This window comes from Furipterus horrens, unplaced genomic scaffold (assembly GCF_987537825.1).
Source record: "Furipterus horrens unplaced genomic scaffold, mFurHor1.1.pri manual_scaffold_9, whole genome shotgun sequence".
Taxonomy (NCBI): Eukaryota; Metazoa; Chordata; class Mammalia; order Chiroptera; family Furipteridae; genus Furipterus; species Furipterus horrens.
In genome coordinates, this window is record NW_028327179.1 from 6,863,155 (window position 1) to 6,926,292 (window position 63,138).

At 44.2% G+C, this 63,138-nt stretch overlaps 1 protein-coding gene across 1 annotated transcript; it reads left to right on the forward strand.

Moving 5' to 3' along the window:
• Nucleotides 1-12,764: 12,764 nt before the first annotated feature.
• TBX20 (T-box transcription factor 20) lies at nucleotides 12,765-52,924 on the forward strand. Its single transcript, XM_090287028.1, has 8 exons — nucleotides 12,765-13,381; nucleotides 16,553-16,808; nucleotides 17,852-18,016; nucleotides 21,494-21,602; nucleotides 25,156-25,314; nucleotides 32,833-32,909; nucleotides 51,935-52,044; nucleotides 52,523-52,924. Exons 1-8 carry the CDS (start codon nucleotides 13,255-13,257, stop codon nucleotides 52,861-52,863), a joined length of 1,344 nt encoding a protein of 447 aa, XP_090143154.1. The 5' UTR covers nucleotides 12,765-13,254; the 3' UTR covers nucleotides 52,864-52,924.
• Nucleotides 52,925-63,138: the final 10,214 nt, after the last annotated feature.

Here is a 63,138-nt window from a genome sequence, read left to right on the forward strand (position 1 = left end):
CAATCAATATCCCTAAATCACTGCCTTTAGGTGAGATCAAGATGCTATAAACAGCATTGACTTCCTGGAGATTAACCAACAAAACAAGTCTTTGTGCTATAATAATTAGATGATTCATGGCATTAAAAAAGACATAGTGTTCATTCTTTGTTGAACAAAAACCCACCAAATTCCCACCAACTTTGAGGTCAATTGCTTGGCTAATACCCAGTCCTCAATGAATTTATCCCTGAATCTCTCTTAGAGCTTCTACGTCAAGGGTTCTCAAAAAGAATCAGGGTAAGAATCTGCTTATTTAATAATGCAAATCCTCCTGTAAAAATGATTCTATTTCAAGTGGGGGTAGGGCAAGAGAGGAGTTCCTCTGAGGTTTCTTATGTTGACCATCCAGAGAAAAATGACTGAAAAAGCCTCCAAATATGGTCTGCCCCGGAAATTGTTGAAATGTACACTCTCTGGACTGACTCAGACTTCCAGAATCAGGGTCTTCACTTTAATAAGATCCCCAGGTGCTTTGTATGTAAAATGAAAGCTGGAGGAGTACCATTCTAGGGTGAGGGGCAGCAAACTTTTTCTGCAAACGAACAACTGATAAATACTTTAGCTTTTGTAGGTCACGTGGGTTCAGTTGCAGCTACTCGGCTCTGCCTCTCTGTGCTGTAAAAACAGCCAGTGAACCCGGGGTCTGCAAAGGATGGTCCTCGGGCCAACTCTGGCCAGTCACCTATTTTTATACAGCCCACTAGCCAAGAACAATCTCTACATTTTTAAGTGGTTCAAAAAAAAAATCAGAGCAAATATTTTGTGACATAAGAATTATGTGAAATGCGAATTTCAGTGTGTGTAAATAAAAGTTTATCAGAACCCAGCCACGTTCATTTGTTTACACATTGTCGGTGGCTGTTATGATGTCACGATGGCAGAGCTGAATAATTGTGACACAGACCACATGGCCTGCAAGCCTAAATATTTACTGTCTGACCCTTTACAGAAAAAGTTTGCCAACCACTGCAATAAAACTTTGTGGACACTGAAATTAGAGTTTCAAATAATTTTCACATTACAAAATTTGATTCTTCTTTTGTTTTTTTCCTCCAGTCATTTGAAAATGTGAAAACCATTCTTAGCTCTCAGAATGTACAGAAACAGGCAATATCTGAAGCAACCTGTGTCCTGCAAAGCTTCATTTGGGAAACACAATCCAGGTTTCCTGAAAAGAAAAAAAGAAAATTTCTTAAGTAAGGCTTCCCAAGCCTGGGTACGGCCAGTAGTCATCTTGTTTTTCTTTAATGAAGTCACTCTTTTTCTGGTCTCAGTCATATGGTTTGGGAGGACTTCCACTAGCCTGAACTCCAGAGGTGGAGCCCTGAGTTGGTTAATCCAATCAAGGTACCCTAATTCTTTGATCATGGTTTGGGGTTCAAGGCACATGATCCTAAACCAGGGTCAATGAGATGTAAAGACAGTTCCTGAACTCCTTTCTCTGCAGGTGCAGCTGGAGGAGGAAGACTGTTTCCTAACAGGGGCAAACAAGGAAGGACATAGCCATGGGACCTGCTGACAGCCCTCTTGTGACCCTGGGGGCAAGCTTGCCTAAAAAATAGAAACAACACCAAGAAGCCAGAGATGAGAAATAAAGATTTCCTTTGCATCTTGGAGCACGCAGCACCTGAAACTATATCTAAACTATGTCATTGGAGGGGTGGGGGCAACAAACTCCTTTTATGTTTAAACGAGATTGAGAGGAATTTCCGCTTATTCACAACATAAAATCTTAATCGGTGCACACATGATCTCAACCCCTCTTCCTAAAAGTTTTGTTTCAAATACTTACATTTCATCAGGTCATAGGTGAACTCTCTCCTCCCCCGTCCCCCCAAAATAAAACAGCAGATCAGTCCTGCAGGTCAGTCAGCCTTCAGATCCAAAGATGGCTGTTGTGGAATGCAGATGTCAAAAAACTCCTTTGGACCTCAAATCCTTGATGCCATGGGCAGGATTCTGTTTTGGTTCCTGCTTGTGGCTTAATGAGGCCAAGCTGCCGAATTCAGGTTCAGTTCTTAGAGCAGGTGTGTAGTCATCACGACTGTCACCGAAGAGCCCAAACTGTGTGGATCATGACCCAGAGAGTGTTTTTGCATAAGTCAGGACAGCAATGGGAGATCATGAGGTGCTTGCCTCCTCCTAAGGTGAGCCCCTGTGAAAGGGGTCAGTGTTAATTCAAAGTCAGGCAAACTGGGCTCAAAGGCATGGCCAGAAACATGAGTCTGGGTATGTCAATCTGGACCCAGACTTCAATGTTCAATTTCCTCATCTATAAGATGGGAAGAAGGTGAATTTTAGTGACATTCTGAAATGTTCTTGGTCTCCGCTGGAATAAGTCAAGCTAAGGACCTCGCCCCCAACAGGGCCCTCTATGTAATGCGGTCATGTGTGATGAGCGTGGGCAGAGAGGGGCTTGCTGGTGGCTTTTCTGTTTTCAAGTTTCACAGTGTCAGTCATGGTCTCCCCATTGTCACCCTTGGAAGAAGCAGCAGACATATCAGATCCAGAAGCCACCCTTTCCAGTTAAGGGTGTGGTAGGAAATTATGAAAGTTAAAGGTTTCAGTGTGGAACTTCTTGATTAATCACTGATGGCCTCTCAGAAAAGGTGGGAAGTTCTCGTTTCTCTTTGCCCTGGTCAAGTCCAAAGCTAAAGGTGGCCAATAGGAAGAGCGCAGTGCCATGAGGACTCAAGAGTCCAGGGGCTGCTTGGTACAAATGCACATTCCGCTCTAATGCTACCAGCCCTGGCAGGCATCAGGGGCCTTGGGTCCATCACTCTGGATGGAGCCAAGAAATACACAGAATTCCTCAGCACTTCGGAATCAGGTAGACTCGAAACCATACATTGAAAAATAACTGTACAAAGATGTATTTTTTTTCAGAATGTTTAAAATAAATAACATTCATTCCTAATAAAGTCTTGTTTCTTTAATACTTCCAAATAATTTGGCTCATTGGATCATCACAAAAGCCCTGTGAAGTAGACAGTATTTACTAGAAAATAAAATTTATATTTATTTTACAATGAAATGATGTTATACAATACAGAATGGGTCAGAAGTAGGGTTACAGTTGTGAGTACATGAAACACAGAGTTTATTCCTATAAAATTACTTATTAATTATTATATTATTTTCCACATAAACAACTACAAACCTAATTTTGCCCAATCCTGTAGAACTCACAGTTACACAATATGAGGAAGCCTGCAACCATCTTACGAAGAGTCATTGTGGCGTAAAGAAGTGACCAACAGGAAGGCATCCTCAGTAGTAAAGGCCCTCAGCCCCCTACCAGACGTTTATTGTAGCCGGTCCTGCTAGCTACATCTACTGCTAGAAGCAGAATTTTCTGAAGTTTTCTGTTTGTTTCCCTCTAGATGGGGGTTGGGGGAGGGGCAGACAAGAGTTCAAACCTATCCCCTACCACCTATTAGCTGTGTGATTTATAGTAAGTTACATAACCTCCCTGTGCCTTATTTCCTCATCTGTAGAAAGGGGAGAATCAAGTAAGATAATACAGGTAGGGTGCTTGGGCTATTACCAGACAGATACAAACAGCGGAAACCAGTTAACCATTATAAAGAGCCACTTGCTTCACATGTCAGAGGAAGAAAGTTGTTCTGGAAGCCTGACTAGGCTTTGGGGAAACTGGAGACCCGGGGCCAGGGCGGGCTGACATTGAAAGCAGTCGTCAGAGTCGGGCTGTGTGCCCAGCACAACCCACTTAAGGATCATTCACAAACATTCACTACTTAGAAGGTCACTTTAATAATTAGTCTTCCTTTGCTAATTACACTTCACTGATTAGAAAGGGCCCCTGACCGTGCCGGAGTTGCAGGAGTGCTAATCTTTTAGCAGCCATCGGAAAACTATGGCGACCGATTTGGCGGTTGAGGTTTTATCTTTCAACGGACTGTGTCAATAGGTCGTTGTGATGGGACCGCAGAGAGGAAACCCCGGAGCCAGAAGAGGCTGGCGGGCGATTTACTCCCCACCCGCGCCTGGCATTCTGCTCTAAACCTGAGCCCTTCACCTGGTGAATGTCTCAGGAGGCAGTAGCCTGCTTGTAGGCGGATTTGTTGTTGTTAAACCTAAAGTCTGTGGTTTGTAAGAACATTTTGCCAATAAACAGTAACAATTAGCCTGCGCTTCTTCAGGGGAGTGTGCTCTATGCTCAGTAGCTACAAGAATTAGCTCATCGACGTGCACATGAGTCCATCAGGGCCGGCGCTAGTGTTCTGTCCATTTTACAGCTCAGATCAATGAGGCAGAGAGACGCAGCGGGATGCCCAGTCACGCCAGCGGCAAGTGGCAGAGGTGACATACGGACCCAGTCCGTAGTGAACAGGACCAGTAGGACTGTAAGTAATCTTTGAACTTCTCTGAACTATTCAACTTCGGTCGCGTTCTCCACCTCCTTTTTAATGATATATTTTTAAAAGCCTTTAAAAAAGCAGTTACAATACTAGTGTAATAACAGAATAACGCTAGTAATAACACCATTTGTGCGTGTTAGCTCATCCGCATGACACTTAATGTGCATCGTTTTAGTTAATTTTCATGACAATCTTGAGTTAAGTACCCATTTTACAGATGAAAACCGAGGCGCAGAGAAGTTCGCTGATTTGCCCCAACGCCGCAGAGCTAGTAAGGGTCGAATTGGGCGCCAGGAAATAAGAGTCTAAGAAGCTGTCAATCTAAGAAAGGCTGGGTGGAAACGGCCCAGGCCGCCGCCAGCCCCCGCGCCTCGACCTTTTTCTCAAGCGCCCCAGAAGCGCTGCAGCTGCGGCCGGGGCAGGCGGCGGGCTGGGCAGCCAGCCCCCACCCTGCCCTGGGCTAATGGGGGTAAAGCTCGGACGGCGCCATCCTGCAAGCCGAGTCTGATAATAGCCCTGATTAAATGGCAGGATAGCCAAGAGAAGGCCCCGCCGCCGCCGCCAGCGCCACGGCCACCGCGCCGACTAAGCAGGGACCGGCAGTGGCGGGGGCTCTAACTGGGACATCTGCGCCCCAGCCCCAGGGAGGGCGGGCCGGAGCCGAGGGTACCGTCTCTGGCCTCGGGCCCTGGGTGGGATTCGCGTGTGTCACACGGGGAGCCCGAGCGCCGCGAGCGGAGAGACGGGTTTGGGGCTGCCTCTCCAAAAGTGCAGTATTTCGCGGGGACCCCGACAGCGTCGTCCCGGGAAGAGTCTTGGGGAGTCGGAATCCCCCACCTAGAGTCACCAAGTGGGTGGACTAAGTGGAGGCGGGTGTTGTCCTCTTGGCCTCTCCAAGGTGAAGGTCTGGGACCGACAATGGCTCCTAAGGATGGGGTGGGTTGGTGGGGGAGAACCAGCGACCCCCAGAGAGGAGAGGCGTGAGTACGCCTCGCAAGCCCCGGGGTCCAGGCGTCTGCGCCTCCTGGTTGCGGGAGGAATCTGCTTCCTGCCCTGGCATCACCCCGACTGGGGTCCCCGCTCCCAGGATGCTGCGCAGGCCCGGAGCACCGTTCGAACCTCCCTCTGCACAGCAGGGAAACTAAAGGCTCAGAGCAGTCCAGGCAGCTCAGGGTTCCCCAGCAAGCAAAGGAAAACTCTGACTTCGAACCTCGAAAACTTGGCAGTCTGGCAGTCTGCCTCCAAAACCTGCGGGTTCGCAGGCAGCAGAGACTCCCTCCAAGTGAGGCGTGATCCCCCGGAAGACCCCGTCTCCAGCTGCCTAGCCAGCCGCTTCTGGTGCCTGCGCGGAACCTGCAGATTACTCGGTAATTACACCCATTAAAGAAAAAAATAATAATGACAAAGGCCGCCAGGGCCCGAGGTCCAAGCGCGACACCGTAAGACTTTACTTGGCCGGCCTTTCTGCCTTGCCCGCCAGGAGGGTGGACGGCAGGCTGGCCAGTCTCATCTGCTGCCCACGTTGTTGGGAGGAATGAAGCCACCGCTCCCGGTGGTCAGACAACAAAGGCACGCACGTATTTCCGGGTTCTGGGGCTGCGATTACGAACAGACCAGAGAAATTCAGCCCTCTCTGAACGGCCTCTACTTCCAGAACAGGAAACCAGCCAAGTTAGTGCTAGAATCCGATACGGGGTGGAGGTTAAAGGATGGGGAGCAAAAATACTTGGGTTACAGGGCCCTGTGTCGCCTCCCGCTCCACCACGAAACTATCCGTATGCCTTTGAGCAGGTGAGTTAGCCTCCAGAGCCTCATTTTCTGCAACTTTAAAGTGCACACGATAATGGTACCCAACTGATATTATTATCAAAATTACATATTTCTTGGAAAGCCCAAGTGCAGCGCCTTGCACCTATTAAGTGCACAATAGCTCTTTGTAATGCGTTGAAAAACTAGCATCCAGATCTTGAAATGTACTCAAAGCGCCTTCCAACTACATGAGCTAATAGGAGAAAATGCAGAGGAGAGGCCCAATGTGGGCCTCCAGCCTTTCCAGCGAGCAGTTCAGGCAGAGAAGCCACGCGTTCCAGCATCTGCAGGGACTTGGCCCCCTCCTCGCGGTGGTATGTGAGCTCTTGAGTGGGACCCAGAGCATCTCACTGATCCCAGAGAGAAAGCTGTACCCTCACATTCCTTAAGTGTGGAAATTGGGGCTCCTGAACACACTTCTTGATCAGATCTCATTTGTATCATCCCTAAATTGAAAAGGAGGATTTTTTCCCCAGGTTCCAGAGTTGGCTAATGGTAATGCCTATGAAGTCCTTTGCCCTCACAGGACATAACTCCACTGTTGTAGGTATTGTCATCAGTAACCATATTTTACGTATGTGGAAAGAGAGGCAGCACACCTTGCTCCAAACCAGTGTTTCTGATTCCAGACCCCCAATATCTTCCTCTGCAAGGGTTTTTATTAGTTATTTGTTATGTCTTATTTGTATTTAACATTAAGTCATTATGCTGCATCCTAAGAGTAATATTTAGTTCATTGTTGAGGACAATTAATGTGCTCTTTAGAAAAAAAGTCCATGCTCTTTTATACATCTCCAGCTAGGATTTGAATCTTCCATGTGCAGGGCTCATATGCAAATTATCCAACCACAACACCCAGTGGCCAGTGTCTGGTCCAGAATGAAAGAATGTCCCAAACAGGTGGCGGTTGCTATCCTTGCTCCTTGTTTTCTCAGGTCTTTGTCACAATATCTATTTCTTGTGGGATTTGCATGCTTATTACAGTGTCTCCCCCCAGAATGTAAGTTGCATGAGGCAGGAATTTTAGGGTCCTGGAAACTAGCACAGTACCCAGCCCAGAGTACCATCCAGATAATATTGGATGAATGAACAAATGCTCTGCACTCTTTGCCTTTTATTAGATGCATACATCTTTGTTCCCTTGGGCAATAATACATGCTTCAAGTCATCTGGAGCATGCCAATGTTTGAGAATAGGCACCCAAGCCCTTGCTGGGTATATTTTGCCCTTGGCAGGGACCAAGATGAGCTTCTGGGGTGACTCACAGTGGGACTACTTCTTGTCTGTGTCTTCCTCACCTTGATCTTCCAAACCTCCCCTACCACACAGATAGGTTATAACCAAAGAGCTCCGCTATGGCTCCTGAAGCGCAAAGGCAGACATGCCCCAGCAATCCCCAGAGAGGACAGGGCACAGTCGGTTGGTGGAGCATCTTCCCAAATGCTACAATCGCTACCAGTTTAATCGAGTGACATCGCCAAAACTGGTGCTACTTTGTGGGAGGAAGGGCGCTGCCAGCCAGACAGCTGTGGTGGTTCTTCTCTGGAAGCTGTCGCATTTAGTTTTGAATTTCTTTCTAAACACCTAAGAAAATGCAGCTCAGGAAGGAAATACGCCCAGGCCGCCTGTCTGGCTGCAGCGTGCCCTATCCACACAGACCCCACGAATCTACACCGGAGGGCTGGGCATCTGCCTACAGGCCATTCAATCCTGAAGCAGGGGACTGTCCCCTGTCCGCTTTCTTCCTCTTAGTGGTAGTTCCCGCTTAATCAGTCTGTTGCATGCGGTAATAGCAGGAGCGATGACGTTTTCAAAGCTAGAAATTTGCGTTGGAATCCCCGCTCTACCGGTTAGCGACACTGTAATTTTGATCAAATTCCTAACCTTTCTAATGGGGCTGGGACTAGGGTGAAAGCCCGAAATTTAAGGGATGGCAGAAAACAAACAAAACTCTCAGTAATCAAGAAGCAATATTTTAATGCAGTAATTTAAAAAAGCAAAACTCATGCAGTACATCACGATGGATAAAATATCTAAGCGTTAGAGACAGCCTGGCGGTTGGGTTGGGGATGGTTAGCGACGTCCCAAGAGGAGGGTTGGAGAAGGCAGGCGGGAGCGCGCAGGGAAAGGAGAAAGGAGGGCGAGCGAGCGGTGGCGGAGGGAGGCCCTGCATCCCTCGCTCACAGGGTCAGAGGAGATCTTTCTTTGCTGTTCTGGGGATCAAGCTTCCAGTTTTGCACCCAGCTATAGCGCACCGCTTCTTTCTGGATCACAAGGCCTGGGGCGCAGAGGACGGGTCTGCATCCGAGAGCTCCTGGAGGAAGAACCAGGAAGCGAGTGGTCTCGGGGTGGAGTGGGAGGGTCACAGCCCAGAAGGAGCATCCTGGGAGGAGGCTTTGGGGCCCCGCGCCTGACCTCCGCCCCCAGACCAAGAACTGCCTCGCGGTGGGAACCGGAGGAGGCCCAGGGTATATAACGTTGCAGTACAGGGGCTCCAGCCTAGAGTGACCTCAGGCCCTTCACCACCTGAGGACAGGGCCCTGGAAGTGGGTGCGACCTGGCCGAGCACACACGGCATCCCTTTCCTCGGCCCCACGGCTGGGCGTGAATGTGAGGTCCCGGGTGGAACGTGCGTACACACATCACCCGGGACCATCGGATGAGAAATCCGGGTCATGCACCTAAAGGAGCTGATCTTTGCCTCGCCCTTACAGCTGGCACTGGGCGAGAACGACTCCAGAGGCCCCTCCCGGGGTCCACCCTTCTGGGCCAGTGCTTGCTACCTGGGCTTGAAGGGGCGCACCTCGGGGGACTACTTGGGGGTAAAGAAAACTTAACTGACCCCGCTAGAATTTGCGTTTGAGCCTTGGCCCAGGCTCCAAGGAGGAAAGGCTGGGACCCGCCCTCTCGGTGCGCGGTGAAATCCGAGTCCGCGCCGCGCGCTCCCTGCCCGATGCGGGGACGCGCGCTGCTCTCGGTGCGCCGCGGGGACCTGCAGCAGCATCCTGCAAGCGGCTGCGGCCTCCCTTCCCACGCTGCTCTGGGTGTCTTTCCTGTGCGGTAAACTGAATTTAGAAATCCAAAGACACCGAGGCCCACCACTCTGCTTTTAAAGCGTTTACCAGAAAGAGAGGAATAAAGCATGTCCGGCCACGTTCGGAAGTAGCTACCCGCGTGCTGAGAAGCTGGCCTCCTTTGCCACCTTCTGTCCAGAGGTGTTTACCATCGGGTTCCGGGTGATGCTCTGGGTTCGGCACCGGTCCGCCACTGCGGAGCTGCTCTCGCTCCGAGCCTCAGCAGGGACGTCGGCGATACTAGTGAGGGACTGGTCCCTGCCATCAGCAAAGGGTCCTGCTTTGCTATAGTTAAGCTAGGGACCATTGGTCAAAAGCGGGAAACCTATTACTTACAGGACAGTTTTCAGGGTCGATTAACTTTTGAGTTCCGGGTGGTACAAATGAGAAATCGAAAGGATGGCGTGTATAAGACATCTTCCAGTCCTGTGTATAATCGAAGTCCATGTAATCAAACTCAGATGTACATATAACCCCAAATTTAAATTTCTAGGCTCCAAACTCCTACAAGATTTAAGTAATGGTCCATTACCACCCCGTGACCCTAATTCTCTGTGCACATTCCAAAACTGTCTACAGCTCTGCGGTCGCAAAATTGCAGTTCAGAAATTAAATATAATAAAATCCTGTACTTAATGTGTTACTTATATTGGAGTAACTTAAGGTTACTTATGGTTTAGGCGCTTTACGCACGTTACCTCATTAATCCATAGAGCCATTTTCCTGGTAGAAATAAATTGTTGGCCCTATTTTAATGCAGATGATGAAACTGAGGCTTTGAGAGGTTAGGGGGCCTGCTTGAAGTCTCAGGGCTGACCCGGACTAACGTCAAGATTCAGAATCTTCTGGAGTTCAAGGCACTTTCTCGTATTTGAAAGCATCACCCTCCTGTTGACCCATCCTAACGCAGGGGGTTGAAGGGAACCTCAGAATTCGGACTCTCCGCTTTGGGACATCTCTGAGTACCCTTTCCACAGCACCTCTCCACTAAGCACCGGTTCCCTGTTTTTAAAACAGCACTATATTGATCTGCAACGGCAATAAATCTAAGAGAAGGGACACTGTGTCTCTGATAATTACATTGTAGTATACATTTTACTGCCGCGGCTTCAACACCAAAAAGACGCATAGCTTGTTAGGCATCCCAAAATGGCTCACCCCTGGAGCCCAGATTTGTTTAAAGTGGCCTTTTCAGTTCCTCTGGTTTGCAGCCTGCCTCCACGCGTGCTCATTTAGCTTTTGTTTTGTTTTGTTTTTTCTTTCCTCTTTTACCTGTAATAGGATGAATAGCCAGAAGTTCCCCACCTATAAGAGACTCAGAGCTGGGACAACGCTGTGTGGGCAATTAGGAAAGAAAGAGGAAACAGCCTGGGGGCGAGTCAACTAACCTTTTGCTCTGCCAATATTTCTGCAAAGTTCCCTGTCACGATATTATTCAAATTCCAGTCTGAACTATTAAGACAGTTAAGAAAAGATACAGCATGCCCTCTGTGTAGAAAAGCAATGCCAAGTCTTTTTAAACATGAAGTATAATCCCACAATAAGTTTTTGAAAACTAAAACCAGCAGACAATATCTTCAACACCCAGTTGACATCATTCCCACCCACCCCCCCACAAAAAACCCCAAACACACCAAAATTCTTGACATAAATCTTCCTTCCTGGCCAAACTCTAAGCATTTGAGACAGTAAAGGAACCAGTGCGCGCTTTACATTCGAAGAAAGAAATGTCGCTGTTGTATTGAGATGGGGTTAGCAGGAAGTAGGGGTTGGAGGTGGGAGATTTTAAGAACTCAGGGCTCTGGGTTGTCTAAAAACAGCAAAGGACCAAAAACTCAAGAGTGGAAACTGATCCCCTAGTCTCACTGCGGTTCAATGGGAAAGCCTTCTGCTCTCAGCCCGCGTTAACTCTGCTATCGATCTCGCAGGAACAGTGCAGAGTAGCTGCGGGGTCCGCGGGCATCAGGACAGCGGCCTGGGGAGTGGGGCCCCGCGCTCGGGTCTGCCTTAGGCCTGCTGAGTGGACTGCAGGGAACGCTCGCCCTGCGCCGCGCCAGACCAGGGTTTTCTCTCTCAAAGTAGAGTTTGGCCTGGACGACAGCATCGACCCCTTCCAGGACGAAAGTCTATGGTTTTATGAATTTCGCCGACCTTTACACATCCACACTTGGCACATCCAGACGGATCAAAGAAAACGTTTCTTAGTCACCCCCATGCAGCCCCTTGTTAAAAACTATTGATCGGCGGTGACAAGACAGGCTTAAATCACGACTCTCCCAGATGACATCGTTTTACTTAATAAATATTCTCCACTTTTGACTGTTAGCTTTTCCGCATGAGTTTAGTTCAGGACCCAGGGAGGGAAGATACACTGAAGAAAGTAAAAGGCTGGTGGGAAATACGGGCTGTTTTCTTCTTCTTCACCCCCCCCCCCCGCCCACTTTAAGACCCACCAAGAGGCTCTTAATCGCCAGACCGACTGGCTGAGAAGGAGCGCAAATATTTACATGTGCAGCTGAGTGTGTGTGTCAGCCTGAGTTTACACCGCTCAGACTGAAGCGGATTACCCTGCGAATTCGGAGAATGTGAGTTATTCAAGCCGAACAAGGCCAGCAGGACGACCCCCACCAGGCCGTGGGAAGTCCCGGTCGCAGCCACCAGAGTCTGCGAAGGCAGAAGGTTCCGAGTCCGCTGAGCCCGGGGCGCCGAAAGGCTCGCACGCTCCCCCTGCGCAGCCAGTGTCCCCGCAGCGTGCCGCGACCCCGCCCCTCCCCAGCCCCGCACCGAGCCCGCCCCTTGCCTGCCTTCGGGTCCCTCTCAGGAACGGGAACCCCGGTGTGCAGCGGAAACCGTGCCTGCGCCTCTCAGCGCCACTGTCATGCAGGAAGACATTGGAGCCCAACCAGTACGGGGACCCAGCCCTGGGGGCTACCCCGAAAATGGGATCTGGCCCGTGGGCACCGGCTCCACCGCACCGCTTTCCTCTCTACTTAGTGCTTCCCAGCTTTCCTTTGGAACTTTGAGAACCGGTAAGAAAAATACTGGACGAAGCAAGACCTCCTTGAAGTCTTCCTCGCGTCCAGGTTCAGGCACCGCGCCACTCCCGGGATCCCGGATTTTAGATCGCGACAGAAATGCCCCCCCCCGACAGCGCGCACCTCCCTCCCGCCTCGGGACTGCAAGACCAGGAGGGAGGCGTCTGCGGCGGCCACGCCAGCCTGGCGGTGGAACCCCTTTCCCCCAGTGGGTGCCAGGTTTGCAGCCTGCTGCGGCGAGAGGCCAAGAGGGTGCTGCGCAGGGGGCGCGCCCTCCCGCCCAGCCCAAAGGCCCCGCCCCCGGCGGCGGAATCAGGAAGCGGTGACGTGGGACCGCGCTGACTGGCTGCTGGCCGCGGGGATCTGCGCCGCCAGCAAATTAAGGCGCAGGGCTGCGAGCGCCCGGGCGCAGTGTCCTCTGTCCCTCGCTGGGCTGCGATCCATCTCCCCGCTGTCCGTCCGCGCCCTCGCAGTGGCGCTCCACCGGTCCCCACCTCCCTGAAGCTTGGGCCACCCCGGCTGTCCGCAGCGGGGGAAAGGGCAAAAGGACGCGGAGGGGGTGCTGCTGGACCCCTGGGCTTTGCGCAGCTGATGCTCGTCACCAGCTTCCAGCGGCGCAGCCTGTGGTCCTGCGGTGCGCCGCGGTGCTTGCGCGCCCGGTTGAGCCCTCAGTCGATCTCCGGTCCTCTCCGGCTAGTTCGAAGTCTCTTCGGCTCCTGGGCTTTGCCGTGGGGGAGTGGAGAGGCCAGTGTGGAGCTCTTGGGAGCTTGGGGTTGAATCACCTGGACTCCCCGGCTGCGCTGTGATTACACTCGGAAGCTCTGCGCTGTGTTTCGGTCTTTTTCTCGCTTGCGGAAGCTGGACGGCACTTCGGCAGGCCCGGTGCCCGGCCAGGACCGCGTACTGGGGGCCATGGAGTTTACCGCCTCGCCCAAGCCCCAGCTCTCCTCGCGGGCCAACGCCTTCTCCATCGCCGCGCTCATGTCCAGCGGCGGCTCCAAGGAGAAGGATGCCACGGAGAACACCATCAAACCCCTGGGTAAGTCGGGCGGCCTCACTGTCCGAGGTGGGCAGAGGCGGGGTGCTGCGCATCCCCGTGCCCTCTCTCCCCGAGAAGCGGCAGGCTCATGAAGAGTGGCCGCTTTTCCCAGCTCGCGCGTGGCAGCTTCTGGCCTTAAGGCCAAGGGCCTTACGTCGGGGGTAGGAGATTATTTCCTTTAAGGTCCACGGTTTTGGGGGGGGGGCTTCACAGTCTGCTATTATATACAACCGGTTTCTCATCCCGTATATGCGATAGGCTCTCTCTATACTTGTCTAGAATCCCAAGGGGTGTGGGTGTGTAACTTTGTTGGGATAAGAACTTTCAAGGATAAATAATAATAAAACCTCTCCTAAGACTCAACAGTATTTACCATGCGTATAACACCTGCGTGTGCAGTTGAAACCAAGACTCTAAGTGGTGTAACAAGAAACTAGTTTAATTTGCCCCCCCCAATCCAACAGACTAAATTGGGCCAGTTCCTTAAAACCACTGTCAAGTGCTGTAGAATAAAGCCACTTCTCCCCACATGAACCATTTCCTTCACAGAAGCTCTGGACTTATCAATAAGACATCATTGTATAACTGCTGTCATTTTCAGCAGAGGGTGGCAAAAACATTAGCCAGTAACCATTTTCCAAATTCCTCAACTTTTAGCTATACTGTTTATTTAACAACCTTTACCATTTATAGAAGACTCTAGACTCTGAGTAAAGGGAGGAAAGGGATTATGTTCCCCTTAGCACAAGTGAATTATGTGGGAAAGAAAGTGCCGGAAATTTGTTTCAATCTCCCTTTACAGCTGAGAAAGAAGTGTTCTCTTCATCACCTCTTGGGGCCCCAGGAAATAATTATTTCATATCCTGATCAGCTGGTAGCCCTTAAACAGTGAAAAACACCAAATAGCAAACAGGGTAATATTTCTTTCGAACTCTCCCCGATTTTTCCTTCCTTCTCCCTGTCCTTCCCAACAACTTAACCTCTCACAAACAAAACAACAATAATAATATGAGATGAAGCCCTAGAGATGAAGAATAAGGGACCTGGGCAGAGAGAGCGGAGAGAATTAAAATCCCTGTAGCAACTCAGAACCAAGGAAAGAGAAACTGGAAGGTCTCTAGGAAACATGTCAAAAAGTCTCCCCTCCAAGATTTCCACTCCCTTTCCCTGGCTTTTCCCACCCTCCCTCCCATCTAAATCTAAACCAACCAAAAAAATGGAAACAACCAATCAAATCTCAACTGTCCAGAAAAAAAAAAAAAAACTAACCACCTATTTCGAAGTTATGTTTGGGGGACTGCCCTACATCATCCAGTCCTGTTTGGGGGGCTCCCAGATTCTTCATAGAGGTCCACATGTCAGTTCCGTAGCTAGCAGGAATAATTCCGGACAGAAGTTCAGACAGCAGACTGGGAAACAAGCCAGCTTCAGCTCACTGTCATTTCAACGTTGCTTCTTTGTTTGTCTTTACCTGAGAAAGAACACGTACCCAAATTCTGAACTAGAGACCTATTCCCAGCTCACAGAACCACCGGCCCTCTTCCTCACCACATGTACAGTCTGTAAGTAAGCGTCTCTCTGCAAGAACCCACAAGGCGTTCCTGTCCCTGTTAGGGGTCAGTCCAACAGCACAATTGGTGACCATAAGCGAAGGACTCTGGCAAGAGAAACAACTAAAGGTTCTGTTAAGAGAGAATGTGGTATGAAACCCGGCTGAGATGTCAAAGCAAATATAGGGTGTCTCCTGATTGTCCACTTAAACACATTAAGTCTATTTAGAAAAACACTCTCAGACCACTAGAGTGTGTCTTTAAAATTTTTTTTTGAGATATAATTGCCACCTAACATTTTGTTAGGGCATTCCTGTATCATTTTCTTCTTCCGTTAGTTTGGGGCTTAGGAAGTTTGCATTTTTCAAAGGTCAGAAAATAAGACTGTTACTAAGGCTATTGTTAATTCCTTGTTAAGACATTATGTGAAGGTGCTTGTGACAATATTAGTAGAAGATAAGATTTTGTCTTGGCGCGGGTCTCTTGCTTTGAATTTGAAAATATAAGGATAAGATAGTTAATTTAACAGTTCTTAATTTAAAACATTTCCAGGAATTGGATTGTTATTGTGAAAGCAGAAAAGGTAACAATTCTCTATTTACTGCCCTAAGTCAAGGAGAAACACAGACAACAAAACATTTTATATGATATATATACATTTAGAGCTTGCTTTAATTCCTTGAGGGCACTTAGAATAGAGTTGTTTGGAGGTCAGTTTCACATTGCAGATTCAAGTAGTTTCTTTTTTAAGGGATGCAAGATAATTGGGATAATTACAAAAGTCCCCCTGTATTCCATCAAAGTGACTGATGTAGTCCCAAGGCCTTATCAACCGTGGAGGGAAATGTTTGGCTCATAGGCAGTGGTATTCCAGCCTTCTGGTGGATGGCAGAGCCGCCTTCCTGCTTTAACACGCCTGCTAGCCTGGTTTTCTGATTGTTTCCCTCACTCCTAGGACCTTTTTGGTCTCGAAATGGCCCAGAGTGCACACTCCTATGATATAACACACTAAATGCTAGTCTTTCATAAGCTCTCAAGCTGGGAAGTACATTGTACAAATGCCCTAATGAAACCGCTTACAGCCTAGGACGCGGAGCCAGGCACAGAAGGGAAGTGACTTAATTTTTTTAACCACCCCTCTTTTCTCGCCCACGGTTCATTTTTTTCTATGGCGAGGGGGCTCCAAGAGGGAAGGATGGCTCCTCTCCATGTGAGGAAGGGGCTCATCCCTCCACTCCCTCAGCTGTCACAGAGGCTGGACTGGCACCGGGTGCCATAAGCCGGGGAGTCTAGAACTCGGGCGGGACAGACACAGGAATGAATACTTGCTTTTGTCCACCACGATCACCACCTTTTCAGTCCTCACAAGTTGATTCCCCAGCGTGGGTTTCAGAAACAGTGCTAACAAACCATGGCTCTAGAACGCACTCATTTGGTTCAGTAAGCAAGCAGTGGACATGTCGTGCTGTGGGGATCACACGCTTGATTTATAAAATGATGAGTTCTCGGCTGCCTTCCTGGAGTTTCTGGGCTTAACTTTTCCAAGGTCGAACCAGGTACCTGTTCCCCTTCCTGTATCTTCGCTTGACAGCGCTGGCTGTCACTGTTCGCTCTCTTGCAGAACAATTTGTGGAGAAGTCACCCTGCGCCCAGCCCCTGGGCGAGCTGACCAGCCTGGATGCTCACGGGGAGTTCGGAGGCAGCGGAGGCGGCAGCAGCCCACCGGCCTCCTCGCTGTGTACGGAGCCGCTGATCCCCACCACCCCCATCATCCCCAGCGAGGAAATGGCCAAGATCGCCTGCAGCCTGGAGACCAAGGAGCTCTGGGACAAGTTCCACGAGCTGGGCACGGAGATGATCATCACCAAGTCTGGCAGGTAGCGGGGTCTGGGCTGGTGAGGAGCGGATGATGGCTTTGCGCCCTGGGTGGCTGGGGCATTTCCGGGGACTGGGTTAATCCCCGCGGGTTCTGAGACCCAGAGGAAGCTTCGCCCAAGGAGGGCTTCTTTCCACCCATTTGCTTTGGAAACGGCTGCTGGGAGAGATTTCCAGTCTTTTGATTTCTCAAGATCTGGCTGTGGGAAAACTCACCTTGGTCTTGATGGGAAAAGCACAGGGGCCAGGGATCTCTGCCCCTGCAGCCCGGGAGGATTTGGGGGTGCAGACTCGGCACCTGGAGGGTAGGAGGGGCTCGAGCCCGATGCGCGGGGCGGAGGCTGAATGCTGCGAGAGAAGCAGGTAGCTTCCTTTCCAGGGGCCTCAGTCTGCAGAAGCCTCCAGCTCCCATTAAAACCAAAAGTAACACCTGGGTGGCAGAATGAAATTCCTAGGGACCTACCGCACTCTAGGTAGGAGGGGGCTCTTGCTCTGCAGCCCCCTGGCACCGCAGCTGGACAGGCGCCGCGCTCCCCGGGCCTGGGGAGAAGGCTCTGGAGGTCGGTGGCTCTGCGGGCCTGGTCGCTGCAGCTCTCAGGACTCTGGGAAATTCTTTCAGAGTTCCCCGAACCCAGTCCCAGAGCCCTCCACCCCACCACCCCTCCCGCTTTTCGCTTTTTGGTGGCTGGAGCGAGTGTGCTCCCGGCAGCCCCAGAATGTTGCAGGGCTGGGTCGGCTCCGGGGACCCTGCATGGTGGGGGGCTAATGGGCTTGCTAATAACGGCACAGGGTTTTCCGGGATCACAGACCTCAGGGTATTCTAACCAGAACAAAACCATAATTTGCCCCCAGCCACGAGGACTCCTGTAAAGATGGCCCTTATTATGATCTAGCCCGTCGGTCTCCGAATTCCCATCTCCGTGGCTTTAGATGAAACAGAAAGGGCTTCGCAGGGAGGGGACGCCAGCCCTTCGCCCCCCTCTGATTCCGGCAGCTCCGCAGGCTGTGTGAGCCCAGGCTGATGACGCTTGTCTCCCTGTGTCAGGAGGATGTTTCCTACCATCCGGGTGTCCTTTTCGGGCGTGGATCCTGAGGCCAAGTACATAGTCCTGATGGACATCGTCCCTGTGGACAACAAGAGGTACCGCTACGCCTACCACCGGTCCTCCTGGCTGGTGGCTGGGAAGGCGGACCCGCCGCTGCCCGCCAGGTTTGTGACTCCAGGTTTGCGCCTGACCGGGCCTGTGAACCCTGCTGGGAGGAATTTTCAGCGAGTCTGTTTTTAAAGCCCCGAGCTCTGGTGGGATTCCAAGCCAGACACTTGGGGACTGACTGTACAAAATATGGGCTGGTCTCTGAGAAAGGCAGGGCTTGTGCCTAGCCAGGGCATTCATTGTCTTTAATTTTATCTGTCCTCTCCATGTATTTAAAAGTTTTCCTTAAATTGCACTTAGAATATCGGTTAGAAATCAGAACCCGTATTTCACATGGCATCCATCATTTCTAGTTGTCTTTTTAACACCAGACTAAATAAACCTACTGATGAAGTGGTTGCCTTAAAACCCTTTTTTTTAAGTGCATTTTAGTACAGGGCTTGCTTATAGTAAATATTTAACAGTGTGGTTATAGCTGCACATAATAAATATCATTTTGGTAAAATGTGGTTTTTCTTGCAAGAAAGGGCTCAGAGATTTTAAGTTTAAAGTTTAAATGGATGAATGTAATTAAACATGAACTTAACTTTTTTTTTCATGCAACATTACTCAATTAGTATACTAGGGATCATAGATCTTTATTTTTGTGCTATTCATTGGTAATAATATTTTTCCAGTAGAACCCTGTTTTAAAATCACACACGTAACCTTTATTATTGTTGCATAATACAGAGCACTGGTGGGGGTAGGTCAGGGAGGGGAAGAGCGTGCATTTGTTTAAGTGAACACTTACAGCTATAGTTACGGGAATCTAACTGCATACTTTAATACAAAGAATATTAGCTGACTTTTTTCATTTAGGGTTCTAACACCAAGTCTCACAGCTTTTAAGTTGTTTTATGACAAATTTTCGTAATTGATTGAAAGTCCATCTCGGAGCTAAAAATTGGTTAAACGTAGTTTTAGGAACTTTGAAATTACAGCTGGTTGTTGGTAAGTGTGTAGTCTGGAGTCTTAGTCCAGACACAGAATCAACACGGAGAGTGTACATGTACAGTTCAGATGCAATATGCAGCTTATTTAGTAGTTTATCACATTATTGGGCTCCCAGCATGCTAGATACACCGGAGAAAAAGTGGGTTTCCATCCCCACAAGAGACCAGCACGGACATCTTCCCAACCCTTCCAACTCAGTATATTAAAAACATATTAAACGACTAAGACAAAAAGTTGTCGCTCACTTTTTGATTGAGCAAGACTCACCAGTTTCCAATAGATATTAAAATCAATAGAACTAGTGTTTTCTACTATTTACTACTAAATAGCTGCTTCATATTACCCTCAAGCTTTTAGCAGATTCCTGGCCATTTTTAAAAACAAACCCTCTTTTTTTTTTTTTTCTCTCCCTTTAAAGTCTTTCCTCTAAGAAGTTAATCAATCTTACTTAGCATATGTTTTCTCCCTATCTGAAGGTATGGGGAACTGGTGCAGACCAGCAGGCCTTTGGAAATATGACATGCTTTGTTTATGTTACTAATCTCTTCTGGTTGCAGAAAGAAAGCACGTACCAATGCACTATCTCAACTGAAGCATGTGTAAGCTATTGCTGGAATTTTAAGTCCCAGGGACTGTGAGAGAGGAGGGGCTGCCTGTATGCTTTTTCATTCATCTTAGTTCAGCTTACTTATGCTGATATTAGATTAAAATGTTTAGTGTGTTATAGGATAGAAATGTTCTAGACAATTTAGGCACCTATTCTTTATTATTATTAAAAAGAAAGAAATAGTGCTATATATCTTCTAGCTCTGTAAAGGAAAAGGTGGGGGACTTGGGAGGGCGGTCATATTTGTACTGATGGTGCGAATCCCTTGTGGTTTGAGTTCTTGGGCACATTTTATTTCAGACTGAACTTCATCAGTCAGTTGTTCCTAATCATAAGAAATAAATGCTTTGAGAAAATCATTTGACCATAATAATAGGTAAGACATTATACATGATCTAAAATAATGCTCTGTTTTCACGTAGGGCATTTCCTTTTCTTTAAAGTAATTGATATTTAAGTAAGTTAATCTTTATTGATGTGATTGCATCTGATGAATTGATACTTAAAGAGAGAACATTTCAGCAGCTTCTGGGACGTTAAGTATTCTTGAACCTTTTTTTTTTTTTTTTTTTGGCAGGGAGGGTAGGACGTGGTGCTGACCAGTAAAACAACTACACCTATAAAGCTATAGCCTTGGAGGGGTGGCACTTGAAAAGCCATTATAGTTGAGTCATCAAAGAAATAGTGCTTTCCTCCTGAAAAAAAAAAATAATAATAATGAAGCAAATAGGCAGGCAGACACCTAAAGCCTTTCTGGTTCTTATATGGATCTAGTAAGACTATTGTTGTCAGCCTTTGCTTTGCTTCTGGTGGGCTTTGTTGGAGCACATGCTCCCAATTCTTCTCTTCTTTGCCCTCTGTGTGACAAACCACAGCATGGACTTCTGGTTCTTCACATGAACATTGCAAGGAAAGGTTCTGTGACTTTTTTCCTTACCTTTGCCCCAACTGTAATAGTTATGTTTAATTATAGTTATAAGGATCCTATACAAAATTGAGATGTAAATAACCTGTAACCTATTGAATCAAGCGCATTTCCTTGCCCTCTCATTGGTTCTATGATTTCCCCCAACTTCCGAAAAGCTTATGTCAAGTGGATATGAGGATTGGGAATTACAAAGAGCTGTACTTAGTTGGATACTCACCAGCAGGACAAATGACCTGCGTTTACCTGGAAAATATTGTTTTGCATGTAGCAGCTGATCAATAGATGACACATGCTTGATCGATACATTTTGTCACTTAGGTTGCTTACAAATAAATACATTGAATAATTGAAGCTTGCTCAGCTTGTTTTCAGTCTCATCATTTAACAAGATGATGAGGAAAGGAATGTTGGAGCAACCGATTATGATGTGTGGATTATTAAAAGTTCCCAGTTCACTGTATTAAAGTTACCTGTCTTGTATTTATTAAGGACATAAATGTCAGACTCAGTCACCTTCAATGTAAAATGAATGGATTTCCTAGAATTGTTTCCTCTTTTAAATTCTTTATTTCTTCATTGCTTTTTAGCAATACTCATCCTAGGAACCTTTTATGCAATTAGTATAACCTAATCTTTCTTCTGAAAATACCTATACGAATAAGATTTTATATTTTATAGAAGTGGCCCAGTAGCCTGTTGAAAAAAAAACACAAAACACCCATTTTTAAAAATTGCTTGCTCAACAGATAATAGAAAATTTATTAAGTATTACCCCTTTTAGAAAATGTAATATCACCCCTTTTAGATCCTTGATACACAAACATTTAGAGGTTTTAGAGTTATTTTGGTATTGCTCTATTATTAAATTTGAAATTATATGGAGTAAATAAAATTCACCACTTATATGGGGATTTTGTGTTCCTTTAGAATCAGAATATTTTATAACCCACAGAGAACAGTTTTTTTTTTAAATGCCTCAATAAAATCTCATCATTTTCTTAGGCTGTATGTACACCCAGACTCTCCTTTTACTGGTGAGCAACTCCTCAAACAGATGGTGTCCTTTGAAAAGGTGAAACTCACCAACAACGAACTGGATCAGCACGGCCACGTAAGTACAGTACCTTGGACTGCACGTGGGATGGAATGGAGAGGTCTCCCACACTTCCTTCCTCTGAGGCTCTCGCTCCTCTCCCTCTGCCCCTCCCACCCTCTGGTTCTCATTCCATGAGAACCTTCCTGTATTCACGTTATCAAGAGGCCATCACTATGGCAGAGGGCCGGGGGCCTTCAGCACCATGGATTTCCTAAGACTTCAGCAACGGCTTTGTACCTATGCCAATTACACAAAGAGGACATGCATTGTGGAGGCCACTGCAGCCCCATCTTGGGTTAAACATCTGAATTCTGTTCATGGTATATCAGATAACACAGCATAAAAGGAACTGGGCCGAGATCCACCCCCAGCCTGGGGGTAGCGTTAAGAGTGTCCTATGGAACACATTCACGTGAGATGCAAAAGAGCAAAAGGGTTTTATGTCCCAATAAGTTTGAAACCTGTCCACCTATTTCGAGCATCTGAACCGCACCACGAGCGGAGTCACAAGTTAACCTGGTTACACCATCTTGATCGTGACAAATGAGGTCTCCTGTGGGCAAATGGATGTTGGCAAGGCCAAAAGCAATTAGTTTGGTTTCAGGTTCAAGCCAGCCATTTGAAACTATGTCTAAATAAGTTTGGGGAAGTGCTTTTTACTCATTATATATCCCCTTTGTAGAGTCTCATGCATAGTAAAACACAGAGGAGTCTTACAATGAAAAACAAAACAATTGGATGATTCTGAGCTCATCAAAATGTAGAAAAGGAGAAATGGGATTCTGAGCTCTTATCAATAGTTAACAGAACAAATAGCCACTGCCTGAGGGCTTTACACATTTGATAAGATTGCTTTTCAAGGAACAATCTGTGCTCTTAAATATTTACATAAAACTTCTGCTAAACTTTAGACAGACTTGCATGCTTCTTTTTGATGAGAATACGAATTTTTTTTTTTCTTTTTACCTTAACTGACACAAAGCACATTGGTAATATTCATAGTCACTTTTTTTGGCTTATACATTCTGATATAATTATATTCTCTCTTATCCTCTTTATTTAAGCTCTTGTTACTTTCAGTTTTAGTTTCTGTTGGATCTATGCAATTTGGAAGAACTTCAAACCATTTTTCAGAAAAGATGGCTATGAGTAGATAATAAATTGAGAGTTCTAGGCATGGTTTGGAAAAGATAATTGGCCTGAGGATGTTGGCATAATTGTCGTTTTCTTTTTCTTTTTTTTTCAAAGATTTTTCCATTGACATTTCTTTTTCAGGTTAAAATTTGTGAAGTATCTGAGAGACGCTTTCTGTAGGCCATGATCATTCTCAATGTCATCCATATGAAAATTTCCTGGGCTCTACTGAAATCTTTGCAGGGAGAAGTAAAAATTTTAATGGTTCTAGTATTTTCCACATGTAAAGCTTTTTGAAGAAGCGGGTCTTTCCAGGAAGACTTGAAAGTTCACTCTGAGATCAGCTGTCCAGAATGTGACATGTTTTCCTTTTCGCTTCGGTTTCATGGGGGAGCATCGCACTCAGCTCTACGTGTTTCAGGAGCCTCTGGATTCTAGTCTGATAATGAGATTAGACTTTGACAGATTGTTTAGTTTTAGGTTGTTGTTATTATCCACTTCGGCTTTAAAATTTTATTATTTAATGTAACCCTTTGTCACCAGACACAGTGTGTTCTGGAAACTATAAGGAGAGATTTTTAGGTCCTGTGTTGTTTAGCCACATTCTCTGAATTAGTCCTGAAGAAGTCCTTCTTACTGATGCATTTTTAGTTTTATAACAGGGAAAATTATTACTTCCAGGGTTTTTTTTGGAAGTAAGATGAAACAGAGTCCACATTTTTATTAGTGTTCCTTACCGCCGTGAGGGCTTGAGCAGAGAGTTGAGGAGCTCAGGAGTCTGAGGCTCCGTCTGGGGTCGGAGTCTGTCTGGTATCCTTTCCCAAAGGGAATTGACCTTGGGGTGGTGTAAGTAGGGGAGCCAGGACCTTATTTAAAGGTTAGGCTTTTTCCAGTGTGTGTGTATGTGTGTGTGTGTGTGTGTGTGTGTGTGTGTGTGTGTGTGTGTGTGTGTGTGTGTGTGTGGTTTAAAAATTCTATCTTCTTAATAGAGCGTGTAATGAATGCTCAGGTATTTTCTTATATCATATTTTGTCACTTCAAGTTTATTCCAGTTTTATGACTGTACACAGATATTCTGACCTTCTGAGAATATGTGCATTATGCAAAGAGATGACTTTTTCTTCTTAAAGTTTATTTTGATTTGTTTAAAGCTCTCATGTGTTTAGTTATTCCTACTCAGGTTCAGGATCATAAAAAAGTGGCATGTACAAAATTCCATACCAGTTAATGCCCTGTAACGTGAAGTTGGCTTACATCTCAGCACAGAGAGAGGTCGATTCTGTGTCCGTTACCCCACAGGGACTAGTATTTGGCTCCGCTAAAGTCGACCAGCAGGAATGCTCATCCGCCGTACCCACGTTAGCTAAGAAAGCAAGGGGGCTATTAGCTGCAGCAGTGCTGTGTGCATTTGAACTTGGCCCTGCCACAGTATTCATACATTGCCTCCCTTGAGAGCCAGGCTCTCTGCTAGGCCCTTGGGGTAAATGCTGTACAAGGTGAGGCCTGTTATGCTAGGAAAGACACATCAGATTTTGGAGATTTAGGGAGCTGTCTGGGTGGCGGGGCACGACTAGAGGTGGGGAGAGATATAGAAAACAGTTTGTATCCGAAAGTGAATTTTGTTGCTCAGATTCCATAGTAGCAAAGTGATATTTTTTATTTAAAAGCTACATGAAAAAATACTGCCTTGCTAACCAGGGTAGGCCGTGATTTCCAAGGACGGGGCAACTTTTTCTAGCTCTGGAATGGAAGATGGCCATCACCGTCCTTCATGTGTAGTTCATAAGCAGTGGTCAGGAATCAGCAACCACAACAATAATAATAACACGGTCCGTGTTCATTGAGTGCTTCCTGGTTGCTCTGTGATTTGTAAGGGTTACGTCCTCTAATCCCCACCACACCATGGGAGATTAATACTGGTTTGGTGTTTGAGAAGATGAGGGTGGAGGGGTGCGATCACTCACCCCGAGATTAAAGAGCTAGAACACGGCAGACTCAGTATTCTAACCCAGGTCTGTTTAATACCACACCACCTTCCTAAATTGTTTAATTCCCTCCCTCGCCCCCCAATAACAAAACTCTGTCCTCCTAGCATATATAATTTCTTACTTTAGAAAAGGTAGACATACATCCTTTGGTTTTACCAGACTAACAAAACAAAAAAATGTTTTAAAGACTTGATTTAAAAATAAACTTATTCCCCAGATGACTTTTTCCCACATCTGCAGTTGTTTTGGTAAAATGTGATTTACAGGATGACTCTGCAGTATCTTGTGGCAGGGATTTGCTTTAAGAATGGAAACAGGGTAGATCCTACTCCTGAAACTGATTCTGAAACAGCAGACTTCATGGTTCTCTCTCTGCCGGATTGCGATTTGCCCTGTTCAGCAATATCAATACCTCACCTTCAGTATTCCCCATTGCTTTGTTGTAGATCATTCTGAACTCAATGCACAAGTACCAGCCGCGGGTGCACATCATTAAGAAGAAAGACCACACGGCCTCGTTGCTCAATCTGAAGTCTGAAGAGTTCCGCACGTTCGTCTTCCCCGAGACCGTTTTCACGGCAGTCACTGCCTATCAGAATCAGCTGGTAAGGGCGCCGCCACAATGTATGCCCTCAGTAAGGAAAGGATTTAGGGGGTTCTTTCATTTTCTCGGCGAGGACAACTGTCCCAGTACTTAAAATAGAAGTTCACTTTGGAGAGAGCTGTTGAGTATCAGCCCCAGGACCGCCGCAAGGGTTGAGTGACCGTGTTCAAGGTTATGGAGGTCTGTATTACACCGTCTTGTCTAGAGCCTTCGTCCTGCTGGGCAGGCTGTTCGCCACCCGCTCTCTAACTCAGACCCGCCTCTCTGAGACTTCTCAGGTTTTCTTCTCGAGAAATTACCTGCTCCCTTTTTCTCTTCCTGATAGAGCTTCATGAAGTACATAATCATCCATGCGCTGATTGCTCCGTGCAGTTTAGAACTTGAGTTTTTCTGCTAAATTAGCATATATATTCTAGGCAACTACCCAAAGTACTGATACTTTGGCCATTCTTCTGAGGCTTCTTCGGCTGTAAGTGAGGGTATGATAATTCTAGTAGAATGATTTTAAATGTCTCCTTAGATAAACCGTAACATGTAAGCAGTGTGTGTTCAATTAATTGATAATAACAGACTATATATTTTCTATTCTCTGTTGTACATCACATTTAAAATGTAAGCTTTTTTTTTTTTTTTTTTTTTTTTTTTTTTATCCACAAGGCTTAGCTCAATTCTAGAAATGTTTATCCAAGTCTTAGTAAGGACTGGATGCTGTTCGATACTTCCCCGTGTATTTTCTTCTTTCCTGGTCATTATAGCCTTGAAGACTGGGGATAATTGTAACATTCTAAAGTGAGGAAGCTGGAGCTAAGAGAGGATAAGTAGCTCCTCCGCAGCCAGGAAGGACCAGAAGTAGGATTTCTTTTGATATGCTTCAGTCCAGCAGACTCACATTGCTGGTTTACTTGACAAATCAGTTGCGCGCGCCCTCTATAGGCCTTTGTATCTGGCTTTCATTTGATTAGTTACAGGTAGCCGGGACTGTGGCGCTCTTCCTGTCTTGGTGTTATGGTTTGGGGTCTGAGTGAGTAACCGTTAGGTGCTGTCAGGTCCAGGGTGGGATGGTCTGTCAGAGGAGAAAGGGGGCTGAGTCTCTCAGGAGAAGCAACAGATGAAGCTGAAAAGCCCAGGTAGCCCTCCTCAAGTATGGAAGCAGGGATGTGGGCCAGCGGCTGGAGCGGACGTGTGTCTGAGGCGGGTGAGCACCTGCCATTCCCGTAGGGCTGTGAGCAGTTTTCACGTTGGCTACTGGGCTCCGTGCCTGTGAGTGGGCACTAAGACTGCCCAGGCCGGCTTAGGGAAGGCCTGTGAGCACCCCATGAGATGTTGTGGGTAAGCATGGCTTTGGAAACCGTAGGGCACTCCATAATAAGCGTGTGGTTATTGTTGGATAGCCTCTGGAACCTCCAAAGGGGATCTGTCACCATGTGCATTTAAAAATGTCAGGGCCATATTTTTAATGAGATCAATGAATGCACCAATGCTGTCACACTAATTATCTTAAAGATTAAAAGCAAAATTAAAGGAAGTTTCACAGCACAACATCTTAGATGCGGTTTACTAGGTGAAGGAGCAGTGCTGCATAAATGCTGGCCGGACTTCTCCTATCACGGTTCATGGGACTAGGGGGTTATTATCTACATAATGAAAATAATAGCTAATAGGTAGGTATTTGCTATGTGCAAGGCACCCTTTAAAGTGCATTGTTTTATTTAATCTTCCCAGTGATTTTACATGATAGGGACAACGGTATTTCTACATCACCTCATACAGCTGGAAAACGGAGGGATGGATAGTTGACTGGCTCATCCAGGGTGAACGACCTGCACTCATCGAATGTGACCCCAGGTGGTCACTGTCCTCAACCTCTAGGCTCAGGTGCCTGGTGTCCTCCTGGCTTCTGACCCTGAGGGACTCCAAGACATCCTTTTTAGAGGATTTCAACTCTTTAGGTTCATTTCATGTTCGTTTTTTTCTTTTCAACATGTGCTCCCTGCTTACCTACCAGTATGACAAGATGACAGCTGTCCTAACGTGGCCGTCAGAATGGCCGCGGGCACTGGCTACATCCCCCAGGGGCCATTTGCTCTAGTGCCATTAACTCTTTGGATTCTTTTTGTCCCACTCACTTTTTAGTTAGAAAATCTTCGAATATGTAAAAGTTAAACAAATAGTGAAATGAATACCATGTACTCCATCCAGATGCAAAAATTAACATTTTGCCACTGAACCTCCTCTGTCCCATTTCTGTCTCTGCATATATCCACACGTCCCCTTCCTTCCCTCATTTGATACTAACTTGCCTGTATCATGATACTTTACCTGTCAATACTTCTGCAAGTACATACTGACAGTAAGAATATTACTTTTGTAACAGCGATATCTTTATCACAGCTAAGAAAAGTAGTAAGACTAAGATTCAGTTAATATTAAAATTTTCAGAATGGACCCACAAATGTCTTTTATAACCCCCCCCCCCCAACTGAACTAGGATCCAACTGAAATTCATGGTTTGGATGTATTACTTTTAATTTAGAAAAATCTCTACATTTTTTTCTTAATATCCCATTTAATTCTGACATTAGTTCCCTGAAGAAGGGCCCCTTGGCCCCATTTTGTAGATGAAGAAATGGGTTCAGAGTACAGTGATCCCTCACTTATCGTGGGTATTACGTTCTAGACCCCCCGCGATAGGTGAAAATCCACGAAGTAGGAACCTTACATTTATTTTAGCATTTATATATATTTTAAGGCTTTATAAACCCTTCCCACACACTTATAAACCTTTCCCAGTCCCTTATTAACCTTTCCCACTCCCTTATTAACCTTTTCCACACTTTTATAAACACTACTTACATTCTTAAACATATTCTACACTCTTAAACCTACGTAACTTTAACAACATATGTATACAGTACCGCAAAATCCTGCGATACAGCGAAAAAGCCGCGATAAATCATTAAATATAATATTTTTAAAAATCCCGCAATACAGTGAGGCCGCGATAAGTGAACCGTGATATAGAGAGGAACAACTGTAGTTGATACACTCACCTAACGGGTCACAAACCTGGCAAGTGATAGAACCATGTTCTGGGTCTTAATGTCTCCTTTTTGGTGGCACCAGGCTGACTGCAGGGCCAAGGAGGTTACCACTGTCAGTGTCGAGGTCTGGAAACTGACTTTGACAGTGTCGCCAAATTAAAATAGTCCATTTATTTCTGTGCAGTGACCTTTAAAACCATGACTCCTAGCACAGTGCCATATATATATATGAAATTCAAGTAATAGTCGAGCAAGAAAGAAAAAAAGTAATAATCAAAGGTTGATTTGGTTTCAAGCCAGTTTTGAAATGGTTTATAAACCTCCTAAGACCAATAAAACTCATGGTTAGGAAACGTATATGGGGTTAGTATTTTCTTCAGTCCTATGCAAATTTCTAAAGTTATCCTTGGTTCTTGCTAGGCCCCCCTACATCTCCTGCTTTTCCCTCATTGTATCATGTTTGGGTACTGCCTATCCTGTGGCAAATATAGAATAAAATATATAGGAAGCAAATTAAATAGAGACTAAGGATAGTAGAAATATTAGAGTTTTTCTATGCACAAGAAATATAAGAGAGAGGAAGAAAATTTTAAAACTCATTCAAGATCACTTTCCCATCTCTAAAACTTTAGATAGAACTGTTATTTTAATGTCTATTAAAAGCCAAACCAAAGTTTCCAACCGAATTATGAAGAAGCATCTCACTTATTGTGGCTGGTTATTTTATTTATAAGTAATGAAAGTGGGACTTTTTTTACTATTTTTTTCCTCTGGTTTTGGCGAGGAGGTGATTGCATCTGTCTACATTATTAGATAAAAGCTAAATACGTTATACTTTCAACAAACTATTTTATAATTTAAGATTTAAAGGTCATCCATTGTTTTCGGGCAGGCAGACCACTGCTGCAGAGTTGAAGTGCAGGTCAGGTCTCATCTTTAAATGCCTTTGGACAGATCTAGTCCCGATAATTGGAGAAATGGTCTCTGAGAGCCAATTTCACCTTGCGGCTGGCAACCTTGGCTGTAGTCAGGGACCACCGATGTCACACGGAATGCCAACCCCTGGAAAGGTCCCCTTCTTTTTGGCACAGCTGACCGTGTCAAAACCTGTCCTCCACTCATGCATACATTTATCTACAGATAAAGGAGATGCTGAAAGAGTGAGTCTTTTTGGTTAGGACCTGCATTGGGTTCTACATTATTAATTCAATACATGAAAAAATGGGTGTGTTTTGGCCCGAATTAGCAATTTGCATATATGTGGATATACACATAGAGAATGTAAATACCTGGTTATTATCTGGAGCTCCTTTTATAACCAGTGCACTCAAGTTAAATCATTGCTGTAACCACCAGCTGGGACGTCAGGTGTACGAGAGCACCTGGTACTAGTCTCTGAACCTTCCTGCAGTTGGAAGTTACACCAAAATGTAAAGAAAGAATTTACCTTTGCTACCCTGGAGGCTCATGAAGGAGGTATTTAAGATTCTGGAAGTAGAAAATTTTCTTAATGAAAGAAAATTCCAAAGGAATCTGAAAATGGATGTTGAATTGAATTCCCTTCCTCATTCAAAGTGAAGGCTGTAAGGTGTGGCAACAGTAGACAGATCACACGTGTGTTGAGAGTGTTTATTTCTCACGACAAGTCCACAAGCAACAAATGCAATTGTCAAAATTCTTTTCAGGATGAAAGTCATTCTTCAGTGAGAACGGATAGCTAATACTTTCCTTTTAGTTTGTAAATACTCATACAAAGCTTAACGTGCTTCATGTTTTAGAGAGATGGTGTCAAAACACTTCTTTCAAAGTCCTTAGTTTTTCTTTATTTTCATTTTATTTTACTCTATTTTGTATTGTAACCAGTTTAGTGGTTAAACAATCATATACTTGACATAGTGTTCCCCTCGATACGTCCAGGACCCACCTGGCACCACACACAGTTATTACAACATCATTGACTGTATTTCCTATGCTGTACTTACTTCCCCATGACTGTTCTGTAACTACCAACCTGTACTTCCCAGTCCCTTCATCTCTTTCACCCAGAGTCCCACCCTCCGCTCCCCTCTGGCCATCACTGTTCTCTCTGTGTGTGTCTGTGAATCTATTTCAATTTTGTTTGTTTAGATTGTTCTTTAGATTCCACATATAGGTGAAATCACATGGTATTTGTCTTTCCCTGACGACAGAGTCCTTTATTTTTCTAGCAGATGTCTTATCTGCCACTGTCTCCAGAAAATTGTGTTCATTGGTAAATCCATTTACATTTTAACTTTACAGATGAGCTCGTGGTGAGTAAGTGAGCTTAAAATAAGCCTTTGCTTGATGGCTCCATCTCCCAGTTTCAGTCGGAGATTTCCATCTGGGTTCGGCTCACCCAGAACGTCTCGAACACTACAGGGGACGTGATGCCACCCTCTTCCCTGGAGCCCACGTCAGCCCCGTTCTGGTCAGCCGTGTGTCCCTCTGCTGGCTCCATACATCTGAAGTCCCGTTAGGGCAAGGACCCTGTATTCATTATCTTTGCACCACCCAGCATTCCCCAGAGGGCGTGATAAGTAATCAGTCTCTCTTAACTGTTTGTCGCTGAATTGTGACAAAAACAGTTTCATGATCTCTAAAGCACTTTAGAAATATGAAGCATCTTTCCTTATAATTGCCCAGTAGAAAGAGGCATAATTCCTTTGAATTGGAAATCATGTTGGGGTTATATAATCTTGGAATATAATGGCTGCTTGGGCTTTAGAAAATGTTTATAAATTTATTTCAAACAAGTAAAAATTTCGTCATTCGCCTCGAAAATTGGCCTTCAGAGCAAATCTGACTCTGACTTTCACCCTTCGGGCGCCATGGCCGTGTGTGAGAGGAGGTTCTCTGCAAACCCCTCCCGAGGGTCACACTTCCGAGGCCACCTCAGGGCTTCCTGTCAGTTCCTTCCGTGCGACCTCTTGGTGGCTGTTGCTGCCATTAAGACAGATTTCTGACTTACCCAGTTTAGCTCCTTCCCTGTTTTCCACTTTTCATTACTAAGCCGAAAAGGAAATTAGAAAATTTCTTTCTGGCTGCTCTAGAGTAAATGTCCATGGGCTCAAAAGGAGCATTTCTCAGGCGTTGTCAAGTGCCCTTAAAATTAATATTATCAAAGAATCACTGTTATAACTCGCCAGTGTTAATGACAGAAATGCAGGCTCTCTGGTCAAGAAAGAGTGGGAATTTCCACTGTCAGCGAGGTAAATAGCTTCTTTGCAGCTTGTACATTGGTTAGCTGACACCAGGAAAACTTGCAAAGGAAAAATATGCTTTTCTTTTGTATTAACCAAAGCAATTCTTTAGCTGTTAATGGCTTACAGTGCACAGTAGATACACTCTGACGAGAGGAAAAGTTGCTTTTGGTAAAGTAGCGTTTCCAACTATTTTGATTATGTGGCTCCTTACTTTGAAACAGAGGGACATGCCTCAACCTACCCCTTTTTTTCCCAGGTTAAGACTATTTTGTGTGTGTCTCTAAAGAATAACGTGGGTTCTCGTATTGATGTAAATGAGCCGTGACTCTCTTTAAAGGGATCTGTGGTTCTTTTTGTCAGGTCTCCTGGGTTCCTTTCAGCATTAACACTCAGTAATTTTACCAGCCAAGTATCTTTTAATCAGTACTTTATTTATTTATGTATTTTAGCTTCATAACCTGATTTATTATTCTCTGGAGATGCAGTGCGTATGATCAAATGGATCTTTTCACATTAATATTAATACCGTGGGAACTATGACTAGCCCAACATAGGCACTTAATACTTCAAATCATGATTATTATTAGCAAATAATTTTTTCTACATAAGCATAGAGTCTATAAATAACATTGCATGGTGGATCACAAAAGGCTGACCCATCTGAGTCTGATTTAGTAAGAGGAAGGGGCATGCTGGGGTAAATGTGTATCCTAAAAGCTCTATAGCATATATTTATGTCACGTGTCTCAGTATGGTATTGCACACGAAGCTATGAATGGCCATCTAATCTTTTTATCCACCATGGTATATATATGAGCCCACGATATTAACAGGTGATGTTGCCCAGTCAGCATAAGGCAATGTTCTTGGTGTTAGTCCCTGTTTCCCACCGATGCCGGCCTCCCAGACAGCTCCCCCACTTCCCCACAGAGCCCTTGGGTACCATGCCTCTGAAATACTTCCACTGCAGCCAACATGTTCGTGAAAGGCCCCGCCCCTAACTGTCTCTGTCGCTGACCTCCAGCCTGTTCTCAGATGCCTCCTTCTCTCTGGGGCCTTTCCGGACCATCCTGCCATCATGTCCGTCCCTCCTGTGAACTCTCTTGCAATTTTGACCTTTCTCATGATCCTGAGAGACACTGGGTATTCTTGGGGTGCCGCGATGGAAAAGGAACAACAGTTCTATGATTTTTTTCTTAATTTCCTGGACCTCAGAAATGATAATTGTTGTGTTACGCATTCTTCCCCTTCCAGATAACCAAGCTGAAAATAGACAGCAACCCTTTTGCCAAAGGATTTCGAGACTCCTCCAGGCTCACTGACATTGAGAGGTAATGAGAATTTTCTGTTCACTTTCTTTGTCCAGATAAGATAAGGAGAAGAACGCGTTGGTAGGAACACACTCCTTTCAACGCCAGAGGCCCGTAACCTCACTGTATATAATCTCCAAGTCTCTGTAGCAAGCGCTTAAGCCCTGGGAGCTGCTACAGCCAGCTCTCTTCTGTGCTCAGTTTCTGAGTGAAGTGGTTTCTTCTCTCAGGACGTTTATTCAACTGTGAGCAATGGGGCTTCTTTGCTATCAAAGACTCAGCTGTCTTGATGACATTAAGCTCCACGTCTCGAGGGGCAATCTGCAGAGAAATGGAATCTTGGTGCGCTGTGGCCCTGAACTGCATACATTTGCTAACACGAAGAATACAAGGGTAGTTTGAAATTTTGAAATAAAAGGAGGTGTAATTTAATTCAAGGCACCTATTTGACCTAGGTAGCTTAGACTGCTTCTATGTAACAGGAGCGCTGTCACATCTCAGGAGTTCTAAGAAGACAGGTGGCAATCATGTGCCTGGAACTTACCCCACTTTTAACGTAATTCAAATGGTTCACACGGTGGGAGACCATCTACGTGTCCAGTGCTGACCGTGTTTGTTGCGAGCCATGGTTTGCCCAGCAGGAATGTCAGAAAGCATGCTTTTCAGAGAGACACTGACAGGATTATTTGTGTCTCTTATACATACTGTGTAACTTACTATACTTGTTCTTTGTGTGTGTGCGAGCATTTAAGTTCTCTGTCAGCCAGTTTCAGTTATGGAATAGTATTATTATCTCTAATCACCGAGCTGTACGTTAGACCCTCAGATCTGATTCATCTTCTGTGCTCATTCTTTTCTGTGCCTGAGGTCTTCATTGAGGGGTGCAGCACCAAGCAGCAGCCCCCTGTCTGATTTTATCTCCAAACCTTTATGTGATTTTCCTACCTGCTGCTACACTTCGCCACACTCTGCCTTACCTACCACGTGGCCACTTCTTCCCAACCTGTCTTGGCAACTCAAATGAAGGGAAAATTACATGTTTTAGCAGCACCTGCCTGAGCCTGCCCTCAGCCTTCCCCCATGGCACAGCATAGAGGGGTGGTTTTAATTGGGGGGAGTAGATATAGAGGCTTGGTGGGGGAGCAGGGAAGCCAGCAGGAGAGGCTGAAAATTGGGCAGGAACTGTGGAATTTGAGTAGAAATAAAAGCTTCAGGAGCGGTTGAGGGGGAGGGCAGTGTTGAGGTCAGGGGAAGAGACGTGAGTTTGTGGTCGATGATCCATCACCACAACAGAAAAGGCAAGTGGGCAGCTCTCTCCTTAGCTGGGATGTAGGTGGGCAAAGAGGCCTTGAGACCCAGCTCAGTGAGAATGTGGCATCACCAGTGTGGGGAATGACTGAGTCTGTGTACAAAGGCTACTCTCAAGAGGCATGACCTTTGTCATCTATTTCTGGAGTGCTGGAGGCTCTGATTCAGACCGGGCTCTTGCAGGTGGGATTATCATCAGTGAGCCTTTCCAGGATCAGTCAGGCGTCAGGCAAGAATAAAGACAGTGGCTCAGCGGGGGCAGTAGGGGTGAGTTTTCATAGCGTCCGTCCGTCACACCTTTTCTCTCAAATCAAGGGTGTGCGTGCTCTATTGGGAGACAAAGTCAAGGGTTCAAGTCCCAGCTCTGCCTTTTACTGGTTGAGGGGTCCTGGAGAAGTCCCCTAACCTCTGAGTCTCTCGTCGTCATCTAGGAAATAGGGAAAATAACTCTGCTCGCTCCACAGGTTTATTACGAGAACCAAGGAAGTCAACATTTATGAAAGGAGCTTATAAATGCAGGGTTCTCATCTTAGGAGGAGAGCGTAACTTTTGCCCCATCCAAGCCTACTTCTAATAGTCTTCACGAACCACTCCAGCAGTAAAAATAGCCCCTTGGATGCACATGCGCTCCTGAGACAGGAGTGCCCAGACTGGCTGCCCTTTTCAAATGACAGATTTGGGTGATGCCTGCAACACACACACTTTCCACTTACTGAATGAACACCCTGATTTCAGCAGCCACGCACACGCACGCAATGCTAAGTAGCTTTCAATGGTCTGAGGGCCAGGACAGCATCTTAGGTCTTAGCTGGAAGTTTGCAATGGGACCCAAATAGTGTGAAATCGGCCAAGGTTTTGGATTTCATTTCCAGGTATTTAAGTCTGAATTTTTTCCTAAACAGCCTTTGGGGATGGGACAAATCAGATCAATTGATCTTTCGAGACCTAAAGAAATTAAATTAGGCTGGAGTCAGTTACTGCACTAAACCATCTAGTAATTGAATTGCTCCTTGTAACTGATTGAAAGCAGCCCCATCTGTAACAATACAGGGAACTCTTCTTTAGAAGGGATCCGAGGGAAAAGCACACTTTTTTATGACATGATGACAGAATTGGCACTTTTCTAACCTAATTGAATATGATGTTCTAAGTGTGTGACCTCAATGATTTCCAGTTTCTGGGTCCAGATTTACAATCACTGTGGGCCACCCAAGCGAAAATGCCTTCTCCCTCCACACCCATCATCTTGGGTTTTAGTCCCTCTACAACTGCACGAACCTTTGGGACACTCTGCAAGGCATTACGGCTTCCCTGCTCCTACTGGACTAGGTTCCCTTCAGATACTGAATGTCTCACATGCCTCATGTGTAGCGTTGCTCTTCAGGGACACCATCTCCCTCGTTTGTAAAAGGAAATCTGCCTTGTCCACCAAAGCAGAAAGAATATTACTGGAATTCTGATTCGCCTTGTTTTGAATGTATAATCTGGGGGGAGAAAAATGGTTTCTTTACAGTATTGAGATTTCTTTAGAAATCTGCCTGGTATTTGTCCTTTTACCGAAATTACTTCTTAAATTCTCTCAAAGTTTTGGAGTTTTCAAGTGTTAGTCCTGAAGATATTTTTTTAGGCACATGGCCAGGTCTGTTAGAACTCCACTGTCCAGTTCAATAGCCACTCGCCATCAGTGGCTAGAGAGGGCTGGAAATGTGGCCACTCAATGTTGAGATGGTTGTGTACACACACACACACACACACGCACACACACACCAGTGATTTTGAAGGCTTAGTATGAAGAAACAATAAAAATATTTCAATAATAGTTTAAAAATATCACTTAGATATTGAAAAATATTATGGTTATATATTAGATTAAATAAAATGTATTAAAATTAATTTCACCTTTAAATAGTGTGGCAACTAGACTGTTTAAAATTGCGTGTGCCTCACATTACCTTCCAGCTGGACAGCACTGGAGTAAGAGGGCTTTTTGACAGAGAGGAGCAGGGAGAAGACTTGCTTTTGAAAATGGAATTTTTAATTAGAAAACTACTCAGTTTAGTCTGTGAAAAGCTATTGATTTCTATATGTCCCTGGCATCCTGCCATTTTATTGAACTTAAAAAAATTACTTTTAATAATTGTTCCTTTGAGTCTGTTGAGTTATGCTTTTAAAAATATCTTTTTCTTGTTTTATTACACAGACTAAAATTTCCAGGACACCATTGAAAAGTAATGATGATAGCATTTTCTCTTGTTTTGGACATATTTAGGAATGCCTCTAGAGTTTTATCATAATATATGGTTTTCATTGGCTCTTGATCCCAGATAGATGTCTTTACCTTTTACGCCCAAATTAAGAGTTTTTTGTTACCTTGAATCTTACTTGAATTTGTATTAAATGCTCTTTTAGTATCTAATGAGACCATTTTAATTACTCTTGTACTTTTAAATAACAATATTACCAATTACAATATTGTCAATGTTGAACCGTCCTTGTACTCCTGCAATAAGTTCTGTCTGGATTGCATGTTTTTCCCATAATGCATTGCTCGCTTTAATCTACTCATTTTATTTTAGACTTTTTGTATCAATCTTCATAACAGAGATTTGACTTTGTTTCTTTTTGCCTTCTCTGTTAGTTTTTGGTATCTGGTTTCGTGCTAATTCGTTCCGAGGAACTAAAATATTTTCCTTCTTGTTGCCTGGATCAGTTTAATGGTAGAGATGTGATCCTTTACCTGAAGATTTTACAATCATGCCCATCTAGTCATCTGGGTGCAGTATTCTTTTGGGGAATTGTTTACATTCTTAGTTTGTTCCATCATTTACCAAATATATATTTAACTTCTGTCCCACTTAATGCCCTTTGTCTTAATTCTTATAAAATTTTTGCTTTCTTTTATTTGCTTTCTAATTAAAAAAAAAAAAACCTGTCACTATAGCAATACGCTCTCTTCTTTCTTGTATTATCAGATATTCTGACATTTCTTTTTAAAAAGTTTTATTTTTTCCGTATTAGTTTGCATTGGTTTCAGGTGTGTGGCATAGCGATTAGACAGTTATATGCAGGTGTTCCCACTAACGCTTCCAGCACCCACCTGGCACCACACGTAGTTATCACAGTATTATTGACGGTACACCCTACGCTATACTTCACACCCCTGTGACTATTTTGTAACTGCCAATTTGTACTTCTTAATACCTTCTCCTTTTTCACCCAGTCCCCCAAATGCCCTGCCCTCTGGCAATGACCAGTCTGGTCCCTGTGTTTATGAGTCTATTTCAATTTTGTTTGTTTATTTCATCAAGAGAAAAACAACCTTCTCATGATCCCATTTGTTTCTTGAGTTACTGGCTCTCTCGGTGTTTACTCCTTCTTATAGTAAAGCTCCTTAAACACAGTCATGTGTGTTCTCTTCTCCGGTTCCTCTTTTCCACCCTGCCTTTAGACATTGACCCCTACCTCTCCTCCACCAGTCCACCCTTGTCCAGGTCACCATGGCCTCCAAGGGTCAGTTCTCAGTCCCCATCTTACTTGACCTCTCAGCAGGGTTTGAGACAGCTGTCCATTCCCTCCTCTCTTCTCTCTGCTTCCAAGACCCCCTACTCTTCTGGCTTTTACTCTACCTCATTGGCTCTTCTTCCTCCCTCCCCTTTGTTAGCTCCTCCTCTCGTCCTCCATCCAGGTCTTAGTCCTTGGACCCCTTCTCTGCTTAGTCTGCATCTCCTTTTGGTGATTTGACCCCGTCGCTCATCTTTAAATACCATTCTATGCTGACCACTGTTAAATTTGCATTTCTCGTTCTGGCCTCGGTAGTCAAAGATCTGACTGGCTGTTTCTTTCAGTGGTCCCGCTCCCCCTAGAGGGACCTCAAATTTCACACATGTAACACAGACGCCTATCCGCATTCTTCCATGCCTCTCTGCCCTGCGGGACAGCTGCATCCTTCCCATGGCTTTGGCCCAAAGGCTGGGAGCCATCCCTGGCTCCACTGTTGCTCTCACGGCCCACGTCCAGAGGAGTCCAACGACCTCTCACCAGCCCCACTGCTACCACCACCCTTATCTAAAACATGGTCATCTCATCCTAGATTATGACATGAATTTTCTAACTGATCTTTCTACCTCCACGCTTTCTGCGCTTAAGTCCACTTTCAGTACACCCATAAGAATGATCTTGTTGCCCTGGCTGGTGTGGCTCGGTGGATTGAGCGCTGGCCTGCAAACCTAAGGGCTGCTGGTTCGACTCCCAGTCAGAGCACACACCTGGGTTGCAGGCCGGGTCCCCAGTTGGGGGTACCCGAGAGGCAACCACACATTGATGTTTCTCTCCCTCTCTTTCTCCTTCCCTTCTTCTTTCTCTAAAAATAAAAAAATAAAATGATCTTGTCAAAAAAGAAGTTGGATCACATCACTATTGCCCGGAACACTCCAATAAGTCACCTTTAATGTCAAAGTCCAGACAAGGCCTGAAACATCCTACAGACTCTGACCCCAACCCTCCCAGGTATCTCTCTGAACTCACCTGCTTCTCTCTTGTTCATTTCTCTTTGAACAGACCCAGGCCCATCTCAGCCTTAGGGCCTTTCTGCTCACTTGCTCTCTGCTTTATCTTTTGTTTCCTGCTGTATCATAAGAACCTGGAAAAAGTGCCTGGTACATAGAAAACACTCAAATATTTATTGAATAGATAACGATGTGTCTTTTTAAAAACAGATTTTATTGATTTTTTTTAGAGAGAGGGGAACAGAGTGAGAAAGAGAGCGAGAGAAACATCAGCGTGCAGAGAGAAAGATCGATCCGTTGCCTCTCGCACGCCCCCAGCTGGGGACCTGGCCTGCAACCCAGGCCTGTGGAGACCTTTTGGTTTGTGGGATGATGCCCAACCCACTGGGCCACACCAGTCAGGGCTGATGTGTCTTTTTTTTTGAAGTTAACAGATATATTTATAATATTTTAATATTCAATATTAAAAATTATGTCTGGAGCTCTTTGTGTTTTGATAGAACAGTTTAATTCATCTCCAAGGTATAGTGATAACTGCTTTATTTGATATTGGTTTGGTTTCTGCTTTCTGTTTAGTTCAGCCATTGGTTTTTGCCTTTTATTTTTTTCTGTCTTTTGTTATATTTATCAAGTCCTCTCTTTTTATTATGGCTGACGTTCCACAGTTACCATGTGTCAGGCAGGGAGCTACTTACTTCACACATTTCATTTCAGTTATTCTTCAAAATAATCCTCACAAGACATTATCATTCCTGCTTACTGGGTGAGGGAGCAGAGGCCTCCGGTGATTAATACTTTATTCAAATTCACATGTTTTGTAACAGCTGAGCTTCACATCCGGTTTAGTTTGTGTAATTTCTTTTTAATCACTATGTTTTTAAATTCTAAAAGGCATAATCATGGGATTGATACTTCTGTTATTGTCAAGAATAAAACTATACATTTTCTTTTCTTGTAACATAGGAGATTCTTAGTATATGATTCCTCTTTGCACTACCGCTCCCTCAACCCATGGTTTTGGTTGAAATAACCTGGGAGTTGAAATCTAGATTTTGATGTATGTATCTTTATCTCTTTTAAAGCTTTTTCTTCATGTTAACATAAGGATCACAATACATCAACCACAGTCATTAGACTTTAATTCTAGTCATATTCACTTCATTGTTTATTGCTCATTTATTCTATACTCTCTCCAGCTATGGGACCTGTATTCTGACTCTTTCTCAGCTGTTGATAAGTGTGGAGTCCTTGGCTGTGGAAGGACGTGGGGGCACCTGCTTTATAGGTTTCTGTCTGAGAGCATCTGTTGACACTGAGTTTGAACCTGACTAGCGCCAATGACTTTTTCCTTGAATTCTTTCAACCTTCCTTTGCTGTCCGCCTCTTAAACATTGTGGAATAAAAGCTGATGCCAAACTCAGTGTCTTCCATTGTTGGAAACTTACTTTTTTTCTGTCTGCAGAAAATGCTTTTAAAAGGTTTTCTTTGAAATTCAGAACTTTTACCAGTATTTATTTACTTGTAAATTTTTCTCGTTAGTGTTTACAACATAATCAAACCCTTTGAGTTGAAAATTCAAGTCATTACTAAACCCAAGAAAATGTTCTTCTTTTTCTCTTCCTCTTCCTCCTCCTTGCTCCTGATTGGTCCTGTCTTTTCAGATCTTGTGCAGCTCCTATTATGCATATGTTACATCTCCTGAATCTAGTCCCTATTTCTCTTATTTCTTGTTTAGTGCTTTTCATCTCTTTTTACTGATTTTGGGGGAATTTATTATATGAGTCTTCTAATTTGTCGATTTTGTTTTCCGCAGCATCCAGTATTCCATTTACTGCCTTCACTGAGTTCTCTTAAAATGTGACAATTATTATTCTGTCCTTTCCAACCATGCTTTTACATTTCCAGATTGTTTCCTGCTTTAACAACACAAGGTCTTTTTAAATCCACTGGAAACGTGAAATTATAAATGATTGACTTATAAGATTTCTCCCTATTTCTTGCAATAAGTGTTTCAAAACAGACCACTTGTTCTGCTTTTTAAAATTAATCTTCTTTTGAATTGCTGAATGCTTTGTAATGTCCAATCATTTTTCTCTAGCTCGTCTATAGAATGGGATTTTTTTGTATAGTGCTAGATGCTGAGATTAGTTTTTAATAAAAGCATGTGGATCTTTATTAAATCTCTCTTAGGCGCAGACCAAAGAAGAGGTAATAATTAAAACTTGTAACTTTGCCAACGTGGAAGTATAATTATTCTGTTTGGTTTAGGGGGTTGTCATGGGTGGAGGGAGATAGATAGCCTTGTGAAGGGAGTTTTATTTTAACGTCACATTGATTAAGCTGCCCTCTCTGGCTGCAGCCCGAAATCAGCAGCTTCCCCTCACCCCCCCACACCCAGCAAAGCAACTTCAGGGCCCTCCTCCAGAGGGGGTCATGGTTGGGGGCCCCGTACCCTCCTGGGTACCCGAGACACCACGTGCGGGCCCAGAGCGCTGCCCTGGGATTCCTTCCTCTCAGCCTCCGGCAGGGTGTGAGCCTTTTCCTTACCAACTGCTCCAAGCTCTGCCTTTATCACTAACCTCTGCTGCCACGAGGTGGGGTTCAGGGAAGCTCCGACAGACGCCTTTTCCCCCCTTCCCTCTCCAGGTACCCCCCTTCCTTGTCCATCGATGACAGATGTGCTGGTTGGTGCTTCCCCCTACTCTTTTCCTGTTTGTGCTAAAATATCCACAATGCGAAGGTGTTGGCATTCTCCCAAACTTCCTGAGGTCCCCTTGTTTTCTCAGCCGTATCACCGGGGCAGAGAATTAAATACAAAGGCTTGTCTCACCATATTGGTTCAGAGCTCATACTGAGCATCTACAGAATATCTTTAAAACAGCCTGGCATTAAATAGGACTTTCAAACACATGAAATTTGAGCCCACGCCCAGTAGGAATCAGGCCTTTTTGCTCAGAGCTCAAAAATACTCTCTTAGTTTAGACGAGGAAGGGGACTTCAAGAAAGAAAGTCACAAATCTCATATTCTGTGAAATTATAGTCGTTTTAGCTACATCAAGCCACGGAGCAGCAAGTGTTCTGGGCAGATTTGCTGAAGAGGCTCACAGTTTACGGATAATTTCTAGGTCTTTCATCATGACTTCAGCTGTTAGAAAGGAGGTCGTGTTGGGTGGTCACACAGCTCCAAGCCGGCTTGCAGAGCGTCTGAGGCAGCGAGGCTTTAGGAGCAGTGTGGGGTCAGCGGAGCCCACCTCTGAGCAGGTGTCCATGGGTTAGAGCGTGAGTTAGGACGCCGCCATCTGCCACCTGTTCGGTCTGGCCCAAAGCTAAGCTCGGTCTGTACATTTACAAATGGCTGAGAGGATTATGAAAATAATTTTAAATAAAATTATTGTCAAATAATAGGTGGCATGCAAAAATAGTATGAAGTTGAATTTTATAGTCTATAAATAAAGTTTTATGAAAGCAGTTACAGTCCTCAGAGTGTATATTGTACGTGGCTGCCTTCCAGCTGCAGGGACAGAGCTGAGTGTACCTGAACCTGACGCAGACCACAAGGCCTGCACAGCCTAGACTGTTACTCTCTGGCCTTTAGAGAAAAACTTCACTGGTCCCTGGCTTAGAGCTTTAAAGGGCTGTGGGAATGTTGGCAGCCCCGACAACTCCTACCCAGAAACTTTACCTTCTTAGCATGATTCTTCCTCTTTCTGGGTTGAAATGAAGAAACTTAGAATTTTATTTTGAGGCCCAGGTGGTGACACTAGTGGCAAAGCAGGTGGGATCGATGTCTGCCCGCACGTCATCCTTCCTGTCTTTACAGGGATGGTTGAGACATTCTCTTAGGGGCCTTTTAGAACCTGTAGATCCCGCAAGGGCAAGGACCAGGTGGGATGACAAGTAACGACTCAGAGATGCATACTTTCTAAAGGTTCTCTGTAGAGCTCAATGATCTGTGTTATTTTTGTCCATCTTCTGATCTATTATGAATGCTTGAAAACTAGGTTGAATGTGTGTTCTCGAGGGTACAGAAACTTGCCAGGCCTATAGAGGGGAGTGTAAGAGGCCTTTGGGAAGAAGGTATTACCCACTCCTAAGACATGGAGTGTGTTGTTGAGGACTTAGAAAATACTTTTTCTACTATTTCCCAGATTTGCATTTTCAAATGGCAGAAAAACATAATATTTGACATATGTAAGGAGCAGGGATTCTGACTTTAAGTAAAACGTAAGCCTCCCGCTTCCACAATCCCCCTCCGCAGCCCCAGGCTGTGCTCCATGTGCGCATGCACACTTGCAGATACACGCCAGCAAGAGTTCATTCTGTTCCTTTCCATTCAATTCAGGATGAACTTGACCCGACACCTGTACCTCTTTCCTCTCCTGCTGAGAATCCAGTTCTCAATAACACTGGAAATGATGAAATGATGGAATAGTGCGTCCTCACTCACTCGCTTTATCTCACAGCAGACAGGCGCACACTGATCCCGGAAGATGCCCAATCCCTGTAGCTCCCGAAATGTGGCAATTCAAAATTGTTTAAAAAAAAGTCCTTTTGTGGTTCTTGATGTCTTTAGTGTAGTTTCTACTAGAGATTCTACTGGAGTGTTTGTTTCTTTTCAACCCCCCCCCCTTTATTTTACTACTATCGTGTTTTAAAGTCCCTTGGAATTATTCCTTCCTGTAGTTATGCCACTTAACCCAATGGTACACATTTAGCATTTGTTTCATTGTATTTTCTCTAGGTTAGAATTTAAAAATATATACTTTTCTTATATGATTATTTAATGAATGATTTACCTGATTTCAAGACCAACGCACAGAACATGGCTTATTCAAAGGCATCAAGATTCTACCCCTATCACTCCTACCTGTTTCTTCCCTCCCTTTTAAACCATTAAAATAAAGTATTCTTTGTGCTTCCATCGGGTTTTCTGATATAAGTAGATACATGATATACATTCTTCTTCCTGTTTTTATTAGATAAAATGTAACATTCTCTACACATATTTTACATTTTTACATAACAGTGTACATTAATATTATGTATAAGTACATCTGTACTATATGAGTATATAATATACATGTAATATATATATTAATGTGTTTGGTTCAGTTATGTCATTGCTTTGTTATAGATAAATAGAGATACAAATCTTTTACATAAATGATATTTTACTATGTGGTCTTTTTAATAGCAGCCTTTTCTAGGTACTGATTTTTTGGATAAATATCAAGATTCTTACTCTTGCTCTGATGTGTTCTTTTACCCTAAGATCTTTTAAAAACTCCTACTCCACCAATTTTTAATTTTCTATAGGTTTTCCACTGTGAAATATTGAAGCTAACTGGTACAGTAACTTCTTTTTTCTTCCTTCTACTCTCCCTCATTTTAAGCATCTGATTTGAAATCTTATCCCTTTGATTCCAGTTAATAAATATACTCATAATCTACTTATCATCTTCTCTCCTCCTTCTCTCCCAGTTTTTGAGATTTGTACATCTCCTTATCAGTGTGTACATAGTCATGACACACTGTATTCTTTCTTATAACTGGGGTTTAGTCTCAGTTCTACAAGTAAATATATATTTCATGCCCTTTATTGTATCTTATACAATATGATATAATGTCTCTGCAGTCATTTGGGTCGTCTGAAGCCCATTCAGTACTGGATTCTCCCAGAAAGGCTTGTGGGACCAATCTTCCTGTCTTTGTATGAACAGGACATTTTTTCCTTGGCCCTTATTGGCAAAAATCAGTTTGACATGGTATACAATCCTTGCCTCATGCTTTCTTTCCTGCTGTATTTTAAATGCCGTTACTTCATTGTCTCCTTGAATAAAGGGTAGCTGTCAAACTCCGATGACAATCTAATATTCTTTGCCATGTGAGTCACTTCGTCTTCTTTATGAAATGACCAGAAGATTTCCTTCTTCTTCTTTTGTTCCCATTGTCCCTGATCAAAGGGCAGAGGGGAACATCCAGTTCCCAGGGGACGATTATCTGCAGTTGCTGCCCCTCCCAGCGAGGGACAGAAGGAAGGTGGCGTCAGTCCTCCGAAACATGACTCACTTGCTCCTCTTCAATTGAGTAGTCTTTGGAGGACAATCCAAGACTCTTCTACTCTAAATTCTAGCAAGCTTCCCCATGGAATCATTCTTCCATTGTCAAAAGCTCTGCTGATAACACTAGAGGCTGGGCGGAGGGGATTCATGGGGGAAATGAAATGCAAACATTGCCGGGATTCCCTTCTCTCCATTGTGGGTCCCTTCCAGGCAGCGGGCACCTGGCACCACTTCGGAGTGGATGTCACTCATGCCCAGTACTCTCTCCAGGCATCCTATAGTAGGGAGGTTTCTTTAAAAATCTTCCTTTCCCTTTGAATGTTGGATGTATTAGTCACTTTGTTCTTAAGGGTGGTCCAGAAGAAGACTCTCTGTGGTATACTTTGGTGTACCCAGTGGTCTCTCTCTGTCCTCACCTTCCCCTCCTTGGTTATCTGCTGGGATCTGGGCTTTCTTCTAAGCATGCTGGCTGCCTTTGGGAAAAGAAAAAAAAAAAAAAAACTCGGCCATTCGGAGCTCCTGAAGGAGTCATGCCATCTCACAGTGGTTGTGCAGTTAGCCAACAACCTACGTTTTCATGTCACTCTTACATTCCATCTTCAGAAGAAAGCCAGTAGAGACTGTATATGGGGGGGGGCACACACTGTACGGGCTGAGCAAGTGAGTAGATGAAGTGTCAGCCTAGTGAATGGCGAAATGGTTATAGCTCGTAAATTAGTTTGCCAATTTTCTTTGTCTTTCCAAAATACAGCTATATTTGAGTATTGTGGAGACTCTTACACTGTAGATTATACAGTGTCTGTATAACGTAAAAGGGAAATATAATTTCAATGCTATCTGCTAAGAAAAACCCCCAAAAGCTGAAAACCACTTATAGGGTGGCACCGTATGAGAGGCAAGCTACCAGAAAGTAAAAGGACTAAATGTAGCAAATGGGAAAAGCCACTAACAATAGTCTCTGCCCTTGAGAGTCAATCTTAAAGATCATCTAATGCAGCCCACCGCTCCCCCTCCCCCACAGCCTCCTCATTCTATAGGAGAAATCAAAGCCCAGATACAGATAAGGATTCTGGCCCCGAAGCTTCTTAAGAAAGAAACTTTCAAATTATCTCCAGGCTGTGGCCAGGTAGCTCAGTTGGTTAGAGCGTTGCCCCGATAAGCTGAGGTTGTGGGTCTGATCCTCAGTCCCCGCACATACAAGAAGCAACCAATGATGCATAGATAAGTGGAAAACAAATCCATGCTTCTCTCTCTCTCTCCTACCTTCCTCCTTTCTCTCTCTCAAGTCAATAAATAAAAAGAAATTAAAAATCACCTCCAATGAAGGTAAACTTAGTATAAGAGCCTGCATGAATAAAATGGAAGCAATTTTGTTTGGTAACCAGATTACAGTCTGCTTTAAAATAAAATCTACTAATTAAATAAATTTAAATAAACTGTTGACAACAACCACAACAAGGAAGGGATAGCTTTTAACAGAACTGAATTTTTTTCAAATTATAGAAGTACTCCCTACAAAATTCCTTCAAAACAAGCCATGTTTCTGTACTTAAAATGTTATTCATTTATTGACAGCTTCTAAGTGGAAGCACTTACTTTGGAAAAGTGTCAAACAAGTCATTGAGTCGGACAGCCAGAGCAGCAGAGTTTTTCACAATTAACTTGTGATTGTAAATTATCCTCCTTTTTTTCTTTTTTGGCTTGTGCCTGTGTTTCTGTGTAGGAAGGATAATTGTTTTCCCTACTCCAAATTTACTCAAGTTTATTTAGAAGTCGAGAAAGCTGTGCTTTGCATGAGACCGACCTTCTAGTTATCACATCCATAAGACCAGGGACACTAAACAGAATAGCTTTTGTTTTATTCAGTGGTATAGTTCACTTATTTAAGTTGCTAATGATAATATAAAATCAGAAATGTATGTTACTACTGAAGAGAAAAACCAGTAGGACTGAGTCAGATAAATGAAAATAAAGTCTAGAAGCTTTTTAAAAGATTAATTTAGAGTTATTTTGTTTTTTCCAAAATGGATTGCATAATATATTTCAGTTTTCAAATTAAAATTAATGATTTATAATGCATTTCAAATTGCATTATCTAAAGTTTTCATTTATTGAGTACTTTGTGGAAGCTATAAATATTGATATATTGTCTTCCAGTAATTTATAAAAGTTTCTGCATAAATCTTTAGAAAAATATTGTGACAAGGAGTTATTTACAAAGGCCAAACCAGACATGATGTAAACATGAGCAAATTGATGAGCAGAAACAACTTTAAATATTTTGTTTCCTATAAGTTAGATTTGATTTTAATGGATTTGACATTTTCTCCTGGGACACAGTTTTTTTTCCCAGGTTTATATTTAGGAGAGAAAGTTAAAATGTAAATTGAAATAACATTTACTTTTTATTGAATTTCCTCTTTGACATGTATAAATTAAAGGATGGTTCGAAAAGAGCAGGGCTCTATTCTCAATTTCATCTAAAATGATTATGATTATGTGACCAGTTTTAGGAACACATCATGATACTCAATAATAACAATTATAATTTAATCTTGTTATCTATAAACACTTTCTGGGCATGTCTTCTATGCCAGGCACCAATATATAAGCACTCTATGTATATCAGTTCATCAAATACTAGTAATAACCCTAAGAGCTAGATCCTGTTAATGTCCTCATTTCACAGATGAGAAAACTGAGGCACGGAGAAGTGACTTGCCCCCAGGCAACCAGCTGGCAAGCAGCAGAGCTGGGACTTGAGCTGAGCGGGACCCAGCAAGCGTGCTCCTACCTGCTGAGCTAGGGCAGGCCTCCCAGGGCGGCCTCCACGTCAGCAGCAGCATCTCTTGGATGCAGGCTGGAAATTGCCACCTTGGGCCCGCTGAATCAGAAACGCTAGGGCATGGGCAGGCGATCTGCTAGACAAGCCCTCCTGGTAATTCCGATGCCACGGTCTTAGTCCGTTCGGGCTGCTCTAACAAAAATGCCATAGACTGAGTGGCTTAGAAACAACAGACATTTATTTCTCACAGTTCTGGACTCCGGGAAATCCCAAAGTAAGGTGCTGGCAGATCCCGTGTTTGCTGAGGACCCGCTTCCTGGCTCATGGACAGTCGTCCATCTCCTCACTGTGTCCTCAGATGGCTTAGAAGAAGGAAGCCAGACAAGCCGCCCTGCCTCTTCTTATGAGGCCATTAATCCCATTAAGGGGAGCTTTGCCCTCAAGACCTAATTGTCTACAAAGGCCCCACCCCCTAATTTCATCACATGAGGGATTAGGGTTTCAACACTGAATTATAGGGGGACACAAACCTTCTATAACACACACTAAAGTGTGAGAATCAATGCTCAGATAAGGAAAGCATTGTTCTGCCTGGCCAGGTAGTTCAGTTGGTTAGAGCATCATCCTGATACGCCAAGGTTGCTGGTTCAATTGCTGGTCAGGGCACATACAAGAATAAACCAGTAAACACATAAATAAGTGGACACAAAAATTGATGTTTCTCTCTCTCTCTCTCCCTCTCCTTCCCTCTCGCTCTCTAAAATCAACTTTAAAATCTTTTTTGATGTTTCAAAGAATAAAAAGCATTGTTCTCTGCCTGGTCCAGAGGCCAGCAGCGGAGGGGCCCAGAGCCATGTGGATGCACAATGGCCACCGCTCTAGTAAGCGCAGCAGAAGAGGAACACATCAGGGACCATGCTGGTGCGAAGGGGAATGTGAGGGGAAAGGGAGCTTCTGCTGTTTTGAGCAGTGAGAGAGCCGCACTCTAGTTTCAAAGGCAGAGGAAGGGCAGTCGGTTCCACAGCTGATCGAGTCTGTGGGTGTTGCTTCTCTGGGGTCTGAACACATAGCTCAAATGACTCCAAATGGTTCTGAACATCCTGGCAGGATGTTCACTGTAGCTGCCCGCGGTCCTGCCTGCTGCCTGGCTGGGACTCGCCGCTCACACGCAGGGTGCTCTTCTTGGAATGGGTGGCTACAAAGCAGTCCGAAGAAATTCTTTTTAAAAACCTGAGGTGTGATGTCCTCTTTTTGCCTAGAAAAGGGATTTTAGTCTTAGAGGTTAGAAAGGCCGACTTTTGCTAACAGTACCCATTCCGCTGTCTCCAGCTTCGGGATTTAACAGCACTGAGCATCACAAGGAACTGTTATCGCTTGGAATACCGACCTTGCTTAACCCATTAGGTGAATCATCCCTTAATTTTCAAGGTACAGTGTTTTAGAAATCCTCCCAATACACTTGCAGGCTAAACAGATTCTTTGCACTTTTCATTTTGCTGGAAACAGGGATTAGACATAAAGGGGACAGGCTGTCTACTCTTCGTAACATCTTTGAGGAGATGGCCCTGATATGCACCCCTGTTTTCAATCACTTAAAAGGCAATAATTCAATTACGCCGTCCTTTGTATCAGAACTGCCATGGCTTTCAGTCCCCTCCCAGACCTGACACAAGTAAATCACTTCGATAAAAATCCCCTCTTTTTCCTCCCTCTTAGAGACGAGAGTAAGTAATGATACCAGTAAGTAATGACACCAAGGACAAAATGAATTAATGGACTTCTGCTAGAAAAGCAAAATACTTCACAAGGCAGTGATGCATTGTGTTGTTTGTAAAGTGACTTTTCTCGTGTGTGAGTGTGGAAGCTGTTTAAATGATTTTATATAAGGGCACTTTTAGAGCAGATGCCACACTCTGCTTTTGAACATAAATTGGGCAGTTTCTGTGCCTGAGATGGGAAGACGAAAATGCCTTAGTGCTACACCAGCTACAATTTGGGTCTGCTGACGGTCATTCCTCTATGACTAAGCAGAGAGGAAATATTTTCTAGGGTATTTGAAGCAAGTCCCTTCCTCATGTGGAATTAAGCATGTAATTTCTTTTCTAAGTTTATCTTATTAACAGTATGAACATGGCTCAGACTAAAGGGACATCACCTTGAATGTCCTGTTATTAAGGGTTGCCATTTTATTGAAGGTTGCTCAGCTCACTTGACTTTTTTCTTAATGACCCAAGTTAACCAAAAAGACAGTCACTCTCTCACATTGAATTAAATCCTTGAATAGGTGACACCAGGTATATACGTATGTGGGGGGTCCAACATTACCAGAGTGTGGGCATACAAATATTAAAATGTATGGCATTTGGCAAATTGATTAATCAGGTTCCATGTCATGCCAAAGTATCCTTCCCACTAATATATGTATGAATATGCATATTATTTCATTTAATATACTTGTGTCTCTTAGTAAATGATAAAATATTTTCATTGCAACAAGTGTGTTTAAGGGATTTTTAAAAATAGGTTATATTTTTAAACAAATGATAGAGACTCACTAAAGCTTACCATTTGATCTTTTACTATAGATGTAATTTTTAAAAAAATAATTTATTTATTTGTTTGTCTATTTATTTATTTATTTGTTTTTAGAGAGAGGGGAAAGAAGAAAGAGAGGGAGAGAAACATCACTGTGTAGTTGCCTCTCACTCGCGCCCCCAACTGGGGACCTGACATGCAACCTAGTCATGTGCCCTGACTGGGAATCGAACCAGCGATACTTGGTTCTCAGGCCAATGCTCAATCCACTGAGCCACAGCAGCCAGGGTTAAATGTAATTTTATAGCACAACTGCAAATAACATTCTAGTCAACTTCTCTGCTGACTTCAGCTTTCAATCACTTAAAAAAAAAATCCTCTTGCTTGGGTCACATTATTCTGAATTTGCATTATTCAGATGGGTAGAATTAAATTGGAGAAGCTGTAATCTAAGACAATAAAACATGTTTACCTGTTTCAGCTGTATTTTTATAGGTCTCTAATATTTACCGAGTGTCTCTTACGTGCCAGACACTATTTTGGGCATTTCAACCGCCTTATCGCATTTAATCCTCACATTCCTGCTTCATTTTATTTTTCTGTGACAGTTCCATCATCATCAAATATGCTGCATATATTTGTATTGCCTTTCTCTTCCCTCTAGCCTCCTCCCTCATTAGGTATGGGTTATTAAGTTTTGTTTACTGCTATCTCCACAGTTCCTAGAATAGGGGATTAAAGGTACTCAATAAATATATCTATTCTGGGATGATTGAATGACCCTCTGAGGCAGCGTTTTTTTAGATCAGCAATTATTTTCTCTTTGTTCATTGGTAGGGTATTATTTCTCAAAATACTTTACAATTTGTAATTAATTTTGAATAAGCAATGCATATGACTAAAGTGCAGATGGCACAGAGGAATCTATGGTGAGAAGTATCGATCACACACCCTTTTCCGTTCATTCCTTAACTTGCCCGCCCCTTGGAATCACCCAGGGAGCTTTCTTTACATTAGTCTCTAGGTCACAGCTATTCCAAAGATGTATATTGTATGAGCTCGCCTGTTACCTATTTGTGCTTTTGGCAAAGAAATTAAACTAAACTCGTGCTGGCTTCTTTATTTATTTATTTTTTTACGTTAAGGCACTCTTTAGTTCATAGATTATTTCGCAAGAGAAGAACCACCTTCAAAGACCATGGACCAATTTCTTTGGGGCCTCAACCCACTAATGGCTAGATAGGTGTCCTTCACAACTTTTCTCTAATTTTCAGTCTTTAAGCGACAAGGATCTCAGTGGCCATGATCCAAGCTATCCATATAGTCATATAGTCCACGGATTCACCAGTTTTTGCTGGTTGAACACTGAGTCTTCTTATGACTAATGATGCTTGGAACTTTTGGCCAACACATTATCAGACGCTGAATCAGTGGCTTGCCTGTCACCGGAGTATTGGCTTTGTATTGGTTAACCGGTGATGACGCCAGTGAGAAGCTTCTCTGCAGCTCCTCCCTGTAAATTTACTGCCTCTCTTTTCTGGTAATTCCACTCCATCTTCCTGTGATCAGGTTTCAGAGCGCTCTGTTCCCCTCTCTGCCCCCTATTTTGTGGGATTTCAGGGGACTGCCCCTACCCTATCCAATTACGTTTGCTTGTCTGCATTCCCGAAGTCGTGTTTCTGAGACGTCTACAGTGGAATAAATGATAAATGTCTCTGGAATGCCATCTTTGCCGGAAATGGCGGTCTCTGGGCTGAGGAAAAGCTGTCGCTGGTTTGTCGGCCCCGCGAGCCCCTTCTCGGTGTCCGAGTACCCGGCTTTCAGGCCGCCCCGTGTCTTGCTCTCTCCCAGGGAGAGTGTGGAGAGCTTGATTCAGAAGCATTCCTACGCCCGCTCGCCCATCCGCACCTACGGAGAAGAGGACGTGCTGGGGGACGAGGTGCAGACGGCGCAGAGCCGAGGTGAGCGGGGCGGGGGGCGCCGCGGGCAGGGGACCCCCAGAGTACTGCAGGAGCCTCTTCCGCGGGGCACAGCCCTGAGGCTGGTTTTCGTGTCGTTCCCGACCTTGACCTTGCCCTCAGGGCTTCAGCAATGACGCTGCCGGGAGGGGTCCTGCGGTCTTGTTTTTCCGTAAAAGGGCACCGAGGCTCCGACTCAGGGGCGCAGGACGTAGGGTACCAGGGTTCGGGCTACTGCCTGGGGGTGTGCAGGCCACCTGATGAGGTAAGTCTTTACTTAGTATATTCTCTCTTCCACACAAGATGGAAATGATTTTTTAATCCGGAAAGGTAGATTCGTGTCATGGCTGACAGGTTTGTCCTTTTGAATTACAGATCTATGACATAGCTCCTAAAATAAGGTGGTCCGAAAAGATACTGTAATTCTCGATTGGCCTACGGAAATAGAATTTCCGGTCTAACGGGTTTTCTCCGCTCTCAGGGTCGGCCTTCACAACGTCCGATAATCTGTCGCTCAGCTCCTGGGTCTCGTCTTCGTCCAGTTTTCCTGGATTCCAGCACCCCCAGTCCCTGACCGCGCTCGGCACCAGCACAGCGTCCATAGCAACGCCCATTCCTCACCCCATCCAGGGCTCTCTGCCCCCCTACAGCCGGCTGGGGATGCCCCTGACGCCCTCAGCCCTCGCCAGCTCCATGCAGGGCAGCGGCCCCACGTTCCCGTCCTTCCACATGCCACGGTACCATCACTACTTCCAGCAGGGGCCCTACGCGGCCATCCAAGGACTGCGCCACTCCTCCGCTGTGATGACGCCGTTCGTATGACTCTCATCGAGACAGGAGCCTCCCAATCCAGAACATGCAAGTGGGTATGCAAACACGGGACCGGGCTGGGGGGGCGGGGCGGGGTGTTGGAGCGAGGGCTCTGCGGGGGCCGTGGGGGCTCATACCAAGGAGAACTGCCCTCACAGCGAAGCCTACTGCTGAGGGAATGCACCACGGACCAGGATTCATCTGGAGTTGTGGGGTGGCCCTTGTGTTCGAGAAAGCATCAGTGTCAAGGTCGAAGTCCCGCAACTCACAGGACAGCAACTTACCCAGAAAGTTTAATAATACAAGGCAGATGAATCCTAAAGTGCATTATTCCTCGTGGTTAAAAATGCTGCGTCGATGCAGTAATGTATAAAATCAACGTGTAGAGGTTTTCTTTCTGCTTTCCACGGGTTAAAAGAATCTTCAGAGAGGCAATACTACCCACCACACCAACCATAAGGCATAATGACTAACGTAAGTCCATTTCTCCCTGTAGGAAATTAGAGGCAATAGAGAAATATGAGTAGTGCTGTAGCTTAGGCATGTTTAGTTCTCCTTTGCGTTACTTTGCTGGGGAGGGAGCTGAGGCCAAGCTCATGCATCCTGTCTTGTGGACGAACACCTGGTAAAAACGTCACCATGTTCTTTTCTGTAATATTGAAGGGCCAGTACCTCACAAGCTCTTTCTCACAGTCTTGTCTTCTTTCTTCTTCTCTTTCTTGCAATTACTTGCCACGTATGTAGGGAAAATCTTCTATGTATAGATTTGAAGCAACAGGCTGTATGTGTTACTGAGGGTTTATTTTTCTGGGCTACATTCTCAACCCACGGCTGATTTATCCACTGAGGCACACACTTGAGCCACCCTGTGGCAGCACATGGGGCTTTCTCCCACTCATGGCTGCGGTGAAGAGGTGGTTGACTGGTTCTGAAAGGCATTTCTCTGCCAGGGGTGCTGAAGACCCCTTCATTTTTACTTCAGCTTTGGGATACCTTCTGGATGTTCAAATGCACTAGGCCAAAATCCTCATTTTGGGAAAATCTCCTTTCTTGACAATCTGCTACCCCTGATTGTCAAAGATTTGTGAGTGACCATCCTCAATGCCTGTACAGACACCATTTATCCTGTGCGCAGAAGGAGCGAGCTGTATGTCCCCATTATCCGATCTGTCCTTTTTCCTTACTGCTATGTTCAGTGACTCCTTCACCATTTTTCTAGCCTATTATATGAAATGACATGTGAATTCAATGACTCCCTGACTGAAACATTGCTTTAAGTAAATCTAAACATTTATCCGCTTTATTTTCAGCTCTTGCTGTGTTCGTCTTAATCCTTCCTTTAATGGTGTATGATAATTAATTATATTTTAGTTATATATAATCACTATTATTTTGGGGCAACATAGTATATCTAAACATTTACTGGCAGGGTGGTACATTTGGTATTTTGCAACAGTTCATTACCCTAATAACAAATTTAATGACGCTCATAGTCCTTTAGCTTTAGATACAATGCAGTCTAGCTGTAGGATATAAGCTGTCTGCTCCACAATGCTCCCCCAAACTGCTTTAATTTAATTTACATGTTCTATGTAATATTCATTTTACTCTGACTGCAAAAGTATTGAATCTGTTCACAGAGATGGGAAATATTGATTCTGAGAGTGGAGGTGTATTTCAGAGTAAATGCAATATACTTGTCACAACAGACTCCACCGGGATTTTATTGGGTTGTTGTAATGTTAGGCTTTTCCATATCAAATGCCTTTCTCGGGCATTTCCAGCATATGAAAGAAGGCAAAGCGGCGGAGCCTGTCTACGGGATGCTGTCGTTGGACCTTCCAATTGCCGTTCCGCACGATGGCCCTGAGTGGACATGTAGAGAAGCGAGGGCCGTGCTCACCAGGTCGTGTGGTGGAGTCTGTCGGCTCTTCCACCGCTTCTGGCCTGTTAGGCTGTAGTACGCACAGGTGGTGTTTCTTCAAACACTGCACAGATGTGTATTCCTTGAAAAAGCAGTTAGGAATGATGAGTAAATATCCATAGCGCTTAGGAGACGGATTTAATATATAATGCTGGGCCTGGGGCCAGTGCTCCTTTTAGGACAGAGTATGGCTGCTTCACAGGGACAACAAACATAGATGCTGTTTTACATGCTGCTTCGTGATGCCCGGGCAGGTGACTGGTCTACTCAAGTCCATCATATCTGAATTTTCTTTTCAATGCGAGTGAAGGGATCGTTTTAATACTACTTTGATATTTTATTCCCAATCAGCATGACTCCAAGTAGGGTGTATGTCTTTGTGAAATATGATTTCACACCTGTATTTCCTGACTTCATACCTTTATTTTGTAACTAAGCAATAAGACTAAAAATAAGCAGAGCGCTTAGAGAAAGGACTCAGATGTCAAAGCGTGCTATTGGAAAATCACCCCGGAAATTCTAAATTGGATATGTTTTGAAGTATTTGGCTTTGTTTGAACCAGAAAGAAAAAGCACAACTGAAATGGAGCTCAGCCTGATCAGAGTCACTCAGCTGTGAGAAACTTACTCCCCCCACCCCATCAGAGTCCTTATGAGCTACTCTGATTGTTGATTCTTACTTAACTCCCTGGGTATTTAAGATTTAAAACTGTGAAGTCTGTTTTACCAAAGTAATTGCAAGAACTAGAAAATTAGTGAAAAGCCAAGTGAATAATAAAGAGGATGAGTTATAGTATAACTGGAATACATTCAGAGTTTTCCCTCCAGGTATATTACAGTATCAGCAAGCATGGCTAACATGTAGCATTGCTAGAAAGAGGCCATGCCAGACTGCCTTGTTTAACCTGAAGAAATGAATTCCTAACTCAGTAGCGCCTGTGCGTATGATTTGTTTTAAAACTGTTTATCAATAATTCTAAGTTCTATTACTTCTTTGACGTAGTAAATCTTGCCCCTTTTCTGCCCACCCTTAGCATTGTGACGATAAACATATCCAGCTTGTATCCAACATGTCACAAATGATTAGGCCACAAGGTCTACATTAATGAATTGATATTGCATCGCTGGTCCTTTTGAGTGTATAACAGTGATACACTGTCTGGAAGGTCCACCTCCGTTCCTGGTAGGTGGACACAGAGTGGGGGAGGGGAGGAGCGATAAGAAACTTCCTGATGATGATTCTTCATCTAGCAAAACCCCTATGGTTATGGGAATCATGCTTATCTCTGGGGTGTTCCAGGGTCTCCCCTCTGCCACTCTTACCCACATCTTTGCTTTTGCACAAAAAAGGAAGAGGAAACCGCACAAAAGCCCAGGAAATAAGTATTCTTAGAAGTGAAGTGTCTTCATCCCATACTGCCTGTGAGCTTTTCAGCAGGATGTTAGGATAGTTATCTCGATTCCAAATTTCACATTCGCTCTTCAGGCTCTGTTCCATATACTTGAGCTGAATGATATTGAGAAAATAAACCTCCAGTAAAGTGGGTGAAGCGACTTTACCACCCCATTAAATACGCAATCAAGCTTAGCCATGACTCAGAAACTAAAGTTCAAAAATTTCATTATGTAATGTGCAGGGGCCCATATTGTAAGAAAACCAATATTTTTACTCAATCCATGCACTAGGTAAGGAAAACGATTTTCATTATTAAACATGTATGCACTTGATAATTATTGCAAGTAAAATAATATCATACCCTAAGTCTAGACTGCAAGGCAGTGTAAAGCACTGGACAGGAAAGATTTTCAGCTGGCTCTTTTAGAGAATCACACTTGGGTAGACAATGGATGTTATACATTTCTATATTATTTCAGAATGCAGGGATTTTATGTAAACAAGCAAAGGAAATGTTACAATCTCTTAAGATTTTAGAAAATAAAAATCCTTTCTTCACTGCTGTTCATTCCATGCCAGTTATAAAATATTTCCAATACTTAGCTTTCTTTAGCACGCTTAAATATGCAAAAGTTCATTTATAAATATTTGATAGGCAAATATTCCAAAAACATTTTGTGGCCCTTCTTTCTCTGTCCATGCCTTAAATAATGCCAATTCCCTCCCCCTGATAATGAGAAAACGAAAACATTTTGGTGAAATAATACATCTGGACAAAAAATACGATTCGTTGTATTTTACTTCTGGTACATTAAAATACAGTATTTAGTTGTTTTTATTTCTTAGTTTCAGAAACCTAAAAAAAGGTCTTTGATTTCCTAAAGGAAAAAAAAATTGTATTAGCCTTTCTAGTAGACGCTATCACTGTTCTGTTGTTTGCTGTGTTCATTTGCTTAATGAATTGCGTGAGAACAGTCACTTAATCAAGCGTGTGTGTTGGGGGCTGGGGGAAGGGCATGGGAAATGTTTTATGAAAAAAGAAGTTATAAGCCTAATACTATGAATTAACATCTAACGAAGTTCTTTTTAAGTGCAATATATTTATTTCTGCTAGAAATGTATTATCGACATTATGTAATATTTGAAGCATTACATGTTATTTGTAAACAGCTTAAAATTATATATTACCCAAAGTTGTACAGAAGTACAAATGTGTGCATATCAATTTCTTTCATTAAAAATGGTGTGTTTTTGATATCGTATCGGCAGCTGTCCGTCTCGAGAGACGATGGTGTAGCTTCTCAAGAGTCTATCTGCACTGCCGAGAATGGCTGTGCAGTCCGACTCGGGAGTGACACGGTATCTGTCTCCTCCCGTGTTAAATCGACATCTTGCGATGACGCTGGAGTGTCCTCTCCAGTGAAGCTGAAGCTACAGAGCCTGGGCAGGGTGATATGGAGGGTCTGCTGTTGCCCATGCAGCAGACCCCCCCTCTCTTCGCAGCTGAAGGGTCCAAGGGAAAGACGGAGTCGATACAGCTTGGGTTCAGGTGCGCCGCAGGAGTTGCCGGTGTTGACTACAACGTCAAACCGCCTTAGGGACTCCGGCTCCGGATTTTCTGTCGGGGTTTACTCCCTTAGCCTTTCCCCTGAAGAGGTATGCCGCAAGGCAGTGGAGGTTTTTTGGAGTCAGAGTTTTCCTTCTCTGATGTGCCCTGACTGGAAGATCGAACCAGCGACACTTAGCTCGCAGGCCGACGCTCAGTCCACTGAGCCAAACCAGCCAGGGCTTTGCTCCGTGTTTTTGATATATATATATATATATACACACATTTACACCTTTCACTACGTGACACTGTTTGCTCCGTGACCTTTTTTTTTTTTTTTTTTTTTTTAACATCACTGTGTGGTTGCCTCTCACTCGCGCCCCCAACTGGAGACCTGACGTGCAGCCTAGTCATGTGCCCTGACTGGGAATCGAACCAGCGACACTTGGCTCACAGGCCAACACTCAATCCACTGAGCCACAGCAGCCAGGGCTTTGCTCCGTGACTTTTGGTACCTATTTCCTCACCTGAAATAAAAGAGGGGGACTAGGTAAGGTCAGAGGTCACCCCTGGCCACTCCCAGGCCAAACACAGGTCACTGGATTACTACACAGGGTTCTGGCCTTGCCTTTGAAAACCCATAGAGGAGATACTGCTCTCGAGTCCCCACTAGTTCCAACTTTTCTACACCCAGTCCCCTTCACTCATCGACTCTCCCTGATGAGCATTGTGAATGCTGGGACTTTGTGCCTCTGCACAGGGCGATGTGAAGACTCCATAAAGCTTCAACAACTCCTGCCTCTCATTCCAGGCCTGAGCTCTAGGATGTGATGTAATGACATTACCCAGCGGGCTGACACAAAACAAGATTAGCCATGTTCAGCCTTCATCCTTCTTCCACATGACAGTCCTTCAGAGTGTCTGACGTTATCACGCCTGCTGCTTTCCAAAGTCGGCTCCACCACCCTTCGTGTTTTCGTGCGTGCCAAATCACAACCTTATAAAAACCTTTTACTGGGACTAGTTCTAACTTACAGAGTAGTTGCAAGAATAGTATATATAAAAAAGAGCCCATATCCTCTTTACCCAGATTCACCAACTGTTAACTTTTTGCCTCATTTCATTTGCTATTTGCACTCATGCTGAGTAATGTGTGTGCGTGCATGCGTGCACACACACACACATGCACATATATATACAAATTGTTTTTCAGAACCATTTGAGAGTAAGTTTCACGAGCCAGGCCCTATTATCCCTAAGTAATCCAAAGTGCATTTCCTATAACTAAGAGGATTCCATGAAATGACCCACCGTGGAGTTAGCAACTTCAGGAAATTTAACAACGGAACCAATCTGCGGTCCACCCTCTGTACCGCAGCTTTGTCAGATGGCTCAGTGATGCCTTTTGTGACATATTTTTCCTGTGGTACAGATCCAGTTCAGGATCACAGACTGCATTTTGTTATGTTTGTTTAGTCTCCTTTAATCTGATACAGTTCTTCAGCCTTTCTGTCTTTCATGGCAAAAAAAAAAAAAAAAGAAAAAAAAAATCCTGTTGTTTAACGGTTCATAATTACTATCCTCAGTTATCCTGATGCACAACTCTTCCCAGAGCTGGTCGCTGGGAGCCCCGCGCAGTGGCTCCCCTGTCCTTGCGGCATGCCCTAGTTTGTTTCTGAGCACGTCTCCAGTTTCTGGCATAGCACGTTTTCCGGGTTCATCTTGCGTCTCTTCTGCCCCAGCCCTGGAACCAGACATTTCTACAAGGAGCCCAGGCACATTTTAGTTGGGGAACTGTATTAGGAACCAAGATCTGGGCGGCAGATGTGCTCAGTGGCGTGTGTGTGCTTCTAGGCCCTTTCTGCTCACGGGAACACATAGATGTGTGTAAACACACACATTCAAGTACACACATGTGTGCATGGGTACAAAATGTCTTAGAAATCATGAGTTTATCCCAATTAGCTCCAATTCCAATGTACCCCATAGAGTCCTTTTTCCCTGCTTTGCCCCATCCCATTTCTGCATCTGCCTTCTTCCACCACAAGAACCCCGGCTTCCAACATCATCAGCATGTCATTTACTCATTTCTATCGTACCTCCCACCTAATTTCATATTGCTTCAAACGACTCCTATAGGAGCTTCTGCGAAACGTTTGTGATTTGTCTGAACTTGTTTCCCTACTTCTCAACCAAGGGTCTATGGTTAAATGACATGTTTTGCAGTTACTTGGGTTAGCTCCTTTCTTGTTCTCCTACGTGGTTGTGCTATTCACGTGCAGTACAACTGAGTTCATTTGTTCAGCTTGCTTATAGTTTTAAGGCTCTTCTTTTTCTTTTCTTTCTTACTGATTTTTTTTCTAAAAACACAGAACATTAACATGCTCCCAACAAAAACAACAAAAAACTCATAGAACTCATGTGATTGTAGCAACATTGAAGGATACAAGGTGAATATAGAAGAGGCAACTGCTTTCCTATCTATCAGCAATGAAAAACTGGAATTTGAAATAAAAATACACCACCATTTATAACAGCACTAAAAAAGGGAAAAGAAGTATATGGGTATAAGTATAATAAAATAGTATGTACAAGATCTACATGAGAACAACTACAAAACTCTGATGAAAGAAATCACAGATGTAATAAATAAACGGAGAGATATTTCTGTTTTGTGGCTAGGTAGACTCGATATTGTCAAAATGTCAGTTCTTCTTCACTTGACCTAGAGATTCAATACAATGCCCGTCAAAATCCCAGCAAGGTTTGTGGCCACCAACAAACTGATTCTGAAGTTTAGATGGAGAGACAAAAGACCCAGACTATCCAACACAATATTGAAGAAGAATAGAGTTGGAGGACTGACGGAACCCAACTTCAGAACTTACTGGAAAGCTGCAGTCCGAGACAGTATGACATTGGTGAAGGAACAAGAAGGAAGGTCAACGAAACAGCATGGGGAGCCCAGAAAACACACCCACAGGGATACAGTCAACTGATCTCTGACAGAAAAGTGAAAGATCTAGCTGAACAGACACCTCACCAAAGAAGATGCACAGAGGGCAAAGGAATATGCAAAGATGCTCAACCTCATGTGTCATTTGGGAAATGCAGATTAAAACAGCAATGAGATACCGCCACACATCTGTGAGAAGGTGGGATTCACGGCGACAGTCACACAGCCCTGTGAACATACCGAAGGCAGTGAATTCTACACTTAAAAGAATGTATGGTATGGCATGTGAATTACATCTCACTAAAGCTGCTATTTTAAAATGTAAAAGAAAAAGATATCTGGCAAATCTTTTATTTTCATTCTTTAGGGCCCAACTTGTCAACTTTGAGGACTTCCAGGAGGGAAAATCTTGTGTACTTGTGCGTTAAGAGGGAGTGGCGTAGAGTCTCCTCCCTGCCTCGATTTATTTTATCTGTAAAAAGAAGATAATATTGCCTATTTGATAGCATTGTGTGGCTTTAGGCTCTCAGTTTATATTAGTTTATTTTTACCCACCCCCTTTTAATTTTTTCCAGAAAGAATTATAGCTGTAAAAGAAAAAGATAATGTAAATAATCCTTCTCCACACTGAGCCTTGATTTGGTCATAGTTGGTAACTTTTATAAAATATTTACTATATCTCTGTGCTTTATATACATCATCTTACTCAGTCTGCAACACCTTTACGAGGTCGGTGCTATTATTATTCCCATTTGAAATATGAGAAAACTGAGGCTGTGACCAAGTGACCTATAGTAAGTGGGAAAGCCAGGATCCAAATCCTGTCAGTACTTGTAACTAACACACTGCACCAACCCCTCCCACAAATAGTTCTAAATCCTAAGAATTAAATAAAAAGTTTATCTTGCCTTTTCTTAACTCAGTTTATGCGGCCTTCACTAAGAAACAGAAAGACTGCATAACTCAACAATTTTTCTCCTAATGGATTATAAATTGTCACTGGTAAGTGTCTCAAGGAGAGTTGGAACAGATTGCAGAAGGAATTCTCAAGTTCCACACTTATCTCTTGTGGGGGGGTAATACCCATACAGAAGCAGGACTCTGCTGCCCCACAGCAATGGTCTTCTGGTCTCGATGTAAACACTCATTACTTAGGAACATGTTCTAGTGGCCATTTAGGCTGATAGAAGATAGGAGTAATTAGAACATAGGAACAATGGAGCCCACTGAGCTCAGAGACTGGACAGCAAGCGAGGTCAGGGAACCACCAGAAGAACAGAGAGCAGGGCTGCCGTGGAAGCCAGGCTGGGACTGGGCTGTGTAGGTTAGAGAGACAGGAGGTCGATAGGCTTGGCTCATCTGCGCTGGCGGGGGGGTGGGGGGTGTAGCAACTGAAGGACCGCCTGGGGGACAAGCTGAGGGGTGACTCTCATAAGGCCACGTAGTCCAAAGTCCTTATTTCATAGTTGAGGAAATCGGCCCGAGAGCAATAAACTACCCCACACCTACTGGGCCCAGTCCAGTGACAGTTCTAGACCACTGTGTTATAATCAAAGTGAAATCTTACATCGATCTATTATGTAATAGAAAACATTGCATACAGATGCCTTTGGCAACATTTCTGTTTGTGCTGGTTTGCGTTAAATCTGCCCATATATAACCTACAATTCATTCTTTAATATATCCTAAGATTTCTGCTTATTAGTATTGAATGCAGTAATCCTTGGTGGTAAGTAAAAATAATCTCAATATGTTGGAGTTTGTACACAAAACTGTCATCATTGAGTTCATGAAAACATTGATTTTTTTTAGGGTGTGGTATATGTATACACGTGTGTGGTTGTGTGTGCGCATAATTTGTCCTTCAACAATGTATGCTGAGTGACCTTCTGCTGAAATCAGCGTGTGTACACTATGCAAATAGGCAGTCTCCCCAAGGTGGAGGTGAAGGATTGTCTCTCTTCCTTTTCATGAAATACGCCTGCAGAAGGCTGTTCATGGCCCAGGAGGTCCCATTTCATCTGATACAGGCCTGGGGAGCTAACCAGGGTGTGGGTGGCTGAGAGAGCCCCAGTTTTAAAAGTAACTAGGCCCCTCACAGACACGGGAAGCAGACCAGAGCTCCCAGAAATCCCAGCTTACTACAGACACCTTTCCCCTTCGGACATTTGCATAACGTTGGCAGTGGTGTGCCAAACCTCACCTACAGCCGTCTGCTCCACTGCCCCTCGGTCGTTCCCCGCCTTCTCTGGGGAAGACACGCCTGCATCCAACCAGAACCTAAGCTTGCTCCACCAAGTGACTCAACAGCCGCAAATGTGCTATTTAAAAATGAATCAATCAAGGTACAGAATGGTTTTAGACTTAAAACAGTTGTTTTATAAAATATGCATGTGAAAAGAACATCTTTCAGTGAGGTCACTTAACTGAAGAAACTTTTGAAAACAAAAATTTTAACATGTGAA

What these genes read in the sequence shown, in the direction of transcription:
- TBX20 (XM_090287028.1), top strand. Translation starts at nt 13,255, where the DNA reads ATGGAGTTTACCGCCTCGCCCAAGCCCCAGCTCTCCTCGCGGGCCAAC. An exon ending in CTGCCTATCAGAATCAGCTG is followed by an intron (nt 25,315 to 32,832) that starts GTAAGGGCGCCG and finishes TTCCCCTTCCAG; the next exon opens with ATAACCAAGCTGAAAATAGA. An exon ending in GCAGACGGCGCAGAGCCGAG is followed by an intron (nt 52,045 to 52,522) that starts GTGAGCGGGGCG and finishes CTCCGCTCTCAG; the next exon opens with GGTCGGCCTTCACAACGTCC.